Genomic DNA, 72,089 nt, shown 5'->3' on the forward strand with positions numbered 1-72,089 from the left:
TGGATTTAGGATGAGAATAATGTTGACAACACACTGATGTTTTAGTTGTTGCAGAGCAGCGCTTACACTAAGCCAAGGACATTTCAGCTTCGCACACTGTCCTGCAAGCAGGCAGGCTGGGGTGCATCAGGAGCTGGGAGGGGACAGACCCAGGACAGCTGACCCAAACTGGCCAAAGGGGTATTCCATAACATATGATGTCATGCTGAACAATTAATATGGGGTGGCTGGCCGTGGTGGGGGGACCAGCTGCTTGGGGACAGGCTGGGCATCGGTCAGCGTGTGGTGAGCAATTGCATTGTGCATCACTTGTTTTGTACACATTATTAGTAGTACTATTATCATTATTATTTTCCTTTCTTTCCTGTTCTAATAAACTGTCTTTATCTTAACCCACAGGCTTTCTTTTTTTTTTTTTCTGATTCTCTCCCCCATCCCAGTGAGGAAGGGGGGAGTTTGAGCGAACGGCTGTGTGATGCTGAGCTGCTGGCCAGGTTAAACCACACGAGATGGGAAGGAAAATTCAGTGTACCTGGACAGTATTACCACAAAGTATTTAAAAATATTTAAAAAGACTATTTAAAAATAGTCTGACCATCTTTGGAGATCAGCTAGCAAAAAAAATGGAATTATGGAGACAAGACAACAAAAAGGGAATAATGGTACAATATGTTGATGATATACTGCTAGCTGGCAAATCCCGGGAAGAATGTCTGGAGCTGACTAATAATTAGTCTATTAAATTTCCTTGGACTCAGTGGGTATCCAGTGTCGAAGGAGTACTTAGAGACAGTGAAGTACTGAAAGGAAGGAAGCTATTTCCCAACTCCCAGAACCTCAAAATGTTCATGAATTAAGAGCTTTCCTGGAAATGGTGGGATAGTACAGCATGTGGATTCTTAATTACAGACTGATGATGAAACCTTTATATGAATTGTTGTTATCCAACGGCTCCCTTCAGTGGATTAATGGAAGTTGGAGTCTACTTAAAGGAGCCTTGATGAAAGCCCTGGCTTTAGGGCTGCCTAATTTAGAAAAGTCTGTTGAACTGTTCACCTGTGAAAGGCAGGCTGTAGCCCTTGGTGTCCTAACCCAGCACTTGGGGGAATATAAGCGAGCAGCGGCATAAGTCAGCGATGGCCTGGATACTTGAGAGCAGTGGCTGCTACAGTATTGTTAATACAAGAGGCCCGGAAGCTCACCATGAGACAAAAAAATAACTGTTCATGTTCCGGACATGGTAACTACAGTATGGGACTGATAGACCATGTTTACATGAAGATAAACAATTGAGGCTGTCTATTCAAGTAGACCCGACCTGAAGGATACCCCTTGGCAAGACACAGATTGGGAACTGTATACGGATGGGAGCAGTTTTAAAGAGTATCTGGATATGCTATTGAGACAGTAGTGGAAGCTCAAACTTTACCTGCCAGCACATCAGCCCGGAAGGCCGAATTAATTGCCCTTACTCAAGTTTTGCAAGTTAAGCAAAGGTAAATGTGTAAACATTTCGACTGATTCAAAATATGCCTCCAGAGTAGTCCATGTGCATGGAACCATTTGGAAAGAGAGAGTACTACTGTTTGCACAAGGGACAGACATAAAGCATAAGTAAGAAATTTTGAGTTTACTTGAAAGCATACAAATCCCTGTTGCTGTAGCATTGTAAAGCTCACGAATCGGGGTGAACCACCCAAGAAAGAATAAATAAAGCTGTCTGATTTAGCCACAGAACAGGCTGCAGAAAGAGGCATGGAAAAGGAAGTACTAGCTATAGTGCCATAGAAAAGAGTTTATCTCCAGAAAAACCCTATTTATGATAAGCAAGATTAAAGTTTAATTAAAGTTTAAAAGTCCATCACTTGTCATGGTGGGTGAAAGTTTTCCCTTCAGTATATGCTACTGTGAGTGTGGTAGCTAAGGTAATTCCAGAACAGATAATTTCCAGGTATGTAATCATTGAAAATGTTGACCCTGATCAAGGAAGTAACTTGGAAGTGCGGATCCATCCATTCCAAGCAGGAGACTGGTTTCTGATACAAACATGGAGGGAATTGAAGCTACAACCTGAGTGTGACGGACCGTTCCAAGTACTCCTGACTACTGAGATGACAGTAAGAACAGCTGAGAAAGGGTGGACTCATTACATCCAGGTGAAGGCATCAGCTGACCCTGAGACCTGGGAGACTGTTCCTACAAAAGAACCTTTAAAAATTAGGAGATGTGAATCATAATTGTAAACTAACTTTTAACTTCTCCTTAGGAAAAATTAATTAATACCACGTGTAATTGTGGAAAGGGTTGGATTACATAGAATTAGAGTGTCCCCAGGGGATTCTGGTTTTTATATTAGTATGTATATCATTCTTCGTACTGATGGAAAATCAAGAGGCAATAATACTGACCCTGGGTGTGGAAATGTTACCGGTGGGGTAGAGGATTATCCATATTGTACCAAATAAGGTAATTATGGAAGTGCTAATATGTATAATGCACACCAAAAACAGAGTGAGAATAATTCGATAACCGGATGGCCAGTCCTGAATGGCAAAGGGTGATATTGGCTATGTGGTAATAGGACCAGGAAAGTGTTGCCCCTAGGCTGGAAGGGAGCTTGCACCCTGGGGGCAATAATTCCTAGCATAACCATTATTGAGGATATGCACAGCCAAAGCCCAGGCCTCCTTGGGACCCACCTACTCAGAATCAAGAGGACTTCAATTAATCCTCTAGTGGAGAGAGGAATGGTGTTTCACAGTTTTGTGAGGTGTTTTATCCCTTGGTTAGGTGTGAGTGAATTAGAAAAATCTATTGTGAATATATCAGCCATAGTCAAAGAATTAGACAATAACAGTCCAGATGCAATCCGAGCATTGCAAGAGGAGGTGACAAGTTTGTCAAAGATGGTATTCCAGAATCTAATCACAGAATTTTCACAGAATTTTCCAGGTTGGAAGAGACCTCAAGGTCATCGAGTCCAACCTCCAACCTAACGCTAACAGCCCTCCACTAAACCATATCCCTAAGCTCTACATCTAAACGTCTTTTGAAGACTTCCAGGGATGGTGACTCCACCACTTCCCTGGGCAGCCTGTTCCAGTGCCTCACAACCCTTTCAGTGAAGAAGTTCTTCCTAACATCTAACCTAAAACTCCCCTGGCTCAACTTAAGCCCATTCCCCCTCGTCCTGTCACCAGGCACGTGGGAGAACAGGCCAACCCCCACCTCGCTACAGCCTCCCTTGAGGTACCTAAAAAGAGCGATAAGGTCACCCCTGAGCCTCCTCTTCTCCAGGCTGAACAAGCCCAGCTCCCTCAGCCGCTCCTCGTAGGACTTGTTCTCCAGGCCCCTCACCAGCTTCGTCGCCCTTCTCTGCACCCGCTCAAGCACCTCGATGTCCTTCTTGTAGCGAGGGGCCCAAAACTGAACACAGTACTCAAGGTGCGGCCTCACCAGAGCTGAGTACAGGGGGACGATCACCTCCCTAGCCCTGCTGGTCACGCTGTTCCTGATACAAGCCAGGATGCCGTTGGCCTTCTTGGCTACCTGAGCACACTGCTGGCTCATATTCAGCCGACTATCCACCATCACTCCCAGGTCCTTCTCTGCCTGGCAGCTCTCCAACCATTCCTCTCCCAGCCTGTAGCTCTGCTTGGGGTTATTGCGCCCCAGGTGCAGGACCCGGCACTTGGCCTTGTTGAACTTCATGCAGTTGACCTCAGCCCATCGGTGCAGCCTATCCAGATCCTCCAGTAATGGTACTGGATTTATTACTGGCCTTGCAAGGAGGGGTTTGCACTATAATTATTGCCAGTTGCTGTATGTATGTAGACCAAACGGGGCGAACTGAAACTCAAAAATATTTGGGAGAAAACCAAGATCTTACATGAGGTGGCCAAATATGACTTTTCCTGGGGATTTAAAGACATTTGGGAAAAAATGACCTCATGGTTGCCTGGATGGGATTGGCTCAAGCAACTATTTGTTAGTATTCTAGTAATAACGTCATTGTGTATCTGTCATCCCCTATGACATCCGAAGAAAAATACTGCGCCCTAATGTTGGAAAAGCTCGATAGTGGGGGATGTGAAGAGGAGTAAAAACAACAACAATAGGAGTAACAAGAGAAGAGGGGGGAACTGTGAGAAATAAAGTTGTGTTTTTACAGTGGAAAATTCCACCAACCTTGCATATTCAAAAGTGATTGCACAGGCAGAACAGCGGCATAACAGTGGGTGGTATGTTAAGCAGATAAGGGGACAGTGGAAGGTCCCGCTGTCCCAAAATAAGGAGGATGGCTAAGAAAAACAAGACAAGCTGTTGCGGAACAGCAAAAAATACAAAAATCATAGATCCTTCGAGTCACAAGAGACGAAGAAAAAAAGGGGGGAAAAGGAAAAATTAACAGTTGGTCAAATAAAATTGTACATATATGGTATAGTAACAAGCATCGAGTAGTTTGTGAACCTGTAGTATTCAGCCAATGAGGAAACGGGAGGAATTAAGCATTGGGTAATAGGGATATAAGGTTATGATACACTACTGCTGCGCACTCCTGCTTGCAGGACACCCATCACTGCAGTCACAAATAAAAATGCTACTTCACTGAGATCCTCACCTGAGCCTGTGTTATTGGCTGCAGATTGTTTCTCACAGTGGTACCCCATTCCTTTATGAATAGTCTAGTGAAAGAAGAACATAATGCTGTGCACTGGGGAAACAGAAAACTTGATAAAGCATTTACAGAAGTCAGTTATTAGCAGGAATATGGTAGAGACTATTGGCTCAGTCACTGAAAAGCGTGAAATATGTTGTAGGAATTATCCAAAAACAATAATATTCAATTTAGAAAAAGTACTGAGGGGCAGACACCTGGAGAGTATTGGCAAATAGACTTTACTGAATTGCCAATAAAAAGGGTGGCTAAAGTATTTGTTAGTCCTCGTGGACACATATACAGGTTGGCCTGAGGTTTTTCCGTGTCATACAAATAAGGCAAGAAAAGTAGTAAAAGCTTTGTTAAAAGAGAAAATTCCAGTATTTGGAATACCTTTGGAAATATCATCAGATAGAGGTCCACATTTCATAGTCACGGTAGTTACGGAAATAAGCAGACTATTAGGCATTAGCTGGGATCTGTATACTCCCTACAGGCCCCAGTCTTGTGGACAACATTTCAGTCTGTACGAGCTGTTGTACGGACGACCATACCAAATACACGGATTGCCAGGAGAAATGCGAGTGCAAGGGGACAATGATATGAGAAATTAACTAATTGTTCTTGGGAGAGTTTTTCAAGAATTGAATGAATACGTAATGTTGAATAAATCTTTAGGTCTTGATTCCCCAGCACACACATTCCAGCCTAGAGTTGTCAAATCCTGGACTTCTGAAGAAAAGTGGAAGGGACTGTTTCAATTCTTGTTAACCGCATATACTGCAGTTACATTAGCAGGAAAAGGACCTTGGATGCATTATTCTCAGATTAAGGTGACGTCAGCATCATGGTAGATAGAAGCAACCGCACCACTTAAGACAATAATTAGAAAAATCCATAGAACAGAATCTTGATACCGAGTCAGAAAGACATATGGATCTCTCTCTGATAGAATAATAGAGACAAATACTACGTTTAGTTAGATAGAAGGAAGTTTAGAAACTTTGTATGTGTAAATGTAAACTCATGGTACGCATATGTTGTGTAAATGACTTAGCTTAGTATGCATGCCTAAATTGACTATTGACCTATCCACAAACATCGGAAGAACATGAAAGACCATCGGTAGAAACAATTGTGCACACATACTTTAACAAGTTCTGGGAAATAGTGTGAATATGTTAATTTTTTTTTGGAAAGCGAACAAATATATATGTTTTGATTGTATATGACCCCTGTAGCCTGGACAATTCGGCACACACTAGATGGAGTGATCCCCTGTGCATCCAGCGCCACAACTAAAGAATGCCTGCTTTCTAAAATTCCAAATTGAGTCTTAGAGAGTTTCTTTGACCAACTTTTACAGTAACAATCTCATGGACATAGTTTGGATGTATACAGTGGGGATAAGTACAATAAGCAAATTAATTGAATCAGCAAACCCATGGGACCAAAATACTCATTTTGAGCTGATAGAAGGGACTATGAAAATAGCAAATCAAACTGCTTGTTGGGTCTGTGCACACTTCCTTTAACATGCCAAAAAGTTGGTGTGTGTGGGGGTAACCTTGGTTGTTATCCCAATTTCCACTAATGTGAGTTGGAGGAAGTTATGGACTGGGACACCCCCCCCCCCCTTTAATGTATCCATTGAAGTAGAGACTCAGGAATGGGAAATAGACAATATAGATTCTCAGGAACCTTATTGAAGGTTCAGTCCTTAATACAAGTAGGTGTGTGGTATGTGGATCAGACAGGAAAAATGATGACAGACTTGAATGAAATTTGGAAGCAGACCAAAATCCTACGAGGTTCAACAGAATGACACATCATTTGGAATTTTTAAAATATGGAATTGGATGACATCCTGGTTTCCTGATTTAAAATTATGGGTGAAGAGAATTTTAGTTGTAATAATTACGCTACTGATTTTTAATTTGCATATATGTATTGGTACAATGTATCTGCATCTGCTGTTCAAAGCTAATCTACTAGAAAGGACATTAGTCTTGAATACAAGAATTATTTTGATCATCTTTCTATAACTGTGTGTATAATCATCTGTAAGATGGTACAGTGTTAGGTTGTAGTTGTTGCTCTAATATGATGATGGTTGTAGTTTGCTCACTACAAACCCTCAAAAGAAAAGGGATTGATACTGAGTCAGAAGGACATATGGTTCTCTCCCTGGTAGAATAATAGAACCAAATCTGAAATGTTTTATGAACAGACAGCCCAAATCTCTTCTGTGTTTAGTTAGATAGAAGGAAGACTAGAAACTTTGTACGTCTGATGCTACTTTACTCACTAATTAGTCAGCCTTATCTGTAAGACCATACATAATTGTATCTCAGTATAGGGGAATGGAACAAGGTAACCCAGGCCTGGAGGATGTGTCTGAAAAGAATAGGTGAGGAACTCATGGTATACATAGATCCTTGGATACATAAATGACTTAGCTTATTATGCATGCCTAAATTTAAACAAGATAAGAAATAATCTGATGATCTGAGCACGTGCAAGAACTGGGTTCTTGTGCAATCCAGCGAACATAGTGAGGAAGACTACTGACAACCACCAGAGACCCCCCAAAAGAACACCAGTGGAATCAGACACGTATGTCAGAGACGTTTATATATTTTAATGAATTCCAGTAAATAGCATGAATATGTTAAATATTTCTTGGAAATCCAATGAATATGTATGTTTTGATTGTATATAACCCCTGTAGCTTGAACAATTCGGCATGCACATTAGGTGGAGTGATCCCCTGTGCTTCCAGCACCGCAATTAAAGAATGCCTGCTTTTTAAAACTCCAAATTGAGCCTTAGAGAGTTTCTTTGACTGACTTTTATGGTAACAGTATCACTTAAACACTGACAAACACTTCTACTGTACCCCACTGCTGAACTACTGCTAACAGTTTGAGCTATAGTGCATTCTGGAAATAGAGGCTCCCTCACACTTACATAACCACCTGAAGAGGAATCTTTCTGCCTTTGGTGAAATACAGTTTAAACATTATGCTTTACCTCAGTTGAATTCTATCTTATCAGTGTTCCTACTTACTTGACAAAGAAAAATAAATTGGCTAAGCAAGCAAACTTATTTCATAGGGGAAAGTGTTATACTAGCTCAACATTGAAATACTAAGTTGTTTTAAATTTATTTTTTTTAAATGAAGAAACTGCTTTTTCACAGTCTGAAGTCACATCACTACATTTTGCTCATGAGAACAAAATTTACAGTCATGAGTTGCACATAAAGGATTTATTTTAAACGTTTTAAGGATAGAGTTACATCATAATTATAAAAATTACTTACAGAATTAAGTAACAGATTTAAAGTGTTCATACTTCTAAATGCAGAAAACAGGGAACTGTCTACATTGTTCGAAATAAAATAAAAATAATGAAATCGAGCTCTAAAGATGAAGTCATTACCTAATTTTAAAATGTGAATACAAAGACCTCTGAACTATACACATACCAAGAACCATCCAAATTGCACTAATGAAAGATGTAAAATACAAAAAGCACAGCATTTTTAAGGAACCCAAAACTGCTTTTATAATAATTTTTCCCTGAATCATCTGTAATATATTCTGTCTGAAGATAACGCCTCCCCTTTTAAATAATTCATTTAAAGAAGGCTTATGCCTATTGCAATAAATAGGATTTTCCCCAAAGTATTTCAGTCTTCATGCAGTCCAACTTATTTTAGGGTTTGGCATTCAAAAGAAAAAATGTAGTGTTTTACTAATCAGTTGTGATTTTATTTGTTCTTGAACAGAATACATGGTCCCTTCAAATGCTGTATGACACATACAACTGGAAAATTACCTTCTGTTGGCACCATGCTCGCTTCACCAGCGCATTTAATCCTACTAACAACCATTAAAACAGCACAATAAGCAAATTCACAAAAAACTGAACACACACACAAAAAAAGAACAAAACCCAAACCTAAACATTATAACATGCAAATTCAGTTTGTTACATTGAACGTTCTAACATTCTAAGCATGCAAAAAAAAAAGATGGCCTGGTTTTAAGTTTTTTTTTTTCCTTTTTAAAAGTTTTAATTGGCAGCTTGACATCACGCACACAATACATAACAATACTACAGCAGGTAAATGAGAGAGGCCAATAACTTTTATACAAAGATCCATGTCTTGTGCCATCACAAGCCCTATGATAAATTTGGAAAGTAATGTTGCACCCCTAGAACAAGGGACCAACGTATAGTTACCAGGTTAATGAAAGCACTGCATGCAGATCTGAAACATGAGCCTAAAACAAAGCCCAAGCAGATGGCAGGGAGTGGAATTAATCTCAAGCCACAAAAAGGTGGTTTAAGCTATAGAAAATAAACAAAACAACAAAAAAATCACAACCTAACAACAATAACAAAATTAAGAAAAAAGATTAAAAGAATAAATCATGCAACAGACAATGACATCTAAAAACTGCCATAAATTTGACAGTTTAGAGATTATATTCTAATTAGCAAAATAAGTGTTGTATTAGTGTCTTGCATAAAACCCACACGTAAGCTTAATGCTAAAAGTGTTCCAGTAAACCTCAGCTATTTCAAAATAAACCTTGTATTCCTTAGAAGTATAGCCCAAAATTCACTGTACTAAGTTATTCATGTATCTTGTGTATAATCAATACACTCACTCATTCTTGTGCCACAAATATCAACTGGGGCTCACGGAGCCAGGCTCAGCTTTAAGATTTACATGCAGGACTCGTAAGAGTCAATAGAAAGCACATAACAGATCTGCAGGATGAAAGCACTGTGTTGCAAATCTGCTCACTGTTCAAAATACAAGGAAAAATTTATGACTTAGGTACTTAGTGCTTAAGTACTAGATTGAGAAGCCGTGAACTGAAAGACAATAGTCTGCCTTTGGTTGCCCATGATGAAATACTGTACAGAATGCAATATAGTAGCAAGGGACAAAGGATTAAGGTATATTTATATGGTATTACCATTAAACAGCATAATGAGGCACAGGCCTTAAGGCTAAAATATGAAATCAGGCAAAGAAAAGGACAGAAGGGGTCTTAAACCACTTAGTTCTTGGTATCAAGGATACCCACAATAAAGGTCAGATCTCTGAGTAACAGCACTTCTCCTGCATCCTTCCACTAACTGCATAAAGTTGGATACCTATGTATTCCTTCTTTCCATCAACAGTGTTGACTGTCCTCATGTACTGTGTTTCTGTGAAGCTGTACTTTGAACCTTGTAGAGCTCTGCTTTAATGTAAGCATGATAATTTTGCTGCTGTGCTTATCCTTGTTGCAGCTCTGTAGCTTTTAAAAGCTGCTACACTTAAACAACAACAACATAACCTTGATTTAGAACCAACTTGCAAGATTAAAACTGTGGAAGGATTTGTCTGTTGTGGGCTGCTATTTACATCCACAATCTAATGCAGATGACTGAACCACTGAGACTGCCTATAGCTTCCATTAGATAGTATACCACTGGCATGCAGAATTCTAGTGTTCATAGAATGAAATTCACGTTAATAGCATACCTCTAAGCAAGTATACCACCAAAGGCAACAATGGGTTTAAGCTGTAGATTTGTCTGGTCACTTCTTACATGGAAAAGCCAGAAAAACAATACATTGGGAACATGCCTTCTTGAACCAAGATGGTTAAGAACAAAAGAAAATTAAAAAAAAAAAAAAAAGCAAAGGAAAGAAATACAGCAGACTGAGCAGAAGGCAACAAACGCTTCTCCTTCTCTAAAGGAGGTCTTCAATGTAAAAGGGCCCCACCCCCACCCCCATGATTGTATTTACCATGTAAAAGATTAATTACTCTTAGGCTTCTAAATCCACACACAAATATCCAGTTTGCTAGGTTCTGATATTAAATGAGAAACTAGAGATTGCCAATGCATAGTCTAAAGTCTTCTTAAGTAGTATATATACTGTTAAACTTGTGGCACCAAACACTTGGGTTTTGCTAAGAAATGTGTATAACAAAACAAAGTACAACATTTAGGATTGAAGGCAGCTTTTTTTGTGTCTATTTTACTGGTTCCTACAACTTGTAAAAACTGGGCCATTAACCTGCATTTTCTAATTAACTGGTTATACAGATTAAATATATTTTTATACTTTAAAGCGTTTACACTGAAAGGTGCTTAAGTCAAACAACTGATATTCAACTGCTCTGTGACTACTAAAAACGCACAAGTATTTCCATGTACCACAAATTCTTAAAAAGCTTAATGTTAAATAAAGTGTAGAAACACAGTAGATTGATGTTACTTGTGTTAGGCACTCCTTACCGCTGCACAAACCATTCAAACCTTTCAGGAAAGTCACTTCTGTATCAACCTGGAAAACAAAGGACTGCCAGTAGCCAAGAAATTAAATTTAATGTTACAAAAGAAGGTATATCGAAAATAGCAAACTACACTTCCATGTGGCAGCTGAACAGGTGAGTGCAACGTTGAAGAAAGTTAAAATCTATGAAAAAAAAAATAGATTACAATACTAGATTGACTTTATACAGCTTGATTTTGCAGCTGTTCTTTGCTTTTAACTCCCTCCCACCCAAATATATTGACTTCCTTCAAGAAAAGGAGTTCTTATGCAAAACGTATCACGTTCACATAAATGTTTTTATCATTCAGTACACAACAGTTTTGATGACAGAGACTGTGGCTTCACAGGGACATTTAAGCTTTCATTTAACTGAAAAGCAGTCAAGTCTTTGTGTCTACAAATTTTACATTTAATAGTTCTACAAATTTGGCAAAAGTTCATGTTGATGTCTAGGATGTCTTCACCAAATCATAGACATAAATATGGAAATCATCATCAAACTTGATGAAATAGACAGATGGTTTGGCTTCTACTTGATGAATGACCATGCCAGTCCTTTTTGATCCATCTTCTTTGGCATATTCCACTTGTTTGCCTACCAGGCTGTCCACAACTTCTCCTGGTTCCCGTTCTGCAGGAGGTGAATCATCTGTAACACAAAAATACAGCGTACTTTGGTAGACATTTATAGATTTATTTTCAATAGAGAAAACTGCAGTCTTTAAAAGTTATGAGAAATAATCACAAGTTTAAAATGCAGAGTATGTCTAAAACAAGTTGTTCAGACAAACACCTAACTACTGCCATGCTTCTAGAAAGTACAGTCACAGAATTATTATTTTTTCTTTAAGGTAATGCTATCTTCAATTTTATGAAGTCAGAAACAGCACTTCATTTAGTTAGAAAAGTAATTTTTTTGACATGAAGGTTTACACGCTAGTTACAGAATATATTTGTAGATAATTAAATTTAAACCCCCAGCAGAACAAGACACTGAGTCTCTAACAAAAAGGCAGGCATGCTAGGCGTCCCTCTCCCCACATGCTTTATTCAAAATGCCAATGCAAGCATGCCAGTGCAATAAAACCACATCTTCTAAGTTAAGTGTAAACTCCTTAATCAATAAGGCTGTTAAAAGGGGCTTTTGATTTCACACTGGAATGGATGCTGTTGCTGAAGTCTAACAACATTATTTGCTTTTCTAGCAAAATCTTTAAGGACACAATTCACATTATCTGAAAAAGATCCAGATTCAGGGAAGGGAGTTCATACTTTGGAGTGTCTTGAAAACAGAAGTAAATAGTAGATAACCTCATGATGAGCATGAAGGGAAAAAAGAGCACATGAAAAACAATTAATTCTTAAATGTGGAAAGCATATAGGCCTTTTCCCTTATTTTATTCCCTTATAAGAAAACAAAGCAGAACTATTAAAAGCAGAAATACCTTACAATCCTTGTTAAGGTTTTACACAGAGAACACATTACTTGGAGATGCCTGCTTTGAAAGAGCTTGCTTTATTTGTGACCATCTTATTCCTAAAGAAAGTTTTTTTTAATTTGTGGCTCACTTTTTTCAAGCCACAGATATATTATTTTTGTGTTGCAAATCTGCTCACTGTTCAAAATACAAGGAAAATTTATGACTCAGATATTTAGTGCTTAAGTACTAGATTGAGAAGCTGTGAACTGAAAGACAATAGCCTGCCTTTGGTTGCCCATGATGAAATACTGGACAGAATGCATCTTTTTTATAACTGTGTATAATCACCTGTAAGATGGTAGTACAGTGTTAGGTTGTAGTTGTTGCTCTGATATGATGAGGGTTGTAGCTTGCTCACTACAAATCCTCAAAAGAAAAAGAAAAAACCCATGTTTATTACGTAATTACCTTCTTTCATTCCCTTCACATGAACTCATTATCAGTTCCCCATTCAATAGTTATTGAATGTATGTTTGTTTTCCTACCATCAGAAATTCTAACTCAAGCAAGATAGCTTTTCTGTTTCTTATAAAACTGCATGATAATTTTCACTTTTTCTTTTATTCTTTCAACATGTCAGTTTCTGAGAAGAAAATACACTGAGCCTCACTAACAATGAGAACTTTGCATTAGGAAGAGTAAATATTTTTTAAGGTGGAAATTTAGAATGTTGTATACAAAATGGGTATACAAAACCTGATATTAGTGAGGAAGAGTTTCATCCTTCCCCAATTAAATATATGGTAATGTAGCAAAAATAAATACTTGCATAACTTGCTGTTACTATCCTTCTTAAACTTTTGAGCATGATCTCTAAGTAATATCATAGATTTTTGTACTGCTTTTGCTATTAATGTTGTTTGCTGTTCTTATAGCTTAAAAGGTAATTTTGTTTTCTAACTCATTAAATTCATAAGAATTTATGTTAGACACCTGCTTTTCTAATATAGTAATCACTACTGTAAAAACTAATTAAACAGAACTTTTAAGGAAAACACAACAAACCATTCACAACACATAAGACTTCAGATGTAAGTAATCAATATGTTCATGAGGATAATTTAAGACATCCCACAATCCAGTTTAAATGTGAGCATATACAAAATACATATACACTTTTTTCAAGCCACAGATATATTATTTTTTGGTAGACTGAAAAAAAATAAATCTAAAGATGTAAGATTACTACAGAGGCTACGCAAGTAAGTGCCACCTGTTCACTCAGCCGTAAGACTATTTATCATCAGTGCTAGATCTGAAGGAAGACAGTCTCAAACTCGATGAATTAATTTTAACTAGTATTTATGTAGTGCATTGCATAACCAAACGCTAATTATCTAATTATTAATTCACTTTAAAGCTAAAATTGCCTCTCTGTCAGAGAAGTGCTTTTTAGGTGCAGGGAGAGTACAATATTTTTGACAATTTTTTTATTTTTTATTTTATATATATATATATATATATGTGTGTGTATATATATATATATATATATGTGTATATATATATATATACTGGCTATCCAAATCTCTTGAACGATATTGATTATGTGAAAATCCTTCTATATTAATAGGAATATCACCAATAATTTTCACTTCAAGAAGGGAAGAAAAAATATCCCTCCTGACCTATTGAAACATTTTTCCTGTTACTGTGTTTAAACGTGAGAGAAAATGAGTTCTCAAAAGTTCTTTCCTCTAAAGAACTACTCAATAACTTTCCAAACTGAAGATGCCCACTCAAACTAAATTAATCTGCCTATTTTAGTTATCCCCAAAACATTATCCTTAGAAGAACTGCTTTAGAAATCCAAATCCAGAGCCTGTCAAGGAGCTGTGACACTTTTATAAGAAAACAACAGTGGAAGGCTTCTAGTTTGTCAGTTTCCAGTTAAAAAACTCCAAACGTTCTCTCTTCCACAAAAGTATGTACATCCATCAGAATTAGGCATGACTACAGAACAGTATTTTCCTGTATTTATTGCATACTTCACCACTGATTCAAGTGAAATATTTCAAGAGTTAATACATGTGTATTTTCTGTTGTGCTATAGTTTTGATACTTTTAAGAAAATGTAAAAAAGGGAGTAACAAACAAGACCCTTGTTTGTCATCTCTCTTTTCCATAAATAAACCATAAGCCAAACAACAACACAAAGAGAGATGCCACTTTCTAAAAGAAGTAAGTAACTGTCCTACTCACTGGAATCAGGCATAATGCGAAGGTCACCTTCTTTATAATCATCTAAGAGCTGGTACATGTACAAGACAGGATCTTTCTCATAGGTAATATAAAACCATGTGTTCATAATAGGAGCTCGAGCCAAGACCATCCCCCTCCATTCATCTTTTGAGCCATCCTCTGTCTCAAACATATGTTCCACAGCTTTGCCAATCATTGTGTCTGCCAGGTGGGCATCGCTAATTCGAGATGAAGCTGAAATGACATAAGTTCATAAATCCATTGAAAAAATACAGATGTAAGTCTTTGTCAAAAATAATATTTATCCAGATTCATTAATAAATTTGTTTGAAAGTTAGTCAATTCACATATAAATCAAATACTGTCTATTCCAGATAGTTGAAGAATAAAAATCTGCAGAACTTTAGGAATTATTTTAACATGTTAAAACTTATTAACATTTTCCAGCACTGTACACCTCCCGGTCCAGATTAAACAAACTGTTATAATGCAAGGTAAAGGGAGACCAATATAGGCCATAGCAATAAATAATGTCTGTATTTTCAATATTTGTATTGTGGGGGGAGGGGAGAGGAGGAAGAGAGGCTAATCACAGAGCAGCTCTATGAAATTATTAATGAAAGTGTTGGGTTTGGTCACCCCTAACCCCATTCTAGAGACTACTACTGATCTCTTTGCAGTCAGGAAAAACAAGATCTTACTCCATTCATAAACGAGTAATTACTAGGGTAAACTTGAACTTTGTGAAAATTTGGATTATCTGCAAAGTGACAAAATGTGATTTAATAAAATTTAAATATTCTGATGTTATCTTCAGGGAAAGTCAGGAGAGATTAGTGGAGAACATTTAATATTAAATTACAATATATGCATATATAGGAATAACCTCTTACCAACTCTGTCTGGAAGGACTTCAAGTGCTGAAACTCTTTCATCTTTGTGCAGTTCTAATCCATACACACAATCAAATCCATCATACTTTATAAGATAGAGAGAGGGATTTACAGGAACTTGATCAAGAACTGTGCCCTTCCACTGTGTTACGGGTCCACTCCCTTCTTTCCAGCCATGCTGTATTCTGCAGCCTACAATGTTTCTTCGTGGCTGAGAAATAGGTTTGCTTGGTCCCACATTGTTTCTATGCTTTCTGTACACAGATACAAACATAGTATTAAACAAGTACATACTCAAAATTCTACTCTGTATGCTTTAAGAAGGCAATATATTATTATATATTAATTAAATTAAAATTATAAAGATGCAATAAATTCTAATACATACAGTTTAGTGCACATTTTTCAAATTAGGGTATAAAGCATATTCTATTGTACTGGAAAAAGAAAAAAAAAAAAACATTGAAAAGTAACAAAACACTTTCAACATTTTGTATAAGGTTGCTTTCATAATATCAGTTTCCAAACCTAGCTTGCTTAAGCCAAAAGAACTATTTTACCTAGTGCAACAATGAACATCAAAACTCATTTGTTAAAACCCTAAATCAGGTCTCAAAGAGCAATGTTACCTGACAGTACTATAGCTTTGCTACTTCGTTGCTCTCTGCGGAACAGTAAACATAATTCCCTTACCACAGGAGGAATAAGTTAGTGGAAACTTTAGTGATGGTTGATTAAAATTCTTCAAGGCATTTGTTTTCCCTAACCTGTGTTGTCACCTGAAAGAAATTTCACTTCCCTCTGCACTTACAGGTATCTTTGACTTCAAGTGTTTTTAAAGACATATTGTAGTGACAATATTCTTCTAACATTCCTTTTTAGTACAACACAAGAAAAATTATATGCAAAGGTAAAAGTAATAAAAGGGATACCCCTTAAAGTAGAAAACAGATTAAATATACTTTTTGCATTTCCTCAGTTTTTTAATGCAACTTGCATGGAAAGATTTCCGCTAGTGAATATCAGTTGTTCAGATAAAGTCATGTAAGCTATTTCACAGTTTCAAACCACTAAAACATTATTACACAAGTTTTATTCTACTCAGATTAAAAAACAAAACAGTTTCAAATAAAAAAACATGAGTGTTTTTTACAACAGTACATTGGTGATAAATGTATATTATATTTATTTATTTTAGCCTGTTATGATATACATATTAATTCCTAAAATGATATTTTGAAGGTTGCCTGATTAAAATTTTCATGAATGTTAGCTAATTCCAAAATAATTTTCTGGATTAGTTAATTAAATGGCAGTAAAATATACTTTAAAACATACTAGTCATGCAATTTCTAAAAAATGAAAAATCAGTTGCAGAAAACAACATCCACCCTTAGATTAGTGACAGTGACCAAAGAGAAATGTCTCCACGAACAATGAAAGCTCATAGAGCAGTCCATGTATGATAGAGTTCCAAAAGAGACAAACAGCAATCATACAAGTAAAATCTCATAACCAGTCTTAAAGAATAATGAAAAACAGTACATAAAATTATTAATGCTGAAAATGTAATCATAATTCTATTAAAAATAAGATGTACAATTCCTTCAGCAGTTTGCCCCACCTCCAAATTTTCATTCTTCATGAAGATCTTAGCAGAGTTCCACATTATCTTTTGTCAAATTTCACTTTTGTGATGATTTAATCCTCATCAAGGATGTCACCCTGCAGTTCATACTCCTAACTTGGATAACTGATTATTATAGAAATGCTAACTTCTATTCCACTTAAGAGGCACTCCCCTGCAAAGTCAGTTCTAATTTTACAGAAACTTGAACACATGCTCAAATTCTAGTTTTTGATCAAATCTTACTTTTTTTTCTAAATATTCCATTTTAAAGCATCCTAACAGGATAAAACTTAACTACTACTGAAGCTAAAAAGTTAAAATTGAAAAAGGTAAAATAATGTTCATGTTTAAATTCATGTTTATGTTCATGCTTAACTATGCATTTTTACTTTATGCCTATAAAGCATAATCATAACATTTAAATTTGCACAATTAAGTGAAAAGCTTCCATATTTTTTAAAAATATCATGGAAAAAGACTACATAACTAAGTTCAAACTGGTAATTACCTTTTAAAGTACCTTGGAGAAAGCAAAAAACATTGTAAATGCAGTTACAAGTCAAACAGCAGTTAGGTATACTCACAGTTCAAGTTATTCTTTGTGTGACAGCTGTACTACTGAACAAATATTCACTCTAATTTGTAGTCGCTTATATTGCAATAAATTCTTTTCTAATGAATAAATTGTCAAAGAAAAACTACTTTTGCTTGCACGTGAACATGTGCTAAGAAAGAATACATACGTTTCTAACTCACAACAAATAATAGCTATCAGTATGCTTTCAAATAAGACAATAGCAACTCTTAAACCATTTTTTCTCAATAATGTGTGTTTTTTGTTTTTTTGTTTTGTTTTGTTTTGTTTTCTGATGTGCAGAGTAATACAAATGTACATAATTTGTGGTTTAACCTGGCAGGCAGCTAAACATCACACAGCTGTTTGCACACTCTCTTCTGTACCCCACAGTGGGATGGGGGGAAGAATTGAAAAGTGCAAAAACGTGTGGGTTGAGATAAGGACGGTTTAATAAGAAATTAAAAAAAAAAAAAAAAAAAAAGGAAAGGAAAGAAAAAACCCACACAATAACAGCAAAAAAGCATACACAAAACAAATGATGCACAATGCAATTGCTCACTACCAGCTGATTGATGCCCAGCAAGACCCTGAGCAACAGCAGCCCTCCCCCAGCCAACTCCCCCCAGTTTTTATCGCTCAGCATCATGTCATATGGTATGCAATATCACTTTGGCTAGCTTGGGTCAGCTGTCCTGGTTCTGTCCCCTTCCAGCTTCTTGGGCACCCCCAGCCTCCTCCCTGGCAGGGCGGTATGAGAAGTTGAAAATCCTTCACTTACTGTAAGCACTGCTCTGCAACAACTAAAACATCCCTGTGTTATCAACATTATTCTCATCCTAAATCCAAAACACAGCACCATACCAGCTACTAAGAAGAAAATTAACTCTATCTCAGCTGAAACTAGCACAATAACCTTTTGAGATGCTATAATCAGAAGACCCAAGTAAATATTTTCTTTCTGTTTTACTGGAAATATCTTTAAAATTCCACAAAGGTTTGTTCTTAAAGACTGAGATAATATTTGAATTCCCTAGACATTCAATATTTAAATTTCCCTATGTTATAAATGAGGTCTCAACTCAATCTGAATTATGTAATATTTATAAAACAAATATTTCTAAAAGGTATAAAAGGCAAGCACTGGGTGTGTGGGGAGTCTACACTCCACCAACATGCACACACGAACATCAAACATTCTTAATATACAGAACATTGCTTTACATACTAAACCCGAGTATGCCTATACATACGTACAATCAGGAAAGGTAACAAACAATCCTTTAAGTTCCATGACTTAACAGTCTCCATTTTCCATTCCTTTTGAGCGATATGTCTCGCTTTAAGTTGTCAAGCAACTCGGTCTTCAGGCCTTATGTATCCCGTTCTTCCCGGGATCGAAGAAAAGCATATCCATCTCCTTTTCAAGGCCAATAGGCCTGGGTCAAAAGGCATGTTCAGGTCACCAGGGGGCGTAACAGCAAAAGCCTTCGATGGCTGTGGAAGCAGAGGGGCCGATGGCATAGCAGTCGGATCAGTAAAGGAGCCCACAGCTCCCTCACTGTCTGGGAAACCACATGCTTCTGACTGTGGTCCCACAGGCCTCTTTAAGGCCTCAGAGATTGCTTGCCAGGTGCTGAGCAATCCCACCGCAACCTTGTCATTTTTAGTTACAGAGTCCCACACCTTGACCTCAGTTTGGTCCCATATTTCAGGATCATAAACTGTCCAATTGTTAATAAGGAGAATAAGCTGTAAGATTACCAGGACAGTCTTTGTTTCTAAAGATGTATGATTCCCCATAATGCGCAACTGCTTACCAGCGAGAGGCAGTTGTGTGCACAGGTCTGCTTCTCTCAGCTCGAGCTTCTCTCCAGCTCCAGTGCACCTATTTCCAGCGACTTTCTGTACGAGCTTCTCTGAGCAGTTTGCCGAGTTTGGCCGAACCTATCTTCATGAGGCGATCAAAGTGCCTGTTCCCGTCCTGGTCTCCATTCTGCCAGCCTGTTCCTTTTCACTCCTTTTTCCTGCTTCTTTATTGATGACATAACTTCATCGTGTTGCCTTCCTTTTTTCTTTTTTTTTTATCTTGAGGGCAGGCTCCCCTCTTATACCCTTCTCTCCACAGCAGTTCTTTTCAAAACAACTTTTCATTGGTCAAACAACTTTTTATGTAACAACAACAGCAAACACCCAGAAACCTCCATGCCTTAATGGCTGGAGAACAAGAAACCCTGAGACTGCATGGAGTCTCCTGAATCACCCTTCTTTGTTCCCTCTAAACTCTTTTATATTCCTGATGGCTTCATCCTTAAGAGTCTAATGTTATCTCAACCACGGGGCTTTCTGACCCCCATGGCCACATTCCCAAATCTCCCCCTTCTTTATCAATATCAACCATTTTCTCGACACGAATTACCACTCCATATATAACACCTATGTATGTAAAACACAGTCAGGAAAAACAGATAATAGCAATTTCTAAAAATAGTTCTTGATGCATCAGATACATCCTCATTTTAAATGGCCCTTCAATTGCAGTATGTTTCAGATCCTCTTACTTATCTTGAAGGCATTAAGTTGATAAGTAAACCTAATTACATGAAAAAGTTTCATTAGCAGGACTAGATATTTCATAGACAGTTCAAAGAAATCTCAAAAATAGTACAAATGAGGCAGAATAACAATGGCCAGTACAATTTCTGTCTTTCACAGTGTGAAGTAGAAAAAATATTTAAAATAGGGCTCAAATTAGAACTGTGATCAAACTGACACAATGAAAACTCAATAACCAAAGTTATTAAGCAGGTATTCTTCATTATGGCACCAGGTGGGAGGGGGAACGCTCCGCCTAATACACACACACTAAGGGTTACTGGCAGTGTGTTTATATTAGTGGGACAAATACATATTCATTTCATTCTCTGGAAGAATCATTAATGTAGGTTCCTGCCCCTATTCACATGCATACTGGAGTCCTAGGGTAGTCATCCTGTGTACTCTGGTGGTCTCTTGAAGGCTTCTAAATCTTGAAGAAGACTTCTTGATGAAGTCTTCTAAATTCCTGACCCTTACTTTCTTTGACAGACATCAGCAGTCAAGCCAGTTCTTTCTGGTTCCATTATCTATGCACAGTCTTTTACTCCCTTATCTTTGGGGTTGTTAACATACAATTGTGCTAGCTAAGACCTAGGAATCAACATCCTTTATCTTGTTCCCTGTCTGAAGTCCCCCCCTTTGCTTTATCCTAAGCAAATTCTTTTGCTTATAACACTCCTTGATTCAAAGTTTTCATAAAATTCCTACCAGTTTCTACAAGGTGCTTGATTTTGTTACACTTCCAAATTTCATAATCACCTAGTCCTTTTATGCAGCACGAAAATGTACACTCTACTAATATACAAGTTAAGAATACTACTATAAGGAAGATACATGTTCCTATAAACAATTGCTTAAGCCAAGATAAGTTGTGTAATGTTATAAATGAAGTCTCAACTCAATCTGAATTTAGTAATATTTATAAAAGGGCAAGTAAACAGCGCTGGGTGTGCAGGGAGTCTACGCTCCACCAACACGCACACGAGAACTTCGAACATTCTAAATATACAGAACGTTGCTTTTACATACTAAACCCGAGTATGCCTATACATCCTCTACATATGTACAATCAGAAAAGGCAACAAACAATCCTTTAAGTCTATTACTATCAATGTCCTCCATGACTTATAACAGTCTCCATTTTCCATTCCTTTTCTTGATTACAAACACCGGAGAATTCCAGGGCTAGTCGTGGGAACAATACATGTATGTCTCACTTTAAGTTGTCAAACAACTCGGCCTTTGGGCTGTCGGATAACCCAACCGAAAGCCCCGGGACAAACGGACACAACGACCAGCGTTCTGTGCCATAAGCCAACTTATTTCTGCGTGACATTATCTTATATAGTGTCAAAGCCTCCCACCCAGGAACCCAGGACCCCTCCCACTGTGCTCGCAGGCACCCCCAAACACTTCCCCTCGTGCACGCAGGCACAACCCAGAATAACCCCACATCTCCCCCCTCTTTATGCAGTAGTGCACCCCCTTTAACCCGTTAAGCTAAGCGTGATTTAATCATAACTACTTAGGGACGAGTATCCGTCCCAGGAACAGGTGGTGATAATGGGAACCCTTCATGATTTTTGGTGAGAATGGTCAGCAGGCTGCAATTCATTATACTGCTTTTAGCTGTTTTTGCTTTTATACATGCATATACTAGCCCTATCACAATGAATACTATTACTGGTAGCAATATTGTTTGCAAAAGTGATTTAAGCCATCCTTCTAGATGAAAGCCTAGCCCCTCGAAAGTTGCCCCCAGCCAATTCTGTTCTGCGTCACGCTGCTCTTCTTTTATTTTGTCTTCCGCACAATTGCGTCCCCGGCAGAACGGCTTCTTTTCCGTCCTCCGTCGCATGCGTGGTGCCGTCCGATGACAAGTGTGTTTCATGTGTCAGATTGATACCTGCCTGCACGGTGGCATTGATACGGATGGTAGTCAGCTTCCTTCCCTGGCAAGCAGCAGGCAGGAACAACCCACAAAGTGTCCCATTGGGTACTGGCTCAGCAGACCGTAGGTTGTAAGTGTATGGCGTTGGAAATAGCGGAGCGGTCCGGTAGCCCACAGCATACTCCTGCCAGTAGCCCCCGTACACTGCAGGGCACAAGGCAAGGACAAGCAGGAGTCGCTTCGTTCGAGCCCACTCTATAGCGAGGGCAAGGAGTTCATCCCATTGTGGAAACGCAACGTGGGGCACAGACACGTAGCCAAAAAGCAGTAGGTGCTGCAGCTGGCCCTGATGTAGAATAATAATAGCTCCCTGTACCAATTGTTTTCTGGCCCGAGACTGGACAGCGGACTTGTCCACCCCTGCTCGATGGGGGTTGGGACCCACGCTTGTGGCCGAGACGGCGGGTCCCTTTTCGTCCCAGCGTTGGCGTTTCCCGACTGCCCCCCCCTTTTTTCCTCTTTGTAGTGGGTTTACGTGACAAGGTTTTGGTAGCAGGGGGCCATAGGGGTGGTTTCTGTGAGAAAGATCTAGAAGCTGCCCCATGTTTGGGAAGGGCCCCATTGTTTTCCAGAGCTGAGCCAATAAGTGATGTTGTTTTGCGCCTCTGTGAGAGCATATTTAAGACAGGGAAAAAAACGCTGTGCCACACAGCAGCCGGGAGAGTCAAGGGAGTGAGAAAACAGCCTTGCAGGTGCCAAGGTCAGTGTAGAAGGAGGGGGAGAGGTGCTCCAGGCGCCGGAGCAGAAGTCCCCTGCGGCCTGTGGTGAGGACCATGGTGAAGCAGGATGTCCCCCTGCAGCCCATGGAGTACCACGGTGGAGCAGGGTTCCACGCTGCAGCCCGTGGAGGAGACCACGGTGGAGCAGGTGGCCCTGCACCGACGGAGGCTGTGGCCTGTGGAAGACCCCTGCCGGAGCAGATTCCGGGCCGGACCTGTAGCCCGTGGAGAGGAGCCCACGCAGGAGCAGGTGACCTGGCAGGAGCTGCTGCCCGTAGGGGAGCCAGGTTGGAGCAGTTTTCTCCTGAGGGATGGACCCCGTGGTACGGACCCATATCTGGAGCAGTTCTGGAAGAGCTGCTGCCTGTGGGAAGCCCACGCCAGATCAGTTCATCAAGGACTGCATCCCGTGGGTGGGACCCCACAGCACAGGGGACGAGAGTGACCGAGAAGGAGCGGCAGAGAAGAAGTGCTGTAGACTGACCATAACCCCCATTCCCCCGTTCCCCTGCACCGCTCGGGGGGAGGAGGTGGAAGAGGGTGGATGGGGGGGAAGGTGCTTTTGGTTTCTTTCCTTTGTTTCTCACTTCTCTAGCTTGTTAGTAATGAGCAATAAATCTTACTATCTTCTTATGCTGAGTCTGTTTTGCCCGTTACAATAATTATTGCGTGATTTTCTCGTCCTTATCTCAACCCTTGAGCCCTTTTCACATATTTTCTCCCCATTCCTCTTTGAGGAGGGGGAGTGAGAGAGTGGCTGTGGTGGAGTTCGGCTGCCCACTTGAGCGGAACCACGACACTCTTTCACTTCCCCTTTGCGTTGTGAGCACTCCCGAGCGCAGTGGCCAGACCGCCCACACACCCAACAATGAACATGGCTGTTTTCGACCACAGGTTCCCTTTTCTTGGGACATTCACGAGCTACGTGACCACGCTGTCCGCAGTGAAAACAACCACCAGGATACATCTGGAGGGCAAACGCCTGGAGGGCAGACGTGACTCCCATCATCTGCTCACTGAGGGCAGCAGCAAGAGGTTGCATTTCCTGAGCCTTGCCAAACGCACAGCCACGAGCGATAAGCTTGCCTGCGCTTGCTGAAGCTGGAAGTGCTGCAAGAGTGGCCTTGAATTCAGGCAGAGCTCCCGTTCTTAAGCATTCCCTCAAAAAAACATCTTGCACTTCCAGTGGTAAATTACTGCTTGCCACAGCTGTCTGCACCCTGTCTGCAAAGTGCCCAAAATGTTCCTCAGGTTTTTGCTGAATATGCAGATAACTGGGAGTCGGGCTGACTACAGCATTCATCCGCTCTAATGCTCTGCAGCCCAAATCGGCGGCGGCAATAAGCATAGGTTGCAGAAGCAATAATTGTTCCTGCGGAGTATTCCACCGCCCTCGTCCCAACAACGCTTCCCCAGGCAAACCATGTAAAGGATCCTGGGGGTTCGCCCATGCACGAGCCATTAAGGCTTCGCCTTCCTCTTCCAGCAAAGACTCAAATATGGGTACCTGCGCTGCCGTCAGGCGGGCTCGGGCAACCTGCCGCCAGTCAAACATCAGGGGCCCTTGCAAAGCCACCGCATCCAACAAAACCTGTGTCTGTGGGCTAGAGAATCCACCCTCCTGTACAGCCTTTTTTAACTGTAGCAGCATCTTATAGTCTACCGGCTGCCACTGATGTCCCTGAGACCCCGCGAAAACAGGAAAGCACCCTATCCGCACAGGACTTGGTGTTATTTCACAACCCGAGAGAAGACATTCTCGCGCACTGATAATCCATTTTTCCCTTGCCTTCTGCACCTCCTCACGGATGTGCATCGGCTGTCGCGAAGTAGCCTGTCTAGGATCCCAAGACTCCTCATCTGTTGAACTCTCACTATCCACTCATTCTCTCTCTTGGGGCGCAGCACCCGACGGAACGGGAACGCGACACACGGACGATGGTAGGGGCTTCTCCGAAAAAGACTCCACCCGCGCTTGCACCCCCTCCCGCTTTCCAGGGTCAAACGCCGGAGGGGCATACAGCGGCAGCCGGAGGGAGCCCGAAAACACCGGCGCCTGCCCGGATGCCACCCCTACCCCTTCAGGACCCCTGGCAGGGAATAGGATAAGGGAGCCCTTCTTATTTACCCCCCAAAAGGACCCGTCCGATGAAGTATGTACCGCGTTCCCTTCTGCCGGGGGAGCACTAGGCACTGCTATTTTTTCATGATCTAACCGAACTCGCAGGGGGGCCACAAGGGGGTTCCCACCTTCTTCTTTCTCGTGCTCCACATTATTTTCATCTCCCGATAGAGCCTCCTCCTTCGCCTGCCCTGACCCCTCCTTTAGATTGTTATTTACTGGCAGCTCCATAGGAGCCCGCTTATCCGCACCATCCCCATCAGACAAAGGCATGCGGTGCACAGCAGCCCACAGGCATGTCACGTTGGCTACCTTTTCCAAAACCACTCGCACCGACCCATACGTTGGAAATAAAGTCAGCGCCTCTTTGTTCCCGATGCAGGCGCTATCAAATAAATCCCGTCCCACCATTTCTAAAACGGTCTGTCTCAGGCAATGGACAGGAGACTGCCAGATTCCAGCGTGTCACCCAGAACAAGAGGGACTGTACGTCCTTCTTTCGTAGTGTTATCCCTACTTCCTTGGCCAAGGATTTAACAGTACTCACCATCTCATCGACTCCAGGCCCCATGGCCACCCGCGTACCTAGCACGTACGCACCACGCCTAACTCGCGCCAACCGGTTTCACGTTGAGAATTGTATCACGTCGGGGTCACCAAATGTCGGATAACCCGACCGAAAGCCCCGGGACAAACGGACCAGCGTTCTGTGCCGTAAGCCAACTTATTGCTGCGTGACATTATCTTATATAGTGTCAAAGCCTCCTACCCAGGAACCCAGGACCCCTCCCACTGTGCTCACAGGCACCCCCAAACACTTCCCCTCGTGCACGCAGGCACAACCCAGAATAACCCCACATCGGGCCTTATGTATCCTCTTCTTCTCGGATTGAAGAAAAACATATCCATCTCCTTTTCAAGGCCAATAGGGCCTGGGTCAAAAGGCACGTTCAGGTCACCAAGGGGCGTAACAGCAAAGGTCTTTGATGGCTGTAGCAGCAGAGGGGCCAGTGGTGTAGCAGAAGGATCAGTAAACAAGCCCACAGCTCCCTCACTGTTTGGAAACCACATGTTTCTGACTGTGGCCCCACATGGCTCTTTAAGGCCTCAGAGATTGCTCGCCAGGTGCTGAGCAATCCCACTGCAACCTTGTCATTTTTAGTTACAGAGTCCCACACCTTGACCTCAGTTTGGTCCCATATTTCAGGATCATAAACTGTCCAATTGTTAATAAGGAGAATAAGCTGTAAGATTACCAGGACAGTCTTTGTTTCTAAAGATGTATGATTCCCCATAATGCACAACTGCTTACCAGCGAGGGGCAGTTGTGTGCGTGGGTCCGCTTCTCTCAGCTTGAGCTTCTTCCCAGCTCCGATGTGCCTATTCCCAGCGACTTTCAGTACGAGCTTCTTTGAGCAGTTTGCTGAGCTTGGCCAAACCTATGAGTTTGTGAGGCCAAACCTCACTTCATGAGGTGATCAATGTCCCTATTCTTGTCCTGGTCCCTGTTCTGCTAGCCTGTTCCTTTTCATTCCTTCTTTCATAACTTCATTATATCGTGTTGTCTTTTTCTTTTTCTTTTTTTTTTCTTGTGGATGTAATAAAGACTGTATAAAGAATTTGTCTATCAAACCGGTGGGGGTAACCGGATAAGCTGTTTAACCTCTGTAACTTGACTATCTCCAACCGCCACATCCTGTTGAGCCAACAATTGTGATAACTACCTGCTGCAAGGTAACAATTGCAGTAACTGAAATGCCCAAATAAGGAAAGGACAATCAATCTGCAACGCAGAGGAAGACTATGACCTTCATCCCCATGACCATCAGAGAGCCCGTGAGGACCCCCTAGCAACTGTTTCCGCAACCGCAGAAGGAACCAGGATGTGCCACTCAACCCGGGACCACTAGACAATAAAAGTGGACCCTGGCAGGGGTAAGGCACACCGTTGGTGGAGCAAGAGACTCCCCAGCTGCCCAGTGCTGTTTTGCCTGCTTGACCACTTGCTTTAATAAATTCTGTTTTGATAAGTACAAACGACTTCTGGCTTTTATAACAAGGACAGGCTCCCCTCTTATACCCTTCACCCCACAGTAGTTCGTTTCAAAAACAACTTTTCATTGGTCAAACAACTTTGCATATAACAACAACAGCAAACACCCAGCAACTTCCATGCCTTAATGGCTGGAGAACAAGCAACCCCAGATTGCATGGAGTCTCCTGAATCACCCTTCTTTGTTCCCTCTAAACTCTTTTACATTCCTGATGGCCTCATCGTTAAGAGTCTGATGTTACCATCAACCACGGGGCTTTCCGACCCCCATGGCCACAATCCCACATCTCCCCCTTCTTTATTAATATCAACTATTTTCTTGACACGAATTATTATGCCATATATTACAGTAATCAAGAGGTCAGTTTGTTCCATAATTCTCAAAAACCCCAGGAAGTGTCATCTTGAACTACCTTATGTAAGATCTTGGTCTTTTCCAAATACTTTTTTGAGATCAGTCTCAATTCATCCTGCTTCATTTACATACATACAGCAACTAATATTTATTAAAGTGCATACTTCCCCTTGGGAGGCTAATAAAAGGTCTAGTTCCTAAAACATTCTTATTGATTTATAAGGCCTGCCATAGAGTATCTCAAAGGGGCTTTGTTTTTCCTTGGTCCTAGACCTAGTTCTAATTCTAGGAAGTGCCATGGGTAGCGCCTGATACCAATATGTTGATTTCTTGACAGATTTTAGCAATGTATTGTTTTATCAAAACAGCTCCAAGGTCAGAGAAACGAGCAGTAGCAGTGCAAGCTGCCCCTGTAGAGAAGGTGAAAAAATGGTATAGAGATTCAGGTCGTTTAGAACGCAGAGAGTCTTCTGCCAAATCTAGATATAGAGACGACGGAGACGACGATGACGCTGGGCCATCAAGGGTTCAGGAGGAGGAAGATGAGGATGCCGAAAAATCAACAGTAACTACCCGAAGCCTAAACGAGCGTGAGTTACGAGATGTGCGAAAAGATTTTGGTCGCTGTATAGGTGAGCAGCTTGTCACCTGGCTGCTCCGATGCTGGGACACTGGAGCCAATTGTGTGGAATTAGATGGCAGGGAAGCCAAGCGACTGGGATCCCTTGCTAGAGACGCAGGCATTGACAAAGCAATTGCAGATGGAGCACAATCTCACAGCCTCTGGAGGCGTCTCCTCTCAGCTGTGAGGGAAAGGTATCCCTTCAAGGAAGAACTTTTATGTCTACCAGGCAAGTGGACCACTATGGAGAAGGGAATCCAGTATCTGAGGGAATTAGCCGTACGGGAAGTGATTTATGAGGATCCAGACCTCAGACAAACATCCAAAGATCCAGATGAAGTCAGGTGTACGCGACCCATGTGGCGGAAGTTTGTACGGAGTGCACCATCATCATATGCCAGCTCATTGGCAATAATGGCCTGGAAAGAGGATGAGGAACCCACAGTGGGTGAAGCGGCTAAACAACTCCGGCAGTACGAAGAAAGTCTCTCCTCTTCCTTACAGGCCTGCGTCTCAGCTGTGGAGAAACTTTCTGAAGAGTTCCACCAACTTAAAGAGAATCTATCTTCATCCCCACCTGAACCAACCAGTGTCCACCGACCAAAAGAGAACACTTGGGAGAAACTTTCTGAAAAGGTTCACCAACTTGAAGAGAGATTATTCTCCTCCGTACCTGTACAGAGCAGTGTCTCAGCTATCAGGGGTAGTCGTTCATCCACACAAGGAAGACGATATGGTGGGTACTCACCCCGTGACACCCTGTGGTTTTACTTACGAGACCATGGAGAGGACATGAGAAAATGGGATGGAAAATCTACCGCGACCCTAGAGGCACGGGTACGTGAGTTGCAAAAGAAAACAATCAGGAAGAAGGGATTCTCTGAAAAGTTTGCTGCTCCAACTTCCAGCAGACAGTCCTTCAAACACAGAAACGAAGAAGATTCCGACCAGGATTAGGGAGGCCCTGCCTCCAGCCAGGGGGAGGAAAGGGACAATCGAGTTTATTGGACTGTGTGGATTCGATGGCCTGGCACATCAGACGCACAGAAGTATAAGGCTTTAGTAGACACCGGTGCACAATGCACTATAATGCCATCGAGCTATAAAGGACCAGAGCCCATCTATATTTGTGGAGTGACAGGGGGATCTCAGCAGTTGACTGTATTGGAGGCTGAAGTGAGTCTGACTGGGAATGAGTGGGAAAAGCACCGTATTGTGACTGGCCCGGATGCTCCATGTATCCTTGACATAGACTATCTCAGAAGAGGATATTGCAAGGACCCAAAAGGGTTCCGGTGGGCTTTTGGTATAGCTGCCTTAGAGACAGAGGGCATTAAACAATTATCTACCTTGCCTGGTCTCTCAGAGGACCCCTCTGTTGTGGGGTTGCTGAGGGTCGAAGAACAGCAAGTGCCAATCGCTACCACAACTGTGCACCGGCGGCAATATCGCACTAACCGGGACTCCCTGATTCCCATCCATAAGCTAATTCGTCAATTGGAGAGCCAAGGAGTGATCAGCAAGACTCATTCACCTTTCAATAGTCCCATATGGCCAGTGCGAAAGTCTAATGGCGAGTGGAGACTAACAGTGGACTATCATGGCCTGAACGAAGTGACGCCACCACTGAGTGCTGCAGTGCCGGACATGCTGGAACTTCAGTACGAACTTGAATCGAAGGCAGCCAAGTGGTACGCCACAATTGATATCGCTAATGCATTTTTCTCCATCCCTCTAGCAGCAGAGTGCAGGCCACAGTTTGCTTTCACTTGGAGGGGAGTCCAATATACTTGGAATCGGCTGCCCCAGGGGTGGAAACACAGCCCTACCATTTGCCATGGGCTGATCCAGTCTGCACTGGAGCAGGGGGAAGCTCCTGAACACCTGCAGTACATTGATGACATTATTGTCTGGGGTGACACAGCAGAGGAAGTTTTCGAGAAAGGGAAGAAAATAGTCCAAATCCTTCTGAAAGCCGGTTTTGCCATAAAACAAAATAAAGTCAAAGGACCTGCACGGGAGATCCAGTTTTTAGGAATAAAATGGCAAGATGGACGTCGTCAAATCCCAATGGATGTGATCAACAAAATAACAGCTATGTCTCCACCAACTAACAAAAAAGAAACACAGACTTTCTTAGGTGTTGTGGGGTTTTGGAGAATGCACATCCCAAATTACAGTCTGATTGTAAACCCGCTCTACCAAGTAACCCGTAAGAAGAATGAGTTTGAATGGGGCCCTGAACAACGACAAGCCTTTGAACAAATTAAGCAGGAAATAGTCCATGCAGTAGCCCTTGGGCCAGTTCGAACAGGACCAGATGTAAAGAATGTGCTCTACACTGCAGCCGGGGAGAACGGCCCCACCTGGAGCCTCTGGCAGAAAGAACCTGGGGAAACTCGAGGTCGGCCCCTGGGGTTTTGGAGCCGGGGATACAGAGGGTCTGAGGCCCGCTATACTCCAACTGAAAAGGAGATACTGGCAGCATATGAAGGAGTTCGATCTGCTTCAGAGGTGGTCGGTACTGAAGCGCAGCTCCTCCTAGCACCCCGATTGCCGGTACTAGGCTGGATGTTCAAGGGAAGGGTCTCTTCTACGCATCATGCAACTGATGCTACATGGAGCAAGTGGGTTGCACTGATTACTCAGCGGGCTCGAATAGGAAACCCCAGTCGCCCAGGAATATTGGAAGTGATTATGGACTGGCCAGAAGGCAAATACTTTGGGATATCATCAGAGGAGGAGGTGGGTCGTGCTGAAGAAGCCCCACTGTACAACCAGTTACCAGAAAATGAAAAGAAATATGCCCTGTTCACTGATGGGTCCTGTCGTATTGTGGGGAAGCATCGAAGATGGAAGGCTGCTGTATGGAGTCCTACACGACGAGTTGCAGAAGCTGCTGAGGGAGAAGGTGAATCGAGTCAGTTTGCAGAAGTGAAAGCCATTCAGCTGGCTTTAGACATTGCTGAACGAGAAAAATGGCCAGTTCTCTATCTCTACACCGATTCATGGATGGTAGCAAATGCCCTGTGGGGATGGTTACAGCAATGGAAGCAAAACAACTGGCAGCGTAGGGGCAAACCCATCTGGGCTGCTGCATTGTGGCAAGATATTGCTGCTCGGGTAGAGAACCTGGCTGTGAAAGTACGTCACGTAGATGCTCATGTGCCCAAGAATCGGGCTACTGAAGAACATCAGAACAACCAGCAGGTGGATCAGGCTGCTAAGATTGAAGTAGCTCAGGTGGACCTGGATTGGCAGCATAAAGGTGAATTATTTATAGCCCGATGGGCCCATGACACCTCAGGCCATCAAGGTAGAGATGCAACATACAGATGGGCTCGTGATCGAGGGGTGGACCTGACCATGGACGCTATAGCACAGGTTATTCATGACTGTGAAACATGTGCTGCAATCAAGCAAGCCAAACGGTCAAAGCCTCTTTGGTATGGAGGACGATGGCTGAAATATAAATATGGAGAGGCCTGGCAGATTGATTACATCACACTCCCTCAAACTCGCAATGGCAAGCGCCACGTACTTACAATGGTGGAAGCAACCACTGGATGGCTGGAAACATACCCTGTGCCTCATGCCACCGCCCGGAACACTATCCTGGGCCTTGAAAAGCAAGTCCTATGGCGACATGGTACCCCAGAAAGAATAGAGTCAGACAATGGGACTCATTTCCGAAACAACCTTATAGACACTTGGGCCAAAGAACATGGTATTGAGTGGGTGTATCACATCCCCTATCATGCACCAGCCTCCGGGAAAGTTGAACGATACAATGGACTGTTAAAGACTACATTGAAAGCAATGGGCGCTGGGACATTCAAAAACTGGGATACGCATTTGGCAAAGGCCACCTGGTTAGTCAATACTAGGGGATCTGCCAACCGAGCTGGGCCTGCCCAATCAAACTTGTTACGTACTGTAGATGGGGATAAAGTTCCTGTAGTGCATGTAAAAAATATGCTGGGTAAAACAGTCTGGGCTACTCCTGCCTCAGGAAAAGGCAAACCCATTCGTGGAATTGTTTTCGCTCAGGGACCTGGATACACTTGGTGGGTGATGCAAAAGAACGGAGAGGTCCGGTGTGTACCTCAAGGAGATTTAATACTGGGTGAGAATAGCCCATGAACTGAATTGTACCATGTTAATTGCTATATAATACTGTATGTTACCACTACCATGACTACTATAGGTGACTAATTAGAATGTATGGAAAAGAGCGTAACCTGAGCATGACATAAATGGTATGGAATAAGGGGTGGATAGATGTCCTGGTTTCAGTTAGAACAGAATTAATTTTCTTCCTAGTAGCTGGTGGAATGCTGTGTTTTGGCTTAGGATGAGAAGAGTGCTGATAACACCCTGATGTTTTAATTGTTGCAGAGCAGTGCTTGTACCAAGCCAAGGACATCTCAGCCTTTTGCTCTGTCCTGCCAACAGGCAGGCTGGGGGTGCAGTAAGAGCTGGGAGGGGACAGACCCAGGACAGGTGACCCAAACTAGCCAAAGGGGTATTCCATACCATCTGACGTCATGCTAAACAATATATAGGGGTGGCTAGCCGGGGGGAGGGGGCCGGACTGCTCGGGGTTAAGCTGGGCATCGGTCAGCGGGTGGTGAGCAATTGCATTGTGCATCACTTGTTTGTACATATTATTATTAGTAGTACTATTATCATCATTGTATTATTATTATTGTTATTATTATTTTCCTGTCTTATTAAACTGTCTTTATCTCAACTCACGGGCTTCACTTTCCATTTCTCTCCCCCGTCCCAGAGAGGGAGGGGGGAGGGTGAGCGAACGGCTGCGTGGTGTTTATCTTCCAGCCGGGTTAAACCACGACACAAATGATTCTTTTTTTTTTTTTTTTTCCACTTGGCCACTCACCTGTGGCCTATATAGAGTGCGTAGTTGATAATCAATCCCCAGCACTTTGCTGACGTGTTGGGTCAGTTCTGCAGTGAAGTGTGGTCCCCTTTCAGATGACGTTACTGAAGGTACACCAAAGCTCAGTATAATTTAATTCAACAATACTTTGGACACTTCTCTGGCTTTGTTAGTTCTACATGGGAATGCTTCTAGCCATCTGGAAAAGGTGTCTGTTAGTACCAATAGCATCTAAACCTCCCTTTTCTTGGGAGTCTGAAAAAATCTATTTGCCACTGTTTCCCAGGAACATTTCCCTTCTCTATTGTTCCCATTTGGGGTTTGATTCCTGTCTGTGGGTAATTTTTAAGACATATGACACCTGTCTGACAATGGTATACAAATTAGGTCCTATCCATGTCCTACTTAAAAACTGTTATAAAATTTCAGCTCCCCAGCATGTTTTATTATGTTCTCCAATTACCACCCAATATACATGGTCTGTTCTGAAAGTAGTAAGACTCATTTAAAAAAAAAAAATATTCATGAGAATAGAACAAACGATTAGAATTTTTCAAAGTAGCACCCTTCCGCATCTACACACTGCTGCCAACGAGTTTTCCAGTTTTCGTACACCTCCAGGAACACCTGGACCGGAATGCTGTTTAGCTCCCTCGTCACGGCCTCTTGAAGCGCCTCTACCGATGCGTGATGCTTCCCCTTGAGTGTCGATTTTATTCTCGGGAACAGAAAAAAGTCTGGCGGGGCCAAGTCGGGGCTGTAGGGAGGCTGAGGCAGCGTTGCCACCTTGTGCTGAGCAAGATACTCCACTACGCGGAACGCTGTGTGGCTCGGCGCGTTGTCATGGTGCAGCCGCCAATTGTTGATGATGGCTGGGCAGACACGAGCAATGCGTTTTCGCAGTCTTGTGAGGACTTCCACGTAAAAAAATGCATTAACTGTTTGTCCGGGTGGTACAAACTCTTTGTGGATGACTCCATGTCGATCAAAAAAGCAAATGAGCATGGACTTTTGCTTGGATTTGCTCATTCGTGCTTTCTTGGGGCGTGGGGAAGCAGGGGTGTGCCATTCTGTGCTCTGCCGCTTACTTTCCGGGTCGTATTCAAACACCCACGTCTCGTCACCGGTCACTACATTGTCCAAAAAGTTGGGCTCCTCATTCACATGATGAAGAAGATCCTGGCAGATCGCTTTCCGGTTGGCCTTTTGCTCCTCTGACAACACTAGCGGCACAAACTTCGCACACACTTTCCTCATGGCTAAGTTTTCTTTCACCATCTCAAAAGATTGGGTTTGAGGAATGCTCAAGTCATCAGCAATCATTCTGATACTCATCCTGCGATCACAGTTCAGTAAATTTTTCACTCGCGACACATTTTCGTTGGTCTTGCTGGTTGAAGGGCGTCCAGAGCGGTCGTCTTCCACTCTTTCCCTACCTTCTTGGAACAGCTTGTGCCACTCAAAAACACTTGATCTACCCATGGCAGCATCACCGTAGGCCTCCTTAATCATGTCGTGAGTCTCTTTGCCCGTTTTACCAAACTTTACACAAAATTTGATCGCGTATCGCTGCTCCAGTAAACGCTCCATGATTCTCTGTGACGAGGCGTTTCGACAGGTGTTCACAGTACAAGCAACCTGCTCTCTTCAACAGCTGACTGCCGATTTTTCCCAGCGTTCCCAATATCCCCCTCCACCGATCCTGCGCGCGCAGACCGCCTCTCGTCCGCCCATTCGCCCAGGAAAAAGCCAGTCCTACTACTTTCAGAACAGACCATGTAATACAGTACCACAATTCTCTCATCATTTATTTGTGCTAAACCTGTAGGTAACATTTTCCCTTTACGTCTTCAATTAATTGCTTATCTATCTTAGAATATTCTACTTCATCTTCTAAGGCTTTTGTTAATGCCTGGTTTTCTGTTCCTGGTACTAGTGCCAAAATTTGACTCTCAGATGCCCGTTCTGCCTCCCCTTTGGCTTCTGCATCAGCCAATCTATTTCCTTCTTCCAATATCAGTTTCCCCTGTTTGATGTCCTTTACAGTGCATAATGGCAACTTTAGTAGGCAGGTATACCGCTTGGAGTAACTTCAGTATCTCTTCTGCATGTTTAATTGAGGATGATAAGAGTCCTCTCTCCTTCTGAATTGCCCCGTGTGCATGCACCACACCAAAGGCATATTTCAAATCTGTCCAAATGTTAATTCTTTTCCCTTTTGCCAGCTCAAGAGCTCTTATCAAGGCAATGATTTCCACCTTTTGGGCTGATGTTTCTTACCACATACCCTGTGAGGTAAATTCCCTGGCAGACGAAGCTGCTGCCATCTATGTAACAATCCTCTGCATCTTCTAGGGGTGTTTCCTTTAAGTCTGGTCAGCTGGAGTATACCGTGTCCATGGTCTTGATGCAATCATGAAGGGGTGATCTGGAAACTCTGTTACTAAGGAAAGTCTGGGTTCACGGTATTAGTGCCGAAAAAAAAAAAGCGAACTAATAGTCCATTCCACGCACTCCTTTTCTTCTTCGGTAGCTATCAACAGGTCATCTATGTATTGCAGCAGTGTCCCCTTTTCCTGAAGGGGTTTTCCAAGCTTCAAGATCACAGGCTAACACAGTCCAAGTAAGCTGAGTTTTTCTTCATGTATTGGGATTTTCCCATTCAAAGGCAAAGAGTTTCTGGCTTTCAGTCACCATGGGCAGGCAGGAAAAGGCATCCTTTAAATCTAGTACCATGAACCAAACTTGACCGTTTTCTAATTTTGTCAAAAGTTTATAGGGGTTGGCTACTACAGGGTATAAATCTTTTGTGACCCTATTGATGGCCCTTAAGTCCTGGACTATACGATAGGTTCCATCTGCCTTTCTAACTGGGCCTATATGGAGTGTTATATTCTGACTCACATTCTACTAATAGTCCATATTTAAGAAAGTTATTAATTATTCCTTCCATTCCCCTTCTGTCTTCCACCTTTAGTGGGTATTGCTTTTGGCATACCTTGGGAGCATTTTCCTTTAAATCAATTTTTTTTTCAGTTACTATATTCTTTGCTCCCCCGGGTATTCCTGTAGCACAAACTCCCAGATACACTTGGTTCATAATTACATCCATTCAGCGAGTCCTGTCTGGAGCTTTCTCTGGACTCGCCAGGGATAGACTTACGAGTTTAATATGTTACTTTTATTTCCATTTTCCCTTGTTCAAAATAAATTTTTGCATCCAATTTTTCTATGAAGTCCCTTCCCAATAAGGGCCTTGGCAAATTTGATAAGTAATAAAATTGATGTATTCCAATTATTTTTCCCAATTTAAATTTCAAGGATTGCAAAAATGCCTTTTCCTGTTGGCCAGTTGCTCCTATTACATTTATAGACTCAGCGTCTTTCCAGAATCAAATTTTGAATTAACACAGAGAAAGAAGCTCCCGTAAGCAACAAAAAAATCCAAGCCTCTCTCTTCATTCCCTAGCTTTATTTCAACCAGTGGACCTGCTAGGGTAGATGCCCCAGGTCTCCGTCATTCCTGTTCTGACTGTTGTAAATTTAAAGTGCAACCTAAGGCAATCCTCTTTTGTTTTTTTTGTTTGTTTGTTTGTTTGTTTGTTTGTTTTTTATTCCCCAAATGTCCTTCCTTCTTGCAGTATGCACACTGGTTCTGTCCTCTAAACCCTCCTAAAGTCTTTTCTTTAACTTTTTCAATTCCCCTTTTGCCCCCCTCCTTCTCTCTTTCTGTTGTAGTGCAGTCACTGTTTGCTGTGGCTATTACCTTAGATAACTTCTGTCCTTTGCATCTTCCCTATTCCTAATTGCTTTCCACGCTGCATTCAATAACCTTTCTGGGTCTCCCAAGTCTTGTCCTCCAATCCCTCCAATTTCTGTAATTTCTTGCTATTTCTGTAATTCTTGATATCAGGGGCCGATTGCCCTAGAAAGAGGCTAGCCATTTGCCTCTATTTGTCTTCTGAAGCCAGGTCCAAATAGTGTTTGTTTTTTTTTTTTTTTTCCATTGCATTTCAAAGTTGGTATTGTATTTGGTAGGGGTTTTTCTTTGGACCTTGTTGGATACTACATATGTTTGGATGATTTATAGATTTATAGCTTTTGGAACCAGTTCTCAATTCCCAATTTAATCAGATTTTGGTATTTACATAACCGTTCATAATTTCCAGGGTGATTAGGATCTCAGTGGGGGTCAGTCAGAGGAATGCAATCATCTACAAAGCAGTCCAAATGGCAATCTGAGCTTGCACATGAACTCAGGCTGTTTTAAGAATTAGCTGGTTTTCTGATTCCATCATCTCAATCATCTCCCCCATCATTAGATCAATGTCTCCCCGGTCCAGATCCTGATTTTTTTTTTTTCTCTCTATTGAGTCCACCATTGGTTACAATACTTAATTAAGGTCTTACGATTAACATTTCCTCCAGGTGGCCCACCAATGTCCTTCCAATGGGCCAAGATACTACCAAGAGGGGTCTTTTTATAAATAGTACTCAAAATTCTTCCCATTATGATGTCTTTTCTCAATCTCTTACACTTCATCCGTCTCCAGTCATATTCCTCACAGAATAGCAGAATCACGGATCATCAGGACTCTGCACTCGCTTCGCAGCGATGCTGCGTCTCACTCACACAGCACAATCACGCAATCACACGAAGAGGCCCCTTACACCTTTGACTCAAGCAACACAAAACAGCAATCACTACTACAAATAGTATCACTTATTACAACAGATTTCACAGTATAAATTGTGAATGTTAAGTGTTTTCTGTTATTCAATGTCAAGAACACATGCAGAGAAAAAGTGCCAAAACAAATCTAAAACGAAAACAAAGTACTGACTAAATCACATTGTAGGAATAGAAATGTTGTTTTTGCAGAGTTACATTGTTTAGAAGGAAGGAATGTGGTACTGAGATATGCTTACAGTGATAAGAAAGCTTAAGCAGGTGACCTTGTAAAATGCAGACAACCAGACTCCTTAGGACAATTAGGTGAAAATCACGGTGTTAAATCAAGTCAGATAAGTGAAGAAACATTACCACTTCAAACAGTAAAAATGGCAAAAGGAAATTGAAATTTGACAGGCTGGCTACTGAAGGCCATGCATTGTTTGTGAAGCATCAGATAGATTGTGAACCTGGATTACCCCCTCATTGGGGAAACAGGGGAGGGTCCTGTCATCAAAAAGTATATAAACTGTGTTTTGGAACTAGTAGGTGTGCTCTCCTGCTTGTGGGGTGCCCGCCACTGCAGTCGCAAATAAATTACTACTTCACCGAGATCCTCGCCTGAGCCTAAGTTATTGGCTATGGAGTGTTTCTCCCAATTTGGGGGCTCGTCCGTGATCCAGTCACCTACTGGGAAGCCCCACCGCCGCAGCAGCAAGAAGGCATGCCCCGCTGATTTCAGCAGTCCTGTGCATCGATGGTGGCGGTTCTGCGGAAAGCTGACAGAGGGCCCGAGACTGGTTAAAGAGGCAGGATCCGTGAAGCAGTGGGGAAGGGAAGAAGGTAGGCACTCCAGGTTTTTAAGAATTGATCCGGTAAGTCTGTGCACAGACCAAGGTAAGAAATATTAAGTATTGCCTTGGGGGTCGGGTGAGACTCTGCGTGATGTGTGAGTGAGGCGTACTTCTGTACGAAGCGAGTGTGGAGTCCTGATCCGCGGTTCCGTGGCTGTGTTTTGGAACTAGTAGATGCGCTCTCCTGCTTGTGGGGTGCCCGCCTTTGCAATCGCGAATAAATTACTACTTCACTGAGATCCTCGCCTGAGCCTAACTTACTGGCTACAGAGTGTTTCTCACAACATGGACTCCCAGTGACTAGTTCTACAATTGGTCCCATACTACTAGTCACTGGGAGTCCGTGTGATCTAGTCAGTACTTTGTTTTGTAGATGTTCTACAATTGGTCCTATACTACATCCACAAAACAAAGTACTAACTAGATCACATGGTATCCCAGTGACTAGTAATACAGCACCCCAACATATAACGTCTTCTATGCTTTACGGGTACCTTCCAAACCAACACTATACCAACCAAGCAAAATTCTAAAAAGAATACCTTTACAAAAGATGGTATTTGTCTATCCCCGTGGTGAGCCAGCTGAGGTGAGGAGTCCCTCTGAGAATCTCCCGGGGCATGCCTAGAGAGTCCTACATCTCAGCGGCTCCCACAGCTGAATAGACAGGGGCTAGGTCGCTGTTATAAATGAGGTCTCAACTCAACCTGAATTTTGTAATATTTATAAAACAAATATTTCTAAAAGGTATAAAAGGCAAGTAAACAGCACTGGGTGTGCGGGGAGTCTACGCTCCACCAACATGCACACAAGAACTTTGAACATTCTAAATATACAGAACATTGCTTTACATACTAAACACAAGTATGCCTATACATACGTACAATCAGAAAAGGTAACAAACAATCCTCCAAGTTCCATGACTTAACAGTCTCCATTTTCCATTCCTTTTCTTGATTACAAACAAGTCTCCATTTTCCATTCCTTTTGAACAATATGTCTTGCTTTAAGTTGTCAAGCAACTCGGTCTTCAGGCCTTATGTATCCCGTTCTTCCGGGATCGAAGAAAAGCATATCCATCTCCTTTTCAAGGCCAATAGGGCCTGGGTCAAAAGGCACGTCCAGGTCACCAGGGGGCGTAACAGCAAAGGCCTTCGATGGCTGTGGAAGCAGAGGGGCCCATGGCGTAGCAGTCGGGTCAGTAAAGGAGCCCGCAGCCCCCTCACTATCTGGCAAACCACGTGCTTCTGACTGTGGTCCCACAGGCCTCTTTAAGGCCTCAGAGATTGCTTGCCAGGTGCTGAGCAATCCCACCGCAACCTTGTCATTTTTAGTTACAGTCCCACACCTTGACCTCAGTTTGGTCCCATATTTCAGGATCATAAACTGTCCAATTGTTAATAAGGAGAATAAGCGTAAGGTTACCAGGACAGTCTTTGTTCCTAAGGACGTATGATTCCCCATAATGCGCAACTCCTTACCAGGGAGGGGCAGTTGTGTGCGCAGGTCTGCTTCTCTCAGCTTGAGCTTCTTCCCAGCTCCGATGCGCCTATTCCCAGTGACTTTCTGTACGAGCTTCTTTGAGTGGTTTGCTGAGTTTGGCCGAACCTATCTTCATGAGGCGATCAAAGTGCCTGTTCCCGTCCTGGTCTCCATTCTGCCAGCCTGTTTCTTTTCATTCCTTCTTTCTGCTTCTTTATTGATGACATAACTTCATTCTATCATGTTGCTTTTTTTTTTTTTTTTTTTTTTCCCCTCGAGGACAGGCTCCCCTCTTATACCCTTCTTCCTACAGCAGTTCTTTTCAAAACAACTTTTCATTGGTCAAACAACTTTGAATATAACAACAACAGCAAACACCCAGAAGCTTCCATGCCTTAACGGCTGCAAGCAACCCGAGACTGCATGGAGTCTCCTGAATCACCCTTCTTTGTTCCCTCTAAACTCTTTTACATTCCTGATGGCCTCATCCTGATGGCCGAGTCTAATGTTATCCCAACCACGGGGCTTTCTGACCCCCATGGCCACACTCCCACATCTCCCCCTTCTTTATTAATATCAACCATGTTCTCGACACGAATTACCACTCCATATATAACAATCCCTCCTCTTCTTTTGAATATCATTAATTCGTGTCTTGTCTTCGTATTTGGCCAAGGCCAATTGAACCACAAGAGAATGCCTTCACAATATTCTCTGCAAGATTTATAAACAAGTTTTTAGCAATGGTTGGAATCCCATATCTAGAATATTTCACCCAACTCATTGTTTCACAGGGTGTATAATAATCATCATCACTAGCAGCATCACACACATCAAATTCAATTGATCAAAGTAGATAACCAATCCTCTAGGTATATTTCCCTCCTATTATTTCGATCACTACAATTAGCATCCAACGGGGGTAGCTATGCTCCGATATACTTCAAGTTCTTTTAAGCCTAACTTTCAAATCTCCAGGAGTAGACTCAATCTTCAAAGTTCATGTTATCGGTCCCTTTTCACCTGACCCATCCTGGAACCTTCAAATAAGTTCTGAATCCCTGGAACCCTCAAAGAGGTTCTGAATCCCTGGCCGAATCCCTGGAAGTTTCAAATAAGTTCCGAATCCCTGGAACCCTTAAAGAGGTTCCAAATCCCTGGCTGTGCCTGTGTCTAGAGGTGTCTTGCAAGTGGTTAACCCACCCACGAATTCCTAGAGCAATCGTTTTGGTCCTTCACCGGCCAAGTCCCTCACAGGAGATTGAAACCGTGGTTAGAAGACCTCCGCACTCACTTTGGAACTAAGTTCCATATATAACACTGCCCCTATTCGCATGCATACTGGAGTCCTAGGGTAGTTATCCGGTGTACTCTGGTGGTCTCTTGATGAAGGCCAGGAGTCTTCTAAATTCCTGACCCTTACTTTCTTTGACAGACATCAGCAGTCAAGCCAGTTCTTTCTGGTTCCATTATCTATGCACACAGTCTTTTACTCCCTTATCTTTGGGGTTGTTAACATACAATTGTGCTAGCTAAGACCTAGGAATCAACATCCTTTATCTCGTTCCCTGTCTCAATACTATAGACTATCAATAATATCACTGATAGGGGGATTGTGTGATCAGATAATTTTTATAAATGTTTTTTCCTCAATATGAGACACATTACTTGAGGGAGCAGTTTTAAATTAGTTTCTGTACTCCTTCAAAAACCATTATTCACTTCTGAAATTCATTTTCTTAGGACACTGGGATGGCCTCAAGTGAGAAGAGGTCAGTGGCTGCCCTGTCACAGATACAACTGGTTCCAGCTGGCTTGGCAACATCTCCACCACAAGCCAAAGTTGAGCCAATCAGCAAAGTTGGTGGCGCCTTTGTGAAAACATAAAAGAAAGCGCAAAAAAGGCTGGACAGGCAGAGAAGGGGGAGGGGTGTAGGGAGAGAGCGGGAGCATGCGAGGGGGGTGGGGAGGGGGGAGAGAGAGAGGGAGAGAGCAAAGAGAACACCAAGTTTCAGAAAGGAGGTGTTCTATGGCACCAGAGCAGATATCTACACTGTAGTCCATAGAGGACTCATGCTGGAGCAGTCGGATATTTCCTGACAGGAACTGTGGCCTGTAGAGAACCCATGCCAGTGCAGGGGAAAAGTATGGGGGGAAGGAATAGCAGAGAGCAATCCTTATGTACTGGCTATAAATACCCCTCCCCAATTCCCTGTGCTGCTTTGAGGAGGAAGAGAGGGTAGAGGAGTCTGGAGTGAAGTTGATCATGGGAAAGGAAAGGTATTATTTTAATGTTTGTTTCTTACAATTCAAATCCATTTTAATTGGCAATAAAATAATTTTCCCTAACTCAATTTTCCCTAACTAACTCAAGCCTCTTTTGCCTGCAACGGTAATTGGTAAGCAACCTCCTTTTTATCTTGACCCATGAGCTTTGTCATCCTATTTTCCACCCCTGCCCTGCTGAGGAGGGGAAGTGAACAGATGGATGGGAATTTGGCCCTTAGCCAAGTACAACCTGCCACAATAAGTGTTGTGGGAATAGAAATGTTGTTTTTGCAGAGTTACATTGTTTAGAAGGAGGGAATGTGGTACTGAGATATGCTTACAGTGATAAGAAAGTTTAGCAGGCGACCTTGTAAAATGCAGACAATCAGACTCCTTAGGACAATTAGGTGAAAATCACGGTGTCAAGTCAAGTCAGATAAGTGAAGAAACATTACCACTTCAAGCAGTAAAAATGTCAAAAGAAATTTGAAATTTAACAGGCCGGCGACTGAAGGCCATGCGTTGTTTGTGAAGCATCAGATAGATTGTGAATCTGGATTACCCACTCAGTGGGGAAACAGGGGAGGGTCCTGCCATCAAAAGGTATATAAACTGTGTTTTGGAACTAGTAGATGCGCTCTCTCCTGCTTGTGGGGCGCCCGCCATTGCAATCGCGAATAAATTACTACTTCACTGAGATCCTCGCCTGAGCCTAAGTTATTGGCTACGGAGTGTTTCTCACAATTTGGGGGCTCGTCCGGGATCCAGTCACCTACTGGGGAGCCCCACCGCCGCAGCAGCAGGAAGGCATGCCCCGCTGATTTCAGCGGTCCTGTGCATCGACGGTGGCGGTTCTGCGGAAAGCTGACAGAGGGCCCGAGACTGGTTAAAGAGGCAGGATCCGTGAAGTAGTGGGGAAAGGAAGAAGGTAGGCACTCCGGGTTTTTAAGAATCGATCCGGTAACTCTGTGCACAGACCAAGGTAAGAAATATTAAGTATTGCCTTGGGGGTCGGGTGATCTGGTGTATGGTAAGCCCTTGCACGGGGAAGTGCTGGCACTACACCAGGGGAATCTGGTGTACGGTAATCCTTGCACGGGGAAGTGCTTGGAAGTACACCAGGGAATCTGGTAAACTCAGGTGTGCGGTAACGCTGGCACGGGGAAGTGCTTGGCGGTACACCCCCATCTTTCAGTACGTTGGTGTGTGGTACACTGCAGAAGGGAAAATTCTGTAGCACATACTGGCGAGGGTTAGGAAAGATGGGAAGTACGAGTTCCAGGGAATCTGGTAAACCCATAGGTGTGCGGTAACGCTGGCACGGGGAAGTGCTTGGCGGTACACCCCCATTTTTCAGTACGTTGGTGTGTGGTACACTGCAGAAGGGAAATTTCTGTAGCACATACTGGCGAGGGTTAGGAAAAATGGGAAAATATGAGTTCCAGGGGACAGGGAGATATCCCTGGGGGAGTGCCTACTAATAGTTCTTCCTGAAAAATGATAAGAAATTGGAAACATAATCCCAAAATAAGAGGGATTGTAAAAGAAAAGTAATTAAAAAAAAAAAAAAAAAAAAGGTTAAACATTGTGTATCAGTCTGGACAAAAGAATCAATTAAGGAAACAGCAGTATTTTGGCCAAAATACGGGTCTGATGAAAATTCAGGCTTTAAATTTATGTGTAAACAATAAGATTCCTTTTTCAGAGAAGGAGCCAAGTTATGCTCCCTATAATCCTAATATTGTACCCGTGGCAGCAGCAGTCACTCCAGGAAGGGAGACAGGGACTGTAATTAACACTGTCCCTAAAGAAGGATCGTACTCTAGGCTCTGGCAAGAATTAGAACAAGGTAGAAGATATGTTGAGAATTTTGCCTTCCCTGATACTAACAGTACTAACACTAACTGTGTATCCTCTTAGGTGAACTACCCCCTCCTCCTTACCAGCAGAGAGGTTAGGACTTTTTAAGAAGGAGAGGAAGTCTTTATTCAAGGACCCCAACAGCCTAGTTGAACAATTAGAGCAGTTCCTACGACCTAATTTATACTCTTGGGGGAGGGAATTATGTCTATAAGTATGTTGTTTACAGGGAAAGAAATGGGAATGATCAGGAGGAGAGCTGCTATACAAGAATGGGAAAGAGCTCATCCTCCAGGACCAGGGGTAATACCGGCAGGGCAGAAATACCCACTTGCCAATCCTGTCTGGAATAATAATAGTGTGCAACACAGAAATCATATGAGAGACTTAGTGTCAGAATAAGAAAGTACTTGGGGATGAGACCTGAGGACCCAGTATCCCAAGGGCTCTTGAAAGTTCATTGTGTGATTAAACCCTGGCAAAATACACAGAAAATGCTTCAGAAGGTGGGGGAATGTAGTGAACAGTCACTGGGGGACCCTCCTGCGGGAGGCCCTGGAGGGGTGTGTCTGGAGGGGAGATAAGAAGGGAAAAAAAAAAAAAAAAAAAAAAGATCGAAACTAATGGTATTGACAGTGCAGTGGGTAGTGAGGCAGAGGGTTGGAGAAAGAGGAAGAAAATCTTCAGGGGGAGTCAGGGCCAGGATGGAAAGGAGAGGGAGATGAAGGAATGGCAGGCAAAGAAGGCTGCCTGTGTTGTGGCCCGAGTCCTAGCAGAGACAGGCTTTGATAAGATGTTTTAAGTGTGGCCAGGCTGGCCACTTCGAATGGGAATATCTGGAGTGGAAGAAGGAGGAAAGAAGGAATATGGGATGAAATATGCTATATTGATATGTGATTAAGGAGGTATTGGGGAGGCATTGGGGAGGCAAGGACAATCCCCAGACATGGACTGTATATCTCGAAACAAGACACTGAAACTCATGATAAGGAAGCGGCAGACAGACAGAGAAACAAACGTAAGGACTATAAATCTCAAAACTGGACATTGGAATTCATTATAAAGATACAACAAACGGAAGAATTGGCAACAACCAGCTCTCGCAATTAAGTAACATGCCAATTCAGCAGATTCCTGACCAAAGGTGAAAAGTACACTGTGAGGAAGACTCGGGGTCTTCCTCCCAGAGACCCCTGCCCACGTCCCAAAGACCCCTGCCCACAATTCTTGGAAGGCTCTACGCAGGCGCAAGGTGCCAAAAGGCTAATTAGCATGAGAAGCGAGGGAAGGCAGGGATAGGTAATGCATATGTATAGGTGCTTGTAGAATATTGATAGATTGATTGTATAAATTCAAGACTGCTTTTTGCTTTGGGTATGCACGATAGGTGGAGAGATCCCCCGTGCATCCAGCGCTGCAATAAAGAATATACCACTTAAAGGAATTTCGGCTTTGATCTTTGAATCAATCTGGCGACCCAGATGGGACGACCTCTCTGCCGGACCGCAGGACCCGCTGGGGACAGGACTCCCTAGGGTACCCCCGGGATTTCCCAGAGGGACTCCTCGACTCACCGGATCACTGCGGAGGCAGACAAGGACCCCATCATTGTAAGTGAGTATATTCTTTATTCTGGTTTGGTTTTCTGGTAGACCGGTCATCTGGGACTGTCCAGTAAGTCGGAAGGTGACTTCTGCAGGACAGTATTTGGTACATACTTTGTGGTTAGTACCACAAGTATATCTGGGGACCTTGGGGTCCATCTGTATCTGGAACTGTCTGTAAGTCAGAAGGTGATCTTCTGCGAGGCAGTGTTTGGTATATACTTTGTGGTAAGCACCATAAGTATATTTGGGGACCTTAAGGAAAGAGCTCGCTTTAAGGTCCATCTGGAATTGTGTTGTCTATTTCGGTTTTCTGACTCATGGAGTATGGTATTTAACTCTGGTTATTGTTACTGCGATTTTGGCTATTTTCCTGGTGGTAATAGTAGGTTCGTGGCATTGTTATAAGAAAGATATCGTTACGGTGTTACACAGTTCGGTTTTCTGACTTATCGCATGTGAAATTTGACTCTGACTATTGTTATTGTGATTTTGGCAATATTGCTGGTAATAGTAGTTTTATGACATCGCTACTGAAAGATATTGCGTGCCCGTATTTTTGTGAGTGATACGTTTTGTGATACGCTTTTGTAAGTAACGTGTATTCTGAAAGTGTAAACTGGAAAATGGGGGGGCAAACAAGCAGTGAAATTTTAAAGAAAAGTGTGTTAGGATGTGTTTTAAGTCACTGGAAGGATATTGGAGGATCTGCCGGTGGAAGTGTGAACAGGAAAACATTGATAAAATATCGTAATCAGTGGTGGCCGCTTTATAAGCTGGAATGTGGAGAAAAGTGGCCCCTAAATGGAACTTTAAACTATAATATTTTGCTACAGTTAATGTTGTTTTTTTGAGAAGCAGAACAGGATGAAATGTTGTATACTGATGTTTCAGCATCTTGGTGGGAAAAGGTACGGAATTAAGTTGGCCCCTGACTGAACCTTTGATGATGGCATTAGAGAAGTACAGGCTGGAGAAAGATAAAGGAAGTGTTAAAAGGGTTGTTGAAAGTGTTAAAGGTGTTTGAAGTTGAATGAGCAGGGAAAGAGGATGTAGGAATGTTAATAGTTCTGCCTCTGCCCGAGGCAGAGATCTTAAAATCATGGGTGTTAGCCCTTTGGGGCAAAGGGACCATGATGAGTCCGAGAGAGTTGTCACAGAAACAGAAAAGCAGTTAACTCTTAAAACAACCTGAGTTCATGTGCGAGCTCAGATTGCCGATGGGACCGCTCAGGGAACTGTGGACAATTGCATTCCCCTGACCGACCCCCGCTAAGACCCGAATCATCCTGAAAATTATGAACGGTTAAGTAAATACTAAAACCTGGATGAATTGGGAATTGAGAATATGCTTCCAACAAGGTCTAAAAGAAACCCCTATGGAATTTTTGGACCAACTCTGAAATGTAATGAAAATAAATAAATAAATAAATAAATAAAACAAAACGGTTTGGACCTGGCTTCGGAGGACAAATTGACTAGCCTTTTCCTAGGGTAATCGACCCCTGATTTCAACAGGAATAACGGGGACCTGGGGAATCTACCCTAGCGGATCCTCCACTGGTTATAATGAAGCTAGGGGAGGAATGGAAGTGAAATTTCTTATTGATATGGGGCAACGTATTCAGTTCTAAATCAAGCATTAATGCCTTCACAGAATTATTATGTTAGGGTAAAAGGTGTGTTGTGGTTTAACCCGGCCGGCAGCTAAACACCACGCAGCTGTTCGCTCACCCTCCCCCTCCCTCTCCGGGACGGGGGAGAGAAATGGAAACTGAAGCCCATGAGTTGAGATAAAGACAGTTTAATAAGACAAAATAATAATAATAATAATAATAATAATAATAATAATAATAATAATAATAATAATAATAATAATAATAATAGAATGATGATAATAGTACCACTACTAATAATGTGTACAAACAAGTGATGCACAATGCAATTGCTCACCACCCGCTGACCGATGCCCAGCCTAACCCCGAGCAGTCCGGCCCCCTCCCCCTGGCTAGCTACCCCTATGTATTGTTTAGCCTGACATCAGATGGTATTAGCCTGACATCAGATGGTATGGAATACCCCTTTGGCTAGTTTGGGTCACCTGTCCTGGGTCTGTCCCCTCCCAGCTCTTACTGCACCCCCAGCCTGCCTGTTGGCAGGACAAAGCAAGAAGCTGAGATGTCCTTGGCTTGGTATAAGCACTGCTCTGCAACTATTAAAACATCAGGGTGTTATCAACACTCTTCTCATCCTAAGCCAAAACATAGCATTCTACCAGCTACTAGGAAGAAAATTAACTCTGTTCTAACTGAAACCAGGACAAGGTGTAACCGAAAAGGCTTATTTTTGTGAACCTTTGAAGTACAAGATAGGGAAACAATGGGGCATACACAGATTTTTATATATGCCTAACTCCTCATGGGCACTCTTAGGTAGAGATTTATTAGAGCAAGTAGGAGCAGAAATTGTTTTTGAAAAAGGGAAAATGGAATTAAGTATAGGAGAAGAACAACTAACAAATGTGTTAAGTTTGGCACTAATACAAACTGACCCTAAAAGTGAAATACCTTTAGAGATCACAGATCAAGTATGTCCAGGAGTTTGGGCTACTGAAACCCCTGAAAGAGCTAAAAATGTGACCTTAATAATTATTAAATTAAAGCCAGGAGAGAAACCCATTAAGGTTAAGTAATATCCTTTGAGGATAGAAGATAGGAAAGGAATTAAAGAGATAATTAATAAATTTTTACAGTATAGATTATTGATTGAATGCGAATCAGAATACAATGCACCCATATTGCCAATTAAAAAGGCAGATGAAAAAGCTATAGGCTAGTTCAGGATTTGAGGGCCATAAATAAAATCACTGAGGATATACATCCAGTAGTGGCAAACCCTTATACTTTGCTGACTAAATTAAAGAATAGTCAAGTCTGGTTTACCGTACTGGATTTAAAAGATGCCTTCTTCTGCCTAGGCTTAGCCACAGAAAGCCAAAACCTATTCGCCTTTGAATGGGAAAATCCCGATTCAGGCAGAAAGACGCAGCTTACGTGGACATTACTACCTCAAGTATTCAAGAATAGCCCCACTATTTTTGGAAACCAATTAGCAAGGAAACTCGAAACATGGATGCCTCCGGACACTGAAGGTGCTTTGTTACAATATGTACATGATCTCTTAATAGCTACTGAGACTAAAGGGAGTTGTATTCAATGGACTATAAGTCGTCTTAATTTTCTGGGTTTAAATGGATATCAAGTCTCTTGACAGAAAGTCCAGCTGGCTCAACAAAGTGTGACCTATCTGGGATTTGAAATTTCGGAAGGACAACGAGAACTAGGAACTGAACATAAGGAAGTCATTTGCCGGACTCCAGAACCTCAAATGGTAAAGGAGCTACAAACCTTTTCAGGAATGACAGGTTGGTGTCGCCTTTGGATTTATAATTATGGACTATTGGTAAAGCCTCTATGTGAATTGATAAAGATTAACCAGTCAAAGTTAGTCTGGACTGGAGAAGCACAAAAAGTCTTTAAACAACTTAAACAAGAATTGATGATTTTGAAATATCAAGCAATATTGGTAGAACAGGACGACTGGAAATTGTGATAACTAATATTGTGAATCTAGCCTCTTTTCTTAGTGATGCTCCGGCACAACCTGTGATTCACGATTGTTTAGAAACTATAGAGACTGTGTATTCCAGCCGACCAGACCTTAAGGAGGAGCCCATGGAAGATGCGGAAGAAACTTGGTTCACGGATGGGAGCAGTTTTGTTACGCAAAGACAACGTAAAGCTGGATATGCTATAACAACTACTCAGCAGGTAATCGAGTCTAAGCCTTTACCCCCTGGAACATCAGCTCAAAAGGTGGAGATAGTTGCTCTCACGAGAGCATTGGAACTGGCAGCGGGAAAAAGGGTAAATATTTGGACAGATTCTAAATATACATTCGGCGTGGTACATGCTCATGGAACAATTTGGAAAGAACATGGATTGCTGACCGCTCAGTGAAAACACAAAGTATGCTGAAGAAATTTTAAAATCGTTAGAGGCTGTAAAACAACCAGAAAAGGTAGCTATCATGCATTGTCAGGGACACCAAAAGGGGAACACCGATTTTGAAATTGGAAATCGATTGGCAGAGGCTAAGCAGGCAGCTGAAATAACTGAGGTGAAGGCATTGTCTTTGATACCAGACGGTAAAATCCAAACTATATCCAAATTATACAAAAGAAGACTTAAAATTAATTGAAGATTTGAAAGGTAAAATGAAACCAGATGGATGAGTATATTTAAAAGATAACCACATAGTAATACCCTCTAGTTTGACATGGCCCATAGTTCTTACAGAACACAATAAAACGTATTGGGGAGCTGGCACACTGCATAAGAGCCTGAGTCAGACATTAGTGGGACTCAACAATGTAGCATTTGCTTACACAATAACCCCAATACCAAGAATAGAATAAAATTTGGAATAATTGGTAAAGGAAATTATTCGGGGCAACAGTGGCAAATTGATTTTTCAGAACTCCCTAGAAAAGGGGGGTATCATTATTTATTGGTTCTGACTGACACGTTTTCAGGAAGGCCTGAAGCCTTTCCCTGTCGAACAAACAAAGCAAGAGAAGTGGTTAAAGTCTTGTTAAATGAAATAATACCATGCTTTGGGATTCTAGTAGCAATGTCTTCTGATAGAGTTCACATTTTTGTGCACAAGTGGTAGAACAGATAAGTAAGATTCTAAAGATAGATTGGCAACTGCATACTCCTTATAGACCACAGGCAAGTGGACAGGTAGAAAAAATGAACCATTTAATTAAACAATAAATAGCTAAAATTGGATAAGAAGCTAATTTGTCATGGCCTCAATCCCTCCCTTTAGCATTACTTGGAATTAGAGTTAAACCTAGAATAAAAGGGAATTTGAGTCCCTTCAAAATCTTATATGGAAGGCCGTAGCAATTTCTATTTAGTGGAGAGGACCTAACGCAGTTAGGATCAGAATATTTATATGCTTATATAACTGAACTTCAGAAACAAATAAAGTACATAAATTTGTTTTAGGGATCAGGGCTAGAGGGTTGGATCAACCAATCCACCCCTTTAAGCTCGGGGATTATATATATATAAAGACTTTTTCAGGACAACCCCTACAGGAAAAATGGAAGGAAAGTGGACGGAACCATACCAAATATTACTGACAACACATACCGCCATTAAGATTAAGAAGCAAGCAGCTTGGATCCACAATTCAAGGTTGAAGAAGGTCCCGGCGAGGATATAGACCACCACTCCAATTGGACCAACAAAATTATGGTTTTCCAGATCCTAATGATTGCAGGGGTGCGGTTCTCGGATTCGGGGTGGGCAACTTGGGATGAGAACTTACACCTGACCTTAATACAAACAATTTCTCAAGTAACTAATAAGACGAACTGTTGGGTATGCACCCATCTGCCACAGCATGGGAATAAGGGTGTATCGTTAATCGGGATTCCCTTGCCTGCAAACTTATCTTGGACTAATTTGTGGGAAAGCACATCTTGGGGTCGAAAATATTAAGAAGTTTTGGAACTAGAAGTGAGTAGCTTCATGCCGTTAGAATCCTATTATGTATGTGTACAAAGGTGTAACCCGCCTAAGGGTATAGGAAAACAGCATTGTATAAATACAGATACTACTTATGTGGGAAATCAGACATCTTGTAATTGAACAATTGATATTAGTACGACTAGCGGCTGGGCAAATTCAACCAGCTGGACGGTTCCAGAAGGAAAAGGGTGGTATTGGCTATGCAATGATACAGCCCGTAAGGTCTTGCCTGAGAATTGGAAGGGAACTTGCACTCTTGGAGCGGTAGTCCCCAATATGACAGTACATGATGTAGTGCCTCGAGGTTACTTGAGAAATCATATCCGGAGAATCAGATGAAAAATTAACAATACATTGGTAGAGAGACACACCCCTTTTCATAGTTTTGTGTGATGGTTTATCACATGGTTAGGAGTGAGTGAATTGGAAAAGGCAATAGTTAATATTTCTGCAATTATAGAGAAGTTAGAAAACAAAATTCTGTATGCTATAAAGGCTCAACAAGAAGAGATATCTAGTTTATCACAGGTAGTATTACAAAATCGGATGACCCTAGACTTGTTACTGGCCACTCAAGGGGGAGTCTGTACAGTAATAAACACAAGTTGTTGTATGTATGTAGATCAGAGTGGAAGGATCTCTACCGACCTGGAAGAAATATGGAAGCAGACAAGGATCCTACATGAGATCAGTAAAGATGATCTTTCATGGAGTTTTAGTGAAATATGGAATAAGTTAACCTCCTGGTTGCCCAATTTCCAATGGTTGAAACAAGTATTCATTGCTCTAATCGTATTAGTAGTATTAGGAATATTTGTGTGCATGTTGTTTAGATGCCTGCTTTGTTGTGTTACTGTAAATAATGAAAGTATCTGATGCAAAAGAATTTGCATGGGAAAAGAAAAGGGGGGATTGATTAAGGAGGTATTGGGGAGGCATTGGGGAGGCAAGGACAATCCCCAGACATGGACTGTATATCTCGAAACAAGACACTGAAACTCATGATAAGGAAGCGGCAGACAGACAGAGAAACAAACGTAAGGACTATAAATCTCAAAACTGGACATTGGAATTCATTATAAAGATACAACAAACGGAAGAATTGGCAACAACCAGCTCTCGCAATTAAGAAACATGCCAATTCAGCAGATTCCTGACCAAAGGTGAAAAGTACACTGTGAGGAAGACTCGGGGTCTTCCTCCCAGAGACCCCTGCCCACGTCCCAAAGACCCCTGCCCACAATTCTTGGAAGGCTCTACGCAGGCGCAAGGTGCCAAAAGGCTAATTAGCATGAGAAGCGAGGGAAGGCGGGGATAGGTAATGCATATGTATAGGTGCTTGTAGAATATTGATAGACTGATTGTATAAATTCAAGACTGCTTTTTGCTTTGGGTATGCACGATAGGTGGAGAGATCCCCCGTGCATCCAGCGCTGCAATAAAGAATATACCACTTAAAGGAATTTCGGCTTTGATCTTTGAATCATATGTTGTTTCAGTATCTTGGAGGGAAAAGGTATGGAATTAAGTTGGACCCTGACTAAGCCTTTGGTGCTGGTATTAGAAAAGTACAGGCTGGAAAAAGATAAAGGAAGTGTTAAAAGAGTTGCTGAAGGTGTTAAAGGTGTGGCATGTAATATTTAACAGAGCTGTTTGAAGTTGAATGAGCAGGGAAAGAGGATGTAGGCATTATCTAAGTAACAGTCTAGAAGTTATGGTATATTTGCATATTTGCTGTGGTGTTTGGTCAGTTTCCCAAGCATCGGGGAGGGGGGAGCAGCCTGCTCCACCAGGGGCCTCTCCAGCGGCCGCAGGGGGGCTTCGGCTCCAGCGCCTGGAGCGCCTCCTCCCCCTCCTTCTGCACTGACTTTGGTGTCTGCGGGGGGGTTTCTCGCTCTCTCAACTGCTGTTGAGAAGCAGGTTTTTGTTTGTTTCTTTGTTTGTTTGTTTTCGTGGATGTGCTCTCACAGAGGCACGGACCGTGTTGCTCATGGCTTGGCTCTGGGCAGCAATGGGCCCCTTAGGGCCAGATGAAATTGTCCCTTATCTGCCACGGGGAGGCTTCCGGGTTTTTTTTTCTCACGGGGGCTGCCACTGCAGTTTCCCACCCCCCTACTCACAGCCCCCGAACCTTGCCATCAAACCCAATACACTGGGGAACAGATAGGTCATTACTGACCTGTAAAGTATCAGGGATTAAATTAACTAATGAAACCCTAAAAAGTGATGGGGCTGGGATAACAGTGCCACTTTGGGGGGGATACCAAGCTGAGACTAGGGGATAAAATGATCACTGGGTAATTATTGTATGTACCCAAGGCAAGGACTAATTTGTTGGGAAGGGATTTGATGATTAAATTGGGCATTCAAATAGTAAATTGTTAGACTGGAATAACAGTGTTATTAATGGAGTGCTCTCTGGCCCTGAGAGCAATCATACATGTATATTCACCTCTAACTGGAAAGACCCTGAAATGGGGGCGGAAGCAACAATATAGGTGGACAATTTTACCTCAGGGGTTTACAGGGCCACCTATCTATTTGGGTAAGTTCTAAAAAAAAAAAAAAAAAAAAAAAATTTTGGAGCAATTACAACCTCCCAAGGAGGTATTAATGTTAACAAATATGTGGATCCTTTTCTATTGTCAGGACAGGAGAAAAGAGTTGTGAAGAAAGCTACTAACAAGCTATTCAACTTTCTGGGAAAGCAGGGCTTGGGAGTATTGAAAACAAATAAATAATAAATTACAATATGGAGAAAGAGAAGTCAGGTATTTAAGGCATCTAATGTCTGAAGGAAAACAAAGAATAAATGCAGAGAGGATTCAGGGAATTGTTGAAAATTAAGAAAGAACTAAAAAGTTTTAAAAGAAAGATTTTTTTTAAGGAATCAGGAGCCATGAAGTCTGAAGGAAAATCAGTACTCCCTGATGGGAGAGAAATGCTGAATAAAGTGATAATGAGGCAAATATTAACTGTTTTACATCAGAAGAGTCATTAGGAGGTGCAAGCAATGTGTGATGTTGTGCTAAGAAAGTATGTCTGTGTAGGAATATACACTTTAGGGAAGCACATATGTAGAGGATGTACCATATGTCAAAAGGTAAATAAAAAGGTCTTCTGTAACCCATCTAGAGGGGGACGGGAGCCAGGGGTTTGACCTTTCCAAAGTATACAGGTAAACTTTACTGAGTTACTTGTTTGTCCTAATTGACCACGTGACTGGATGGGTGTAAGCTTTACTGCAAGGGTTAAAGCAGGCCTTAGAGATTGAGTGGGATTTTCACAGCCCCTGGCACCCCTCCTCTTCTGGGAAGGTGGAGCGAATGAATCAGACATTAAAGAAGCAATTAACTAAACTAGTGTTAGAAACCCAACTTCCTTGGGTAAAATGCTTACTCCTACAGGTTTAAACAGCACCAAGAAAGGCTATAGGAATTTCACCATATGAGATGCTGTTCAGATTGCCCTATCTGGGCAGAAGGGATGAGATACCACAATTCAAAATAAGAGAGTTTCCTTAAGAACTGTATTCTGGGGTTGTCCTCTTCTTTGTCATCTCTCAGGACCTGTGGGTTGTTGGCTCAAACCCCACCTTTGGAATTCCCCATTCACCACCATCACCCAGGAAACCGGGTCCTGATTCGGACCTGGAAAGAGTCAACTCCGGCCTGAATGGGAAGGACAATTACTGACCACTGAAACAGCCGTAAGAACTGCGGAAAAAGGTTGGACTCACTATACTCGAGTGAAGGCATCTGTCGACGCTAGTACCTGGGAAGCTGTTCCTACAAAAGACTTGTTGGAAGTTGAAATTGAAGAGAAAAATCTCGTAGTGGACTCTGAGCAGGATAAGAGCTTACAATTGTAAACTAACCTTTTATTTTCACAGGTAACTAACGAGTGTGACTTGTGATTGAGAGAAAGGACAGACCTATAGCGAACTGCAGTGCTCCCAAGGGGCGGGTTGTTATAGTAGTAGTGTACATCTTATTTTTGTATCGATAATTATTTGGAAACCTAAGGTTTAAAAATAATGACAGGGAAAAATTGATTACTAATTTTGTTTTTAGTGATTCTAGGCCTCAGAGAAGGCCTCAGTCAATTGGTAACTTGGAAAAGGCATGACCAGATAATAGCAAAAATGGGATACCCCATCAAAATATGGGTGACTGTGACAGAGGGTTATGTACCACAAGCCGTCACGTTTGATGCTTGTGAGGTGTTAGCTTGTGGAGATTTAAATGCCCAATGACAATTGAGCAGAAAGAACAAATAACTGGAAGAGACACAACAGCCAGATTGAGAATAGCTGTATGGAAACAATCCTCTATTGCCATCAGAGAAAGGGAGAAACTCAAGGAGAAAACAGGAGAGTAAACAGGAGGCCCTCTGAAATGTGGCAGTTCAAACATTTGAGATTCAAACAGGGTATGGGGATGTGAATGCCTGGATAGAATGGGTCAAATATACTGTCCAGAGTCTCAACCGTAGCTACGGCTATGCTTGTGCCTCGGGATGACCGATTGCCCAGATAGTGCCCTTCCCATGGGGGTGGACCAAAGACTCCCAAGGGATGTGATGTATGATTACATTGTACCAAGAAAAGACTGCCTGGGGAAACGAGGCCTGTAAGTCTCTCTTTGCTGTTTCTTGCATGATAACAATATCACGGTTCCCCCTGCATTCTCTACAGCTATAGGTAACCATACAGCTTGCCTCTCACGGAAGGGTGTGAGTGCTACCTGGCATCTGGGAGAATTTGCCTTGTGCTACCAAGGACTTGATGGGAAACTGCTCAAGACTAGAGATCCCCAGGGCAGATCTCTGGTGGTACGGTGGAGGGAAGATCTTACGGTCCACCCTACCATCTAATTGGGAAGGCACTTGTGCACTTGTTCAATCAGCTATACCCTTCACCCTGGCATTTGAAAGAGAAACATCACAAATACCCAGAAGAAGTAAAAGAGGCTTAGGAATATCATTTGATGATAGAGTATACATAGATTCTGTTGGGGTACCTAGAGGAGTTCGGGATGAATATAAAGCCAGAAATTAAATTGCTGCAGGGTTTGAGTTACTGTTCTGGTGGGTAACAATCAATAAAAATGTGGATTGGATTAATTATTTCTATTATAATCAGCAGAGATTCATCAATTATACCAAGGATGCGATGAGAGGAATCGCTGAACAACTAGATGCCATCAGCAAAATGGCTTGGGAAAACAGGATAGCATTAGATATGATGCTTGTGGAGAAGGGTGGTGTATGCGTGATGCTGGGCAACCATTGTACTTTTATCCGTAACAATACTGCCCCGGATGGCACAGTAACAAGAGCATTGCAAGGGCTTACCACCCTTGCCAATGAATTAGCAGAAAATTCGGGAGCAGACACTTCCATCACAGGATGGTTGAAATCTTGGTTTGGTAAATGGAAAGGGATGGTAATGTCCATATTTACATCCTTGATTATAGTAGCAGGAGCTTTGACAGCTATTGGCTGTTGCGTTATCCCCTGTGTAAGGGGACTTGTCCAGCGGTTAATTGAAACCACATTATTGAAACAAATGACCATAGATCCACCACCCTACTCAGATAAAATGATATTAGAGGAAATGGAGAGCAAGGAAAGTGAAGAAGAGGAAGATATTTACCAAATTACACTTAAAATAAATAAATAAATAAAAATAAAAAGAGTTTTTGCAAAAATCAACAGTTTATAAAAAAAAGAAAAGGGGGGAATTGTGGGAATAGAAATGTTGTTTTTGCAGAGTTACATTGTTTAGAAGGAGGGAATGTGGTACTGAGATATGCTTACAGTGATCAGAAAGTTTAGCAGGCGACCTTGTAAAATGCAGACAATCAGACTCCTTAGGACAATTAGGTGAAAATCACGGTGTCAAGTCAAGTCAGATAAGTGAAGAAACATTACCACTTTAAGCAGTAAAAATGTCAAAAGAAATCTGAAATTTAACAGGCCGGCGACTGAAGGCCATGCGTTGTTTGTGAAGCATCAGATAGATTGTGAACCTGGATTACCCACTCAGTGGGGAAACAGGGGAGGGTCCTGCCATCAAAAGGTATATAAACTGTGTTTTGGAACTAGTAGATGCGCTCTCTCCTGCTTGTGGGGCGCCCGCCATTGCAATCGCGAATAAATTACTACTTCACTGAGATCCTCGCCTGAGCCTAAGTTATTGGCTACGGAGTGTTTCTCACAGTGTGAAATTCACAAGGGATAAATTCAGTGGTAGTTGAAAGGATAAAAGCTAAGAGACTACTGACTGATCTGACAGCTTCATATTCATCACTACCTATTGACATTGACAGAGCTCACATAAGAACTGATCTTTTGCAGCTGACCTATAACCATGGGAACCCCTTCCAAAAGAGTCAGTAAAAGAGTCAATGGTTAACTAACATATTAGTTAAGAAGAGTTCAGAAAACTAATCCACACAGCTCATTTCATCACTTCCTGAGTTCCCCTGTTCCATCCACTTGGCTCCTCCCTTCCCTGTGAACTTTCTGAACCTAGTTTAGAAGTTTTTGAAGGCCCTATGGCCTTCAAATGCCAGTAGACTTGTTCCTCTTTTTCCTTTAAATGAGCAATGTAAGAGTCATCATAACTAAATCAACTATAAAGTATGCATTACTAATTCATGGTTGGCTACAACAGCTCAGAGTAGCATCGGCATACATTTTTACATAGGCATTCATATCCCACTTGTTTAGTATAAACATGTCTACAGCACTACTTACTGTTACCTGTTCATTTCAAAAATTTAAGTAATGAATATCAAGTATAAACAACTCTATACTAGTCTCTCATTCTTAGAGAAGTCAGTGAGCAGCACACAAAAAGTCATCTTGGTTTGGTACAAAATAAAACCTTTACTAAACAATTCTAAAACAGATTAGGCTAAATTAACATAAAACTCAGTTGGGTGCTTAAGTTAAATGCCTCAAAATCATGTGACATAGGATCACAAATTAATATGCCCCAATAAAAGCCTTTATGCTAACAAATATACAACCTATTTAGCTATTTGAATAAGTGTATATCAACAGAGCAATAAAGACAAATCTAGCCACCCTCAAGTACAAAAGGCAACCCACCTCTGATAGTCTTCCCATCATACACTCCTTTCTCTGAGCGGTTGAAAAAGAACAAGAGAAATTAAGTTTTAACCAACTCTACCTGTCTCTAAACAAATAAATGTTTATCTTTGCCTTGTAAAGAGATAGACAAGAGTGAATAGTGAAGAGTTGGTGAAAGGGATTACAGCAGAGCATCATGTGTTGTGTCTGGGAAACACTTAATACTAATTCAAATATGTTAATCATAGAAGATATTCCTGCCAGACAAATTGCTTTGTATTGATGCATGTCGTATAGCACCACTATAGTAATTCATAATTAAAATATAAGTAGCAGTATCTTAATATTTCACCTTTCCCCAGCTTATTTTTAGTTCTCCAACTAGACATTGAGCCAGTTGCAACATCTAGCTGTTAGACACTAATGTCAAACATGTCCAAGCTATTACCTCTGTATTCTCATACTCATCATTTAGCTGCTACTATTTCAAAATGTAGTAGAGAGAATAATACGTGCCATGAATGTATAGGATAAGCAAGTATCCTTCACACACAAATAGCAGCCTTCTATAAGAAGTGCTTCATTTTGTTCTTTATTAAAAAAAAAAAAAAAAAAGTGAAAAATCCTTTTCGAAAACTAAAGCTGTAACAAATCCTAGAGTACACGTACTCAATTTCTGGCTTGCAGTCTCTTGCATCTGAATTCCAGAGTAAATTACAAAATTGTATTCACAGGATAATTTCTCTCAGAGTAACATTCAAAACAATATTTAGAACTCCACCAATGGTGTATCCTTTCCCACCTCCCTCCCAAAAGAATTTAAGTCTGACTCTACACACATACACTGGCTGAATACTACTCCACATGATTTTCAAGAGCAAAGTGACTGGAACAATACAGATATATTTCTAGAATGGAAATTCCAGTTATTGAGAACTATTCTTTAGTAAAAATATTAGCAACTTACTTGTGGGAAGTTCTTTTCTTCATCATGCTGGCAGAGACTCCTGCATGACCTACAATATAAATAATGAAATTATTGAAAAATAAAATGTGTTTATACACAATGCCAAAAAGGTATCTTACAGAAAAGTTCTCTTTTTGAAGTCAAAATGTAAAAAACTTAAACACTTCATGTTGTGATTGATCAATGAACTCCTAGAATGGAAGAAGGTTCTGAGGGGATAACTTCATGAGTACATATTCACTGCCTAAGTAAAGAAGTAGAGTGACTGACCACAAGTGTTTTAAAAAAAATAAAACACAAAAGAGATGGGAGATAGTCTTTGTTCTAGATAAATAGCTACAATAGTTGAGGGAATCAATTGGCTGTGTAACTGTCCCCTGCTTAATTAAAATAAATAAATACGTGCAAATACATGTCTTCCAGAGTTAGCCAGACCAGAATGGGTAGGGCTATATGTGGCTCAGCCAAACTGAGTATAAAAAACTCAGTATAGAACATAGAGTATAAAAACTGTACAAAAAAAAAAAAAAAAAAAAACAGAAAGAACTTTGAAGAGAGCAACAGGCTTAAGCCAGTTTCAACCCATGTATTCCTTCCTAGCAACTGGGGACGGCCAGAGTCATGATGAAGACCAGCAACAAGAATGGCATTTGTATTATGATTCAACTGCATATTGCAACTACTATACTCTGCTAAGCATAATTTTTATTTGTACTGTGATTGAAGTAAACTGCTATTTCATTCTGCTAAATCAAAGTCCCGTGTAGTGTCAAATAACTTCAAAAAAGTAAAGTTGGTGTGCTGGTTTGGTTAAGATAGAGTTAATTTTCTTCCTAGTAGCTCATTTGGTACTATGTTTTGAATTTGTAATGAAAATAGTGTTAACACACTGATGCTAAGCAGTTCTTACACTGAGTCAAGGTCTTTTCCGTTACTCACATTGCCCTGCCAGCAAGTAGGCTAGGGATGGATGCACAAGAAGCTGGGAGGGACACAGCCAGGACAACTGACCCAAACTGGCCAAAGGGATATTCCATACCATATGATGTCATGCTCAACAATAAAACTGGGGGGAGTTAGCCAGGGGGGTGCTGCCATTGTTCGGGGTCTGGCTGGGCATTGGTCAGCTGGTGATGAACAATTGCATTTTGTATCACTTGTTTTTTGTTCCTTTGTGGTTTTTGTTTGTTTGTTTGTTTCCTTATTAAACTGTCTTTATCTTAACAGACAAGTTTTCTCAATTTTGACCTTCTGATTCTCTTCCCCTCATCCAACTGGGGAAGGGGTGGAAGGGAGCAAGCAACTGTGTGATGCTTAGCTGCCTACTGGGGTTAAACGACAACAGTTAGTATTAAACATTAAGCTCTCTACATATGGAATATCTAAAAGAACCCAGTCAAAGAGTGTTGGACTTATGTCTGCCAATAATAATAATAATAATAATAAAAACACCTCATGTATATATAGAAACATGTTCAGAATTTCATCTATGGATGCTTAAATTCACACCTATGGAGAAATACTTAATTGAGTTTCTCTACAGATCCAAAGAAATGAATTCTTTAACATTATGTGCATGTTCCAAGCATAGCTTGAGCATATGTATTTTGAAAATTAACTTTCATATTACTAGTAATGTCACATGAGTCAAGCACTGAAAATGCCATTAACCTTAAAAGTTTTCATAAATATTTTAATCTTTGGATTTTCAGATGGAGAAATAAAGAGGATGTAAATCACGTGACAGAAATGGCAGAATTAAAATAAGACTACACTTTATGTTTCCAACACTCAAGCTTGTACTGAATCCATGGAAAGATGTATCTCCAGTTTTAATGGCAGGTGGAATTTTAAGTTTTCAGAAATGAGGCCTTCTATGCTAATAGCTACAGTAAAGATCCTATTTGCAATTTTTGACTATTAAAAGACCAAGTAAATAGAATTTCCCTTTACGAGGGCTGTTTATAGGAACTATTAGCTAAAAATTAAAATTTAAAAAAAAAAAAAGATATCACAAAAAGTCTGACTAGACCTAATAATGGAGAGTTATCCAGTTCTATGTAACATGAATGTCATTGAACGGATTCAAGTTCACATCCTTTACCTTCTTCTGACTATGGAATGACAAATGCTATTGTTCTAACTAGAACACTCCATTAAATTCCATGTTTTAGACAACATTCAAAATAAACTATACAACTAAGTTGTATGGGGTGAGTGCCACACAACAAGAAAAAACAACAAAAAGACACCCCATAAATAGTGATTGTATTTGTTTTATGCTTGTTTGTAATAAACAGCGAGACTCAAAATTTGATAATCTGAAGAAAGAGAAAATGTTTGTCTCAATCTTTTATGACTACAAAAATAAATATTTTTCATAATAAAAAGTCAGTACAAACTCTAACACCCAGTCAAGAACAAAAGCATTTACTTGTCAGTTGGTCTGTGTTTTTTGAGCCTGAATTAATTTTGCCTGATGGAGCCTTAAAATAGACCATTAAATTCAACTACAAAACTAGGAGCCATGTTTCTAAATGCTTCTACCTTACTCTCACAGAGAAAGAAAAAGGGTAAGACGAGACAGAAATAAAATAAACATCCTTTGAGGATGTGGACACTAAAGAGAGTATACGTTTCAACTGGGGGGGGGGGGGAGGAGAAGAGAATAGGAAGAAGGATAAGAGAAAGCTACTAGCAATATTTTTATTTTTGTCATATCAGATGGCAATCTCCATCCAGTCCATCAAAATTAGATGGGCTCTTCAAAACACACCTCAGCATCTTATTTCTCAGAATATCCACTCTCTTTATGAGAGGTAGCAAAAGCTGGACATTTTAAAATCTGCTACAGAAACACCATATAATCACATAAGAATTATTCTTGATCTGCTGGCTTTTTTAAAATTATTTTGAGGGACCTAAGAATTCCACAGTCGTGTTTATTCACACCTAAAATTGCCCAATGTGAACTTAAAGAGTTTGTGAAAGAAGACCAGGAGTACAGCAGTAAAATAAATTCCCAACTCTGCCAAAAGATTTCACCACAATTTTAAGCAAGTTGCATCTAGGAGTGGGATCTCTTTTCTTAATTCAACAAGGACAATACCGATAACAACTAGGAAGGACTGTAAAGGACCATATCTTACACTTCTACAGCATGAAACAATTAATCAGTATACTCAAAAAGGCCAAATATAAATATAAACACAAGAATAATCACAACTTAACTTACAATTATATTAGATTATGTTAATGAAAAAAATCTGGATTCACTTATTATTGGAAAGTGCCATGTAATAATTAGAAGCACAGATACAATGCCATGCATGGAGCAGCTACTCAAATTATATCTCAGAAAGCTGCTCTATATTTTAACAAAATTATTGAGGCTGCAGGCATGCACTCTACTGTTATAAATAAATAAGAAACAAGTTTGGTTTTCCTTCATTTTTCCATCTTCGGTGTTATCCTTTGTTTCTCAAGATGGAATTATTGTCTGTTTCCCAGTAGAGGCAGACTTCAAAAATCTGGATATTTTAATTAAATGTATTTTTCTCCTCTTACACCTAGTTGACAGCAAATAACAGCCTTTCCCTTTGTAAGCAGGAAGACAGAACAGAGGAAAACTAGCCTTTTCAAAGCAGCCACTGCATCTAAGTCTTTACTATTGAATGAAATCAAACTCAATTGCAAAAAGCTTTGGTAAAGCATTTAATTCAGTAACAGTAATCATGTTAGGCCATATGAACAGCTAACACAACCACTGGATCATCTATACCTACAGATTTTTTGCAGCCTGAGCATGATTGCCAAAGTCATCTAGAGTCCCATAATTCTACAATTTTACATGATCCATAGATGAAATATAAATGAAGAAGTGATTTGCGTGCTTTTACCATATCTTTAGGAGGGAAAATGAATAGGAGAAAATATACCAACTTTATATATATTCTTCTCCAAAATTATGACAATTTTATAGACAAGATTTTTATCAAATTATTTTGTAGTGAAAGTATATAATTCTCATGAAAATAACTATCTGCTCATGTAGTTTCTGGGACGTGGCCCCAATCTTTAAAAAAGGAAATTAATGAGAAGCATCAAAATATATGAAACAATATTTGCATCAACGATTCTTTAAAAACACAGCAAATCTTGTTTAAAAGTTACTTACCATTAACATACAAGACTTTGTGTTATTTTTGTTTTAACAATATGGAAAAGTTAGCAAATGTCATACTCGCCCCATTGTTAATGTCATTAATAATTTTCAAATCCATTATATTGTCAATCCAGTAATCACATGAAGTATTTGCTTTCAACTGAAAATCTCAACACCAGTAGGATAAATCCTTAACAGTCCTGATTAGAACCAAGAAACAAAACCCCAAACACTTTAAAAGTCTATAAAAGTTCACAAACATCACTGACACACAATTAATTCTAATGTATAGAATAGGTAAGATTTAGTGACAAATTTCTGGACTTGAAGTAGTTCTTCCCTAACAAATTTATTAACATGCAACTGAGGAACAACATCCCTTCACTGGTACGTAACTAAAATCTCCTTCTAAAAGAAGAGTTATCACTTAAACTGCTTTCCAATCTGGATTTCTAATTCTAGCTCTCTGTCACTTCACCTAGTTTTGCTTTTGATAGCCCACTCAACATTATAGAGTGGGCTGTTCAGTCTCCTAATGATAGCTACCTGGTACATTCCTTCCTAATATACATCCATAACTAAGAAACATACAGCAGATAATTCCATCATTGCATAATTTTTTTCAAAAATCAATAAAGGCCAACTACCCACAGCCTATGAAATATGATCAGAAGAAGAAGCAACCACAGCAAGAAGGTCAGAAATTGTTTTCTTCAAGAACATATATCCAGAGGTTGGAAGCCGGTGGCACCCAAGCCTAGGCAAAGACTATGTCGAGGGTTGAGAGTGACCAAATGTGTATGACTTGGAGGCGTGTATCAAAAAGAAAGTGATATATTAATCAGCCAGGAGCATAAATTAAGGACTCCTCAGTTACAATTAAACAAACCTCATAAAGAAAAAAGTAAAGGCCTAAATATTAATTGTTGTGTATAGATATTAAAAAGCAAAAAAGGCATCTAAAGAAATCTGAGTGTCAATTATGATTTTTCATGGAACAAAATGAAGGTGCAAATTATAGGATAAACTGTAATGACATAGCAATGGAAAGTGTGACCATCTAAAATAACCCTGGTTTGTTGCTTTTTAAGTCAAGAGGACAAATAATGAAATTTTCTATTCAACATGTAAAGTAAAATTACCTAGTTTCAGTCAGAAAATTCACTCTCTACATAAAATCCATATTATGACACCTCAAATCTGCTGTAATGTTCTTGTTCATTGTATGTTACAAATGATTAGACAAAATTATTCTAGGTTTGTAAAGGTAACTTTTAATGTCTAAATTCTTTGAACTCTTGCAGTACCCAGCTAATGCTTAGAAGTCGACCATACTGATATTAAGTACTGTGTCAAAGCCTCCTTTCTTTTCTCTTACAAAAGAAATTCTCCCACAAATATTCTGGTGGTATCAAGGAGGACTGTGGTGGTTTTACTCTGCTGGGCACCTGAACTCCATCACAACCGCTCTCTCACTCCCCCCTCCTCAAAGGGAAAGGGGGAGAAAATATGATGAGAAGGGCTCAAGGGCTGAGATAAGGACAGGGTGATCAGTCAACAATTATCGTCACAGGCAAAACAGACTCACCACAGGAAGATTAGAGAAATTTATTACCTATTGCTAACAAGCTAGAGAAGTGTGAAACAAAGAAAACAAACTAAAACAACCTTCCCCCCATCCACCCGCTTCTATGTCCTCCTTCTCCTCCTGATCGGTGCAGGGGAATGGCAGAATGGAGGCTGCAGTCAGTCTGTAGCACTTTGGAGACCCCACATGGGGCCCTTCCCACGGGATGTAATCTTTCCTGAACTGATCTAGTGTGTGCTTCCTACAGGCAGAAGCTCTTCAAGAACTGCTCCAAATATGGGTCAGTACTACAGGGTCCATCCCTCAGGAGCAAACTGCTCCAACATGGGTCCCCCACGGGTGGCAGCTCCTGCCAGATCATCTGCTTCCGTATGGGCTCCTCTCCATGGGCTACAGGTCTGGCCTGGAGTCTGCTCCAGTGGGGGTCCTCCACAGGCTGTAGCCTCCTTCAAGTCAGATCCACCTGCTCCACTGTGGGCTCCTCCATAGGCTGCAGCGTGGAAACCTGCTCCACTGTGGTACACCACCGGCTGCAGGGGGACAACCTGCTCCACAGGCCAAGGGAACTTCAGCTCTGGGACCTGGAACACCTCCTCCCCCGTCCTTCTTCACTGACCTTGGTGTCTGCAGGGCTGTTTCTCACTCTTCACTCTCCCAGCTGCTGTTGTTGCAGCAGGTTTTTTCCCTTTCTTAAAAATGCTCTCACAGAGGCACAAATAGCATCGCTTATTGGCTCAGCTCTGGGCAGCGGCAGGTCCCTTTGGAACCGTCTGAAACTGTCCCTTATCTAACATGAGATGGGGCAGCTTCTGGATTCTTCTCACAGAAACCACCCTGCAGCCCCCCACTACCAAGAGCTTGCCACGTAAACCCACTACATTTAACAAGTCATAAAGGACTGAGTGAAGAGCAGTTTCGAGACCTCCTGATGAAACTAAACAACTACAAGTCTATGGGACCTGATGACATGCATCCCAGGGTCCTGAAGGAATTGGCTGATGTAGTTGGCAAGCCTCTCTCCATTATATTTGAAAAGTCCTGGCAGTCAAGAGAAGTCCCTGGTGACTGGAAAAAGGGAGTAACTCCCATTTTTAAAAAGGCTAGAAAGGAGGACCTAGGGAACTACGGACCTGTGAGCCTCACTTCTCTGCCTGGCAAGATCATGGAACAGATACTCCTGGAAGCAATGTCAAGGCACATGCAAGACAAAGAGCTGATCTGAGACAGCCAGCATGGCTTCACCAAGGGCGAAGCGTGTCTGACCAATCCAGGGGCTTTCTACAATGGAGTGACTGCATCAGTTGACAAGGGAAGACCGACCAATGTCATCTACCTGGACTTCTGCAAGGCCTTTGACACGTTCCCACATAACATCCTGGTCTCCAAATTGGAGAGAGATGGATTTGATGGGTGGACCATCCAGTGGATAGAGTTGGCTTGAAGGTCGCACCCAGAGTGGTGGTCAATGGCAATGTCTCACATTTGCAGATGACACCAAGCTGAGTGGTGTGGTTGATACCAAAGAAGGAAGGGATGCCATCCAAAGGGACCTAGAAAACCTTGAGAAGTGGGCCCATGTGAACCTAATGAGTTTCAACAAGTCCAAGTACAGAGTTATGCACCTTGGTTAGGGCAATCCCAGACATGAGAACAGACTGGGAAAAGAATTCATTGAGAGCAGCCCTGCAGAGAAGAACTTGGGGGTTCTGGTGGATGAAAAGCTGGACATGAGCCAGCAGTGAGCTCTTGCAGCCTAGAAGGCCAACTGCATCCTGGGCTGAATCAAAAGAGGAGTGGCCAGCAGGTCAAGGGAGGTGATTGTCCCCCTCTACTCTGTCCTTGAGAAGACCCACTTGGAGTACTGCATCCAGGTCTGGAGCCCCCAGCACAAGAAGGATGTGGATCTGTTAGAACGGGTCCAGAGGAGGGTCACAAAGATGATCAAGGGGCTGGAGCACCTCTCCTATGAAGAAAGGCTGAGAGAGCTGGGACTGTTCAGCCTAAAGAAGAGAAGGCTCCAGGATGACCTCATTGCAACATTTCAGTAATTAAAGGTGGCTTATAGAAAAAGATGGAGAGAGACTTTACTCAGGCAGAAAATGACAGGACAAGGGGGAATAACTTTAAACTAAAAGAGGGGAGATTTTGATTAGAGGTTAGGAGAAAATTCTTCACTCAGAGGGTGGTGAGGCACTGGAATAGGTTGCCCAGGGAAGTTTATGCCCCATCCTTGGAAGTGTTCAAGGCCAGGTTGGATGGGGCTTTGAGCAACTTGGTCTAGTGTGTGGCATCCCTGGCCATGGTCAGGGGGTTGGACCTCGATGATCTTTGAGGTTCCTTCCAACCCAAGACATTTTATGATTCTATGATCTATGAGTGGTTACTCCTATTTTCAGTTTCTTCAAATTAATAATTATTTAAAAATCTTTGACTAATTATTTCAATTTACGGAGCATACAATGTAGCAATGATCTTTATGTACATTTAGAAAAATCTTGAAGTTATTGTGAGAGATGCTCTCACAATTATTACCTGATTAGCTTCTATAAAAAGATTAAATAGTTTACAGCGAGTTATATCACAGAATGGTCGAGGTTGAAAGGGACCTCTAGAGGTCATCTAATCCAACACCCCTGCTCAAGCAGGGACACCTAGTGAAGGCTGCCCTGGACCATGTCCAGATGGTTTTTGAAGATCTAAGATCTCCAAGGAGGAAGACTCCACAACCCCTGTAGGCAATCTGTTCAAGTGCTCAGTCACCCACACAGAAAAGAAGCGCTTCTTGATGTTCAGATGGAACCTCCTATGTCTCAGTTTGTGCCCATTGCTTCTTGTCCTGGCATGGGGGAACCAATGAAAAGTCTGTCTCTTTGCACCGTCCCTTCAGGTATTTATACACATTGATGAGATTACCCCCACCCCAAGCCTCCTCTTCTCCAGACTGATCAGTCCCAGCTCTCTCAGCCTCTCATAGGAGAGATGCTCCAGTCCATTATTCATCCTCATGGCCCTACACTGGACTCCTTCCAGGATGTCTATGTCTGGGGGGCCCAGAACTGGACATAGGGCTCCAGGTGTGGCCTCATAAGTGCTGAGGAGAGGGGAAGGAGCACCTCTGTTGACCCGCTGGCAATACTTTGCCTCATGCAGACCAGGCTACCGTTAGCCTTCTTTGTGGCAAGGATATTGTCATGGTTTAACCCTGCCGGCAGCTAAACACCACGCAGCCGTTCGCTCACCCTCCCCCTCCCTCTCTGGGACAGGGGAGAGAAATGGAAAGTGAAGCCCGTGAGTTGAGATAAAGACAGTTTAATAAGACAGGAAAATAATAATAACAATAATAATAATAATAATAATAATAATAATAATAATAATAATAATAATAATAATAATACAATGATGATAATAGTACTACTACTAATAATGTGTACAAACAAGTGATGCACAATGCAATTGCTCACCACCCGCTGACCGATGCCCAGCCTAACCCCGAGCAGTCCGGCCCCCTCCCCCGCCTAGCCACCCCTATATATTGTTTAGCATGACGTCAGATGGTATGGAATACCCCTTTGGCTAGTTTGGGTCACCTGTCCTGGGTCTGTCCCCTCCCAGCTCTTACTGCACCCCCAGCCTGCCCGTTGGCAGGACAAAGCAAGACGCTGAGATGTCCTTGGCTTGGTATAAGCACTGCTCTGCAACAATTAAAACATCGGGGTGTTATCAGCACTCTTCTCATCCTAAGCCAAAACATAGCATTCTACCAGCTACTAGGAAGAAAATTAATTCTGTTCTAACTGAAACCAGGACATCTATCCACCCCTTATTCCATACCATTTATGTCATACTCAGGTTACACTCTTTTCCATACATTCTAATTAGTCACCATTTTCATGTAGGGTATATAGTAGTCATGGTAGTGATAACATACAGTATTATATAGTAATTAACATGGTACAATTCAATTCATGGGCTATTCTCACCCAGTATTAAATCTCCTTGAGGTACACACCGGACCTCTCCGTTCTTTTGCATCACCCACCAAGTGTATCCAGGTCCCTGAGCGAAAACAATTCCACAAATGGGTTTGCCTTTTCCTGAGGCAGGAGTAGCCCAGTCAGTTTTACCCAGCATATTTCTTACATGCACTACAGGAACTTTATCCCCATCTACAGTATGTAACAGGTTTGATTGGGCAGGTCCAGCTCAGTTGGCAGATCCCCTAGTATTGACTAACCAGGTGGCCTTTGCCAAATGCGTATCCCAATTTTTGAATGTCCCAGCGCCCATTGCTTTCAATGTAGTCTTTAACAGTCCATTGTATCGTTCAACTTTCCCGGAGGCTGGTGCATGATAGGGGATGTGATACACCCACTCAATACCATGCTCTTTGGCCCAAGTGTCTATAAGGTTGTTTCGGAAATGAGTTCCATTGTCTGACTCTATTCTTTCTGGGGTGCCATGTCACCATAGGACTTGCTTTTCAAGGCCCAGGATAGTGTTCCGGGCGGTGGCATGGGGCACAGGATATGTTTCCAGCCATCCGGTGATTGCTTCCACCATTGTAAGTACGTGGCGCTTGCCGTTGCGAGTTTGAGGGAGTGTGATGTAATCAATCTGCCAGGCCTCTCCATATTGATATTTCAGCCATCGTCCTCCATACCAAAGAGGCTTTGACCGTTTGGCTTGCTTGATTGCAGCACATGTTTCACAGTCATGAATAACCTGTGCTATAGCATCCATGGTCAGGTCCACCCCTCGATCACGAGTCCATCTGTATGTTGCATCTCTACCTTGATGGCCTGAGGTGTCATGGGCCCATCGGGCTATAAATAATTCACCTTTATGCTGCCAATCCAGGTCCACCTGAGCTACTTCAATCTTAGCAGCCTGATCCACCTGCTGGTTGTTTAACTTTAAGCAGAATCTGAAGTGCATTCAGGAGGCAGAACAACAAGACTATGCTGGTCTGAGTATCCCAAGGATATTCAATATCTTGGAGAGCTATTGTAACAAGCTCAGAGGATAAGAGGGTGGTGAAGGAGGAAGGGAGAGTGATCAAGGAGGATAAGAGGGTGGTGAAGGAGAAAGGGAGAGTGATCAAGTAAGAAAAAATATCTTCCCCTTTCCCCTCCACAGATTGACTCCCTAATGAAAAAAAGCAACAGGTATAATTGCTAATAGTTTCCACAATACAGTTTCCAAAGTATAGAGTTGACGATGTTACTGAGTACAAATACCAGGTTAGAGTCATGACCAGATATTTCATCATCTCATAAGCCACTGTTACAACACACAGTACCATAATGGTCTGAAACCAGGGTCCGGAGAGGATAAACAACATGACGGAGAGCACATACGGAAAATAATGTGCTATAATACTCAATTTGGAAAACAGGCGCAGCAGAGTTGAGATTAAAGCAATCAGCATTATGACAAGTAACTATTAAGCAGGTCTAATACTTATACCAATTTTAGTTTAACACACTCTGGTCAGATCTGCCGTTATCTCAACCTTTCGTGCCCCACGTTGGGCGCCAAAAAGACTGTTGTGGTTTAGCCCCGCCGGCAGCTAAACACCACGCAGCCATTTGCTCACCCTCCCCCCTCCCTCTCTGGGACAGGGGAGAGAAATGGAAAGTGAAGCCCGTGAGTTGAGATAAAGACAGTTTAATAAGACAGGAAAATAATAATAATAATAATAATAATAATAATAATAATAATAATAATAATAATAATAATAATAATAATAATAATAATAATACAATGATGATAATAGTACTACTACTAATAATGTGTACAAAACAAGTGATGCACAATGCAATTGCTCACCACCCACTGACTGATGCCCAGCCTAACCCCGAGCAGTCTGGCCCCCTCCCCCGGCTAGCCACCCCTATATATTGTTTAGCATGACGTCAGATGGTATGAATACCCCTTTGGCTAGTTTGGGTCACCTGTCCTGGGTCTGTCCCCTCCCAGCTCTTACTGCACCCCCAGCCTGGCCCGTTGGCAGGACAGAGCAAGACGCTGAGATGTCCTTGGCTTAGTATAAGCACTGCTCTGCAACAATTAAACATCAGGGTGTTATCAGCACTCTTCTCATCCTAAGCCAAAACATAGCATTCTACCAGCTGCTAGGAAGAAAATTAACTCTGTTCTAACTGAAACCAGGACAGACATGTTGCTGTCTCATGTTCAACTTGGTGTCCACTAGGACACCCAGGTCCTTTTCCGCCAGGCTGTTTTCCAGCTGGGTAACACACCCCTCCCCCCGCACGTACTGGTTGTTCCTCCCCAGGTGCAGGACTTTGCATTCCCCCTTGTTCAACTGCATGAGGTTCCTGTCAGCCCATTTCTCTATCTTGTCAAGGTCAGTCTGGATGACAGCACAACCCTCTGCCATATCAGGCACTCCCCTTTGTTCTGTGTCATCAGCAAACTTGATGAGGATATACTCTGCCCCATCATCCTGATCATTAATGAAGACGTTGAACAGGACTGGACCCAGTATTGACCCCTGGGGTACTCTGCTAGTTACTGGCCTCCAGTGGTAAATATGTACGGTGAATACATTACTGTTTATTTTCAAGCACTTCTAGGATGAGCAAAATGTTACTCTAGTCATATCACAAGCTCCTTTGTAGAATTTTAATTAACTTCCAGTTATACTAAGCCTTTGATATTATAGACTACTAACAAGCATTTCAGTTGTAGATTAACCCTGGTAGCGAGCTAAGCACCACAGCTACTTGCTCACTCCCCCACACACACACATAGTGGGATGGGGAAGAGATTCACAAAGGTAAATCA

The 72,089-nt window shown here is 41.8% G+C and overlaps 1 protein-coding gene across 1 annotated transcript; it reads right to left on the reverse strand.

Annotated features, from left to right (window-relative positions):
• Nucleotides 1-7,413: 7,413 nt before the first annotated feature.
• Nucleotides 7,414-59,574, reverse strand: LOC311220911 (spindlin-Z-like). The gene is made up of 4 exons (XM_084304554.1): nt 59,527-59,574; nt 15,589-15,842; nt 14,696-14,929; nt 7,414-11,664 (listed from the first exon to the last, which is right to left on the reverse strand). The coding sequence occupies exons 1-4, from the start codon at nt 59,550-59,552 to the stop codon at nt 11,465-11,467; spliced, it is 714 nt and encodes a 237-aa protein (XP_084160680.1). The 5' UTR covers nt 59,553-59,574; the 3' UTR covers nt 7,414-11,464.
• Nucleotides 59,575-72,089: the final 12,515 nt, after the last annotated feature.

The sequence above is a fragment of the Netta rufina genome, assembly GCF_964035555.1.
Source record: "Netta rufina genome assembly, chromosome: W".
NCBI classification, from domain to species: Eukaryota; Metazoa; Chordata; class Aves; order Anseriformes; family Anatidae; genus Netta; species Netta rufina.

Excerpts from the sequence above, each read along its gene's own strand:
- LOC311220911 (XM_084304554.1), bottom strand. The coding sequence starts at position 59,552 with ATGATGAAGAAAAGAACTTCCCACAA. Across the intron at positions 14,930-15,588 it reads AGTCCTTCCAGACAGAGTTG|CTTCATCTCGAATTAGCGAT; the intron begins GTAAGAGGTTAT and ends ATGTCATTTCAG. Across the intron at positions 11,665-14,695 it reads TCGCATTATGCCTGATTCCA|ATGATTCACCTCCTGCAGAA; the intron begins GTGAGTAGGACA and ends TTTGTGTTACAG.